Genomic DNA, 72089 nt, shown 5'->3' on the forward strand with positions numbered 1-72089 from the left:
AACTATAGCTGCTGAAACAGATGTTAGCTAGCTAACTATAGCTACTGAAACAGATGTTAGCCAGCTAGCATTCCCAGCTAGCTAACTATAGCTACTGAAACATATGTTAGCCAGCTAGCTAACTATAGCTACTGAAACAGATGATAGCCAGCTAGCATTCCCAGCTAGCTAACTATAGCTACCGAAACAGATGTTAGCTAGCTAGCATTCCCAGCTAGCTAACTATAGCTACTGAAACAGATTGTCGTAGCATTTACATTTACATTTAAGTCATTTAGCAGACGCTCTTATCCAGAGCAACTTTCATAGCATACGCATCGTTGTGACATATGAAATAGGAGTGATGTAATCAATGTGTAATAACTACTTAAAAAAAATATATATATTGAATGCTTTAAATTAATGTGACTTTGCCAGTCATATTCAGGTCCTGATTGGCCAACAAGCTTACTTGGTATATTGTTATTTGACACGCAAAGACCCAAACGTCGTTCCATAGTGTGAGACTTCCTGGTTGAGAATGATACGGCCGAACAACGAAACAGCAAGTAAGTCGTATTCAGTAACAGTTCCAACACCCACCTGGGGTCGTATTCAGTAACAGCTCCAACACCCACCAGGGGTCGTATTCAGTAACAGCTCCAACACCCACCAGGGGTCGTATTCAGCAACAGCTCCAACACCCACCAGGGGTCGTATTCAGTAACAGTTCCAACACCCACCAGGGGTCGTATTCAGCTCCAACACCCACCAGGGGTCGTATTCAGCTCCAACACCCACCAGGGGTCGTATTCAGCTCCAACACCCACCAGGGGTCGTATTCAGCTCCAACACCCACCAACACCCACCAGGGGTCGTATTCAGCTCCAACACCCACCACCAGGGGTCGTATTCAGCTCCAACACCCACCAGGGGTCGTATTCAGCTCCAACACCCACCAGGGGTCGTATTCAGCTCCAACACCCACCAGGGGTCGTATTCAGCTCCAACACCCACCAGGGGTCGTATTCAGCTCCAACACCCACCAGGGGTCGTATTCAGCTCCAACACCCACCAGGGGTCGTATTCAGTTCCAACACCCACCAGGGGTCGTATTCAGTTCCAACACCGACCAGGGGTCGTATTCAGTAACAGTTCCAACACCCACCAGTGGTTCCAGTGTGCTGATGTCCTTGAACTTGTTCCCAGAGAGGTTGAGGTGTGTGAGGTTGACCAGCCTCTCAGCCAGCACCTCCAAACCACCAGATATCCGGTTGTCACTTAGCTCCAACTACAGAAGAAGAAATAGTCACGTTATTTATTTTCAGTCTAGAGGGGGGGGACAGAAGAGTCTTGTTTGTGTAGGGGTGGCAGCGTAGCCTAGTGGTTAGTGTTGGACTAGTAACCAGAAGGTTGCGAGTTCAAACCCCCGAGCTGACAAGGTACAAATCTGTCGTTCTGCCCCTGAACAGGCTGTTAACCCACTGTTCCTAGGCCGTCATTGAAAATAAGAATTTGTTCTTAACTGACTTGCCTGGTTAAATAAAGGTTAAAAAAACATTTTAAAAAATGTGACACAGTGAAAAGCTACACTTTGTTATGACTGTTAATTATGCATTTAACTGGTCTTAAAAAGGAAAAGAGATTATTACGATGATCTATGACAATGTACACGATTAAATTATTACCCATCATCCAACAGAACTTGTTCATGGAGTCATTTAAAATTATTGAAATGTTTTGCCGGATTAAACAAAGTTGAAAAGTCACACGAAACCAGCATGTAGCTGGTCTGAAGCCAAAACAGAAAGGAAATTCCCTTGTTTAAAACACCCCCCCCCCATGCTAGTTTACAGTTATGGTTTCCCTTGTTTAAAACATCCCCCCATGCTGGTTTACAGTTATGGTTTCCCTTGTTTAAAACATCCCCTAAATGCTAGTTTACAGTTATGGTTTCCCTTGTTTAAAACATCCCCTTCAACAATAGCTACATGCTTGTTTAGTGTGATGCTACCTTCCCCCAGTTTGGGTATGATTGATGTGACTATGGGGATGTATGGGCCCTGTCCAGACGTAGTGCACTGTAAAATGAACAATGGTGCCAATTGGGCCACAAACCTAGTCGTCATACCTTTTTTAATTTCCCCAGTTTGGGTATGTTTGAGACGTTGATGAGACCGACGTTGATGAGACTCAACAGTTCCAGGTTCTCAAACTCCTCCGTTATGCCCTCCATTTTCCCCTCGTTCGACCGACAGTTATCCAGGACCAGCTCCTGAACCTAAAAGGACAGGAGAGAGAAACAGGGAGTAGGTAGAAAAAAAGAGGGGGGTTAAATAGTTATTTTGAATATTTTACATGTATTTCTATCAAAAAGTGCAAATGGGGAAAAAAAATAATTCGATGTTTCGAATCTGTTTTATTTTGGCACTTGAAAAGCAGCCATGTTTATAAGCAGAAGTGTTTGTAAACTGTGTGCACGTGATGTAGATAGCTGGTGAGGGGACTCGATTAACTTCGCCCGGGCTGGCGTGTTTTGCACTGGTAAAATGTGGTTGCTTTCGTTTTGGAACCGGGCCTTCCGGGCATGAGCCAAGTCTGCCCGCTCAAAAGTCTGTTCAAAAGCAATGGGAGTCACGAGAAAGATTCTGTGTGCACGTGCAAAAAATTGCTTTAGATTTTTTTAATTTTTTTTAAACAATTACAATTAAACTGCCTTCCCAATAAAAACTAAAAAAAAAAAAAAAAAAGATTTGATGGAAAAGTGATGTACGTTTCTGGACGACGCACGATGTTGCTAACATGACCCGAGCGGCGCAGATTATTGTTCTATTTGAGAAAGGCGCTTCTCCTCGCCGTTTTTGCCAGTTAAAGTCAACGGCTACAGTCCGGTGCCCCACAGCGCAGCATAACCGAATCCCCCCCATGTTACCAAGCCACCTAAAGTTACGTTGCTAGCCAGCTAGCTAACGGACGGGTCTTTAACCGGTCGAAGTGTATCCAAAACAGTTCGCGGCTGTGTACATTTACTATCATTTCAAAATAACGTATTCGTAGTTATAACCGATTAAATAAACAAAAATAGTCTAATGATTCGCTTTCTAGTTAGCCGGCATGTTAGATACGCGCCCAACAACGTTGAGTCCTATGCTAGCTAAAAGCTAGCTAAAAACGGCTACCGCTATGCTAGCTATAAACGGCTACCGCTAAGCTAGCTATAAACGGCTACCGCTATGCTAGCTATAAACGGCTACCGCTATGCTAGCTATAAACGGCTACCGCTAAGCTAGCTATATACAGGCTACCGCTATGCTAGCTATAAACGGCTACCGCTATGCTAGCTATAAATGGCTACCGCTATGCTAGCTATGATGTGTGTTGGCCTTTACTTTGATAATAAAAGGTTGATTGTTACAATATATACATATGTATTAAACAAACAATAAAAAAATATAGCAGATGGCTAACAATATATATATTTTTAAACGTATTTTGTGTGATAGTAGTTAGCCATTTTCCTGTTTACCTTCACGGGTCCGGTTTGACTTGTAAAAGTGATTCAGCGAAGTTTAACGTAGAGGCAGATAAATTAGCGCTCCTAAAAACGAATGCATCTAAATGGCATTACCTAGTTAATTTACAATATATTTAATCTAATTAGAAATTGAGTTTGAGAAAACATAGCAGGTAAAGAAAGTATATTATAGCAGCAGCAGGCTTTCAGAGGACCCCATGTGCTCCGACATGACTTCCACACACAGTAAACTTTGGTGTCGCATGTTAAAACCTAAATGCATATACTTACATCCGACGGCGTCCTATTTCTCAGTTCTAGGTGAATTCTCTTTTTCATGTCCATTTTTTCCCCACCCTCCTCTCTTTTATCTCTCGGATCTGGTTGGACCGTTTTCTTGGTTTCTTACAGCCTTGCTCGCTCCGGTTTGATGATCTTGACGCGGAAAAAGAGAGAGCTGCGTTCGTGGAAGTCAGAAAGTGGGTCAAATGCGAATGATCTGTTTGCGCCGAGTAGAAACCGCGGCGAAACTAAAATACTCAACAGTGCCCGGTGTGGCCGCGTTACCACACTACAGGCAACATGCATGACTTTATTGACGATGCAAACAAGCTTTGGGACCCAACATCTGTGATGGGAAAAAGGTCACGAATTGTCATACTTGGGTAAAAGTAGAAATACCCTAATAGAAAATGACTCAAGTAAAAGTGAAAGTCACCCAGTAAAATACTACTTGAGGAAAAGTATTTGGTTTAAAATATACGTACGTTTCAAAAGTAAATGTAAGTACTAAAATATACTTAAGTATCAAAAGTAAAAGTATAATTTCAAATTCATTATATTAAGCAAACCAGACGGCACCATTTTCTTGTTTTTTAAATTTGATTAAGAATAGTCAGTGTTACACCAACTCTCAGACATAAATTACAAACGAAGCATTTGTGTTTAGCGAGTCTGCCAGATTAGAGACAGTATTGATGACCAGGGATGTTCTCTTGATAAATGCGCGATTTTGATAATTTTCCTGTCCTGCTAATCATTCATAATTTTAGGTGCCAGGGAAAATGTATGGAGTAAAAAGTACATTATTTTCTTTAGGAATGTAGTAAAGTAAAAGTTGTCCAAATATAGAAATAGTAAAGTAAATTACAGATACTATAAAAAACGACTTAAGTAGTAATTTAAAGTATTTTTACTTAAATTTAAACTGCTGCCAATACACACTCACGATTTTGTGTCCCAAAACTAGATGCAGCTTATAGTTGAAAATAAGAACTTATAATACTTGTGATGCATTAAAAAGTACGACGGATAAACAAGCAAGTGTTTGTTTCTTGGCTATTTGGGAGAGAATTTTAGCGTTATTGTTATTACCACGGTATAAATGAAATCGAACATAATTCTAATTTCAAATTCTTCGTTAATGTTGATGCAATATCAGTTTTTACCACACGGTGGCATTGTTGCTGTCGCATTTGCATGGCTATGGACTCTTCTCAGGCCTTCAGTTCCCGAAGTACAATAGCCTACTCTGGAACTTTCTGGAGTTAGTTCCAATTCGTAATTCTATGGTTCCAATCTCCAGTTCTATGGTATAAAACTGTGATATGAAACCATTTGGCTTTTGATGTTCCACAGGGTTCCAGTATTCTGATTTGGAATATTCACCAACACTGAAGTTCTATGCCATTTCTCCACACCTTTAGCTTTTCAAGTCTCTTTCAGTGGGCATTACTGTACTGTTGTTTATTGCTGCTGCCTCTGTTTTAAAGCTGCAGTCCGTAATTCAAACAACATTTTGTGTGAGTTTAAGAGAGACAGTAGAGATCCAATCCAGTTTTTGTGTCATAGTGTTTATTTGAACAAGTCACATAACTATATTGTATTCATCCTCTCATAACAGACATCATTCAGATCATGGGCTGGTGGTCCAGCATAGGAGAGGAACAGCAACACCTCTCTATCCCACCTGCCCTCCTCTCTATCAAAATCCTGATTGATACAACAGGCAGATGATACTGTACACACACACACACACACACACACACACACACACACACACACACACACACACACACACACACACACACACACACACACACACACACACACACACACACACACACACACACACACACACACACACACACAGGGTGGAAACCACAGAATTAGAATTCTAATTCTGTAATCATAATTTATTCAAATTCTGTGGTGGAACACAGACCAACACAGGTAAACATTGTCTGTACAGTCCTCACTGTACAGTCCTCACTGTACAGTCCTCACTACAGTCCTCACTGTACAGTCCTCACTGAGGCTCAAATACCTCAGACAAATAAATAGTTCAAATAAATTAAAAACAAGTCAAAAACATCACAGCAGGAAATCCTGGGTTAAAGTTCCTCCCAAATGTCCCCCCTATCTCCTACGTAGTACACTACTTTCAACTAGTACTACAAAAAGAATAGGGAGAGATTACAGACCACTGGAATACCTTGGACAACCACAAAACAGCTGCAGCTATACTCCGTACCAGGTGTTCTACTGTACTCCGTACCAGGTGTCCTACTGTACTCCGTACCAGGTGTTCTACTGTACTCCGTACCAGGTGTCCTACTGTACTCCGTACCAGGTGTTCTACTGTACTCCGTACCAGGTGTCCTACTGTACTCCGTACCAGGTGTCCTACTGTACTCCGTACCAAGTGTCCTACTGTACGCCGTACCAGGTGTCCTACTGTACGCCGTACCAGGTGTCCTACTGTACTCCGTACCAGGTGTCCTACTGTACCCCGTACCAGGTGTCCTACTGTACTCCGTACCAGGTGTTCTACTGTACTCCGTACCAGGTGTTCTACTGTACTCCGTACCAGGTGTTCTACTGTACTCCGTACCAGGTGTTCTACTGTACTCCGTACCAAGTGTTCTACTGTACTCCGTACCAGGTGTTCTACTGTACTCCGTACCAGGTGTTCTACTGTACCGTCTTCACATCGAACACTGTTTGGGCTCTAATTTAAGTTGTGCTTCTAATAACACTGTTATTGTAAGGCCCTTTGGCCCATAGGTCTTAACTAGACCGTAAGGAAAGTACTGACACATATGGTAGGAAGGAGACAAAGGGATGCATCCCAAATAGCACAATATTCCCTATATAGTGCACTACGTTTGACCAGGGCCCATTGGCATTATATTCCCTATATAGTGCACTACGTTTGACCAGGGCCCATTGGCATTATATTAAATTGAAGATTGTCAAGTCAACTTGTTCAGAGAGAAAGAGAATGTGTATTTTCACTTAGTCTCCAAGGCCGATAATACTATCAATAACAGGTCTGTTTTCAGAGCAAAAAAACAGCAACAACAAACCAGGGTCTAAAATGGTACCCTATTCCCAGGGGTATTCAACTCTGACCCCTATGAGGTCGGCTGCTTTTCTGTTCTAACTAATAATTAATATCACCCCACCTGGTGTCCCAGGTCTAAATCAGGCCCTGATTAGAGGGGAATCACCCACCTGGTGTCCCAGGTCTAAATCAGTCCCTGGTTAGAGGGGAATCACCCACCTGGTGTCCCAGGTCTAAATCAGGCCCTGATTAGAGGGGAATCACCCACCTGGTGTCCCAGGTCTAAATCAGTCCCTGGTTAGAGGGGAATCACCCACCTGGTGTCCCAGGTCTAAATCAGGCCCTGATTAGAGGGGAATCACCCACCTGGTGTCCCAGGTCTAAATCAGTCCCTGGTTAGAGGGGAATCACCCACCTGGTGTCCCAGGTCTAAATCAGGCCCTGATTAGAGGGGAATCACCCACCTGGTGTCCCAGGTCTAAATCAGTCCCTGGTTAGAGGGGAATCACCCACCTGGTGTCCCAGGTCTAAATCAGGCCCTGGTTAGAGGGGAATCACCCACCTGGTGTCCCAGGTCTAAATCAGGCCCTGGTTAGAGGGGAATCACCCACCTGGTGTCCCAGGTCTAAATCAGGCCCTGGTTAGAGGGGAATCACCCACCTGGTGTCCCAGGTCTAAATCAGGCCCTGGTTAGAGGAGAATCACCCACCTGGTGTCCCAGGTCTAAATCAGGCCCTGGTTAGAGGGGAATCACCCACCTGGTGTCCCAGGTCTAAATCAGTCCCTGGTTAGAGGGGAATCACCCACCTGGTGTCCCAGGTCTAAATCAGGCCCTGGTTAGAGGGGAATCACCCACCTGGTGTCCCAGGTCTAAATCAGGCCCTGGTTGGAGGGGAATCACCCACCTGGTGTCCCAGGTCTAAATCAGTCCCTGGTTAGAGGGGAATCACCCACCTGGTGTCCCAGGTCTAAATCAGGCCCTGGTTAGAGGGGAATCACCCACCTGGTGTCCCAGGTCTAAATCAGGCCCTGGTTAGAGGGGAATCACCCACCTGGTGTCCCAGGTCTAAATCAGGCCCTGATTAGAGGGGAATCACCCACCTGGTGTCCCAGGTCTAAATCAGTCCCTGGTTAGAGGGGAATCACCCACCTGGTGTCCCAGGTCTAAATCAGTCCCTGTTTAGAGGGGAATCACCCACCTGGTGTCCCAGGTCTAAATCAGGCCCTGTTTAGAGGAGAATCACCCACCTGGTGTCCCAGGTCTAAATCAGGCCCTGGTTAGAGGGGAATCACCCACCTGGTGTCCCAGGTCTAAATCAGTCCCTGTTTAGAGGGGAATCACCCACCTGGTGTCCCAGGTCTAAATCAGTCCCTGGTTAGAGGGGAATCACCCACCTGGTGTCCCAGGTCTAAATCAGGCCCTGGTTAGAGGGGAATCACCCACCTGGTGTCCCAGGTCTAAATCAGTCCCTGTTTAGAGGGGAATCACCCACCTGGTGTCCCAGGTCTAAATCAGGCCCTGATTAGAGGAGAATCACCCACCCGGTGTCCCAGGTCTAAATGAGTCCCCAATTAGAGGGGAACAATGCAAAAATGCATTGGAACTGGCTCGGAGGTCCAGAGTTGAGTTTGAGGGCCCTAATATATAGTGCACTACAGAGTTGAGTTTGAGGGCCCTAAAATATAGTGCACTACAGAGTTGAGTTTGAGGGCCCTAATATATAGTGCACTACAGAGTTGAGTTTGAGGGCCCTAAAATATAGTGCACTACTTCAGGGTGCCATTTCATACACAACCTAAACCCAACCGGGGAGCTCTTCTTAGTGATCCTTCACACTTAAGAAACCACTGCAGCAGAGAGGATGAACAGTAGGGTTACAGCCAGGCCCTTAGTGATGATGTCACCACCACAGCAGCAGCAGCAGCAGCAGCAGCAGCAGCACAGATACTACATCAGCAAGGCACACACACTAGTCGGTGAGCTCAAGACCAATGACAATCTCACTAGAAAAAAAGCACAGAAATAAAAATGTACTAGTACTGCATCAACAACCAACCTATGGTATACATGCAGTACCTATGGTGTACATGCAGTACCTATGGTATACATGCAGTACTTATGGTATACATGCAGTACTTATGGTATACATGCAGTACTTATGGTATACATACAGTACTTATGGTATACATACAGTACTTATGGTATACATGCAGTACTTATGGTATACATGCAGTACCTATGGTGTACATGCAGTACCTATGGTGTACATGCAGTACCTATGGTGTACATGCAGTACCTATGGTGTACATGCAGTACCTATGGTGTACATACAGTACCTATGGTGTACATGCAGTACCTATGGTATACATACAGTACCTATGGTATACATACAGTACCTATGGTATACATGCAGTACCTATGGTATACATACAGTACCTATGGTATACATACAGTACCTATGGTGTACATACAGTACCTATGGTGTACTGTATGTATCTACTGGTTCCGGGCCAGTAGATTCCAATGACATCATAGATACCTGTGGTTCTGGGCCAGTAGTTTCCAATGACATCATAGTTATCAGTGGTTCTGGGCCAGTAGATTCCAATGACATCATAGATACCTGTGGTTCTGGGCCAGTAGTTTCCAATGACATCATAGTTATCAGTGGTTCTGGGCCAGTAGATTCCAATGACATCATAGTTTGTGGTTCTGGGCCAGTAGTTTCCAATGACATCATAGTTTGTGGTTCTGGGCCAGTAGATTCCAATGGCATCATAGTTTGTGGTTCTGGGCCAGTAGATTCCAATGACATCATAGTTTGTGGTTCTGGGCCAGTAGATTCCAATGACATCATAGTTATCAGTGGTTCTGGGCCCATAGATTCCAATGACATCATAGTTATCAGTGGTTCTGGGCCAGTAGATTCCAATGACATCATAGTTATCAGTGGTTCTGGGCCCAGTAGATTCCAATGACATCATAGTTATCAGTGGTTCTGGGCCAGTAGATTCCAATGACATCATAGTTATCAGTGGTTCTGGGCCAGTAGATTTCCAGTGACATCATAGTTATCAGTGGTTCTGGGCCAGTAGATTTCCAGTGACATCATAGTTATCAGTGGTTCTGGGCCAGTAGATTCCAATGACAACATAGTTATCAGTGGTTCTGGGCCAGTAGATTCCAATGACATCATAGTTATCAGTGGTTCTGGGCCAGTAGATTCCAATGACATCATAGTTAGTGGTTCTGGGCCAGTAGATTCCAATGACATCATAGTTAGTGGTTCTGGGCCAGTAGATTCCAATGACAACATAGTTATCAGTGGTTCTGGGCCAGTAGATTCCAATGACAACATTGATAACCATCCGGATGTAACGTTTGACAGCAGAAGAACATGGACAATGAATAGCAGAAGAAAACAAACAATACTATATCATGTACAAGCAAAACACACATTACAGGTAAATATCACTGTATTTTTTTTTTTAGAGTTGGACTGTAGCATGTAAAACACACAACGCAAAGAAACAACCACGATGTACTACTGGCTGTACGTTTACAGGATGGTCATATGATTTCTGTGACACCTTTCCACTATCTTGAATATAAATAGGTCTGTCAGCCCTTCAAAAAGAGGGTAATTCAGTGACACATTTACCTCATATTAGGAGTCATCAATACTCGTCAGTACTTACAAATACTAAAACAGATACTCGTCAGTACTTACAAATACTAAAACAGATACTCGTCAGTACTTACAAATACTAAAACAGATACTCGTCAGTACTTACTAAATACTAAAACAGATACTCGTCAGTACTTACAAATACTAAAACAGATACTCGTCAGTACTTACAAATACTAAAACAGATACTCGTCAGTACTTACTAAATACTAAAACAGATACTCGTCAGTACTTACAAACACTAAAACAGATACTCGTCAGTACTTACAAACACTAAAACAGATACTCGTCAGTACTTACTAAATACTAAAACAGATACTCGTCAGTACTTACAAACACTAAAACAGATACTCGTCAGTACTTACAAACACTAAAACAGATACTCGTCAGTACTTACAAACACTAAAACAGATACTCGTCAGTACTTACAAACACTAAAACAGATACTCGTCAGTACTTACAAACACTAAAACAGATACTCGTCAGTACTTACAAATACTAAAACAGATACTCGTCAGTACTTACAAATACTAAAACAGATACTCGTCAGTACTTACAAATACTAAAACAGATACTCGTCAATACTTACTAAATACTAAACAGCTGTTTTGTCTGTGGTAACACAGGAAACGCCAGTATGATAACTCATTTACGTCGATGACTAATACATACGATTATTTTCATGAATTGTATAAAGAAAAAGTACCGTGGTGAACCTATTGCTGTAAAGTCTGCTTACAACCCCCCCCCCCCCCCCCCCCCACCGAACGGACCTCACTCTCCAGATCCCAATCACCTGAATTCTGATCACCTGTTCACACACACACACCTGTATGTCTTTATCACACACTATTTAGTTCAGTTCTTTGCACCCCATCATTGTGAGGTGTTGATTGTTTCATGATACACGTCTTTGAGAAGCACTTCCTGTAATTTACACTTCCTGTGTATGATAGTGAGGCAGGCAAAAACTAACGACCCCTTTTGCCTATTCTCCCCTGCCTGTACCATAGCCTATCAGATTTCCTGTACCTTAGCCTATCAGATTTCCTGTACCTTAGCCTATCTCCCAGACGACGTTACTAGCCTTTTCCCTGGCTGTACTGTTACCCTTTTTGGGCTCCCTGTGTATGACCTTCTACCTGCTCCCGGACCCAGCTACCTGCCTCCTCCTGTGTATGACCTTCTGCCTGCCCCTGGACCCAGCTACCTGCTCCCAGACCCAGCTACCTGCCTCCTCCTGAGTATGACCTTCTGCCTGCCCCTGGACCCAGCTGCCTGCCTCCTCCTGTGTATGACCTTCTGCCTGCCTCTGGACCCAGCTACCTGCCTCCTCCTGTGTATGACCTTCTGTCTGCCCCTGGACCCAGCTACCTGCCTCCTCCTGTGTCTGACCTTCTGCCTGCCCCTGGACTCAGCTACCTGCCTCCTCCTGTGTCTGACCTTCTGTCTGCCCCTGGACCCAGCTACCTGCCTCCTCCTGTGGTCCGTTACAAATAAACACCTGCTGCGCCCTGCGCTAGACACCAGCACTCTGTCTCCCTTCGTGTTCATTATAATTGCACCAGGCAGACAGGTTGGGCTTTATACAGCTGTCTCAGTAGGAGCTTAACAGACTGGGGCGTGCATTCAAAATGGTGCCCTACTTTTGACCAGGGTCTATTGGGAGGGGGAGAGATCTGGTCAAAATGAATGCATTATATAAGGAACAGGGTTCTATTGTGGATGCACGCACGCTCCAAACCATTCTTTACCCTATTGTGAACCTGAGGGAGAGAGAGGCAGAGAGAGAGAGGCAGAGAGAGGCAGAGAGAGAGAGAGAGGCAGGCAGAGAGAGAGAGAGAGGCAGGAGAGAGAGAGAGAGGCAGGCAGAGAGAGAGAGAGAGAGAGAGGCAGGCAGAGAGGCAGAGAGAGAGAGAGAGGCAGAGAGAGAGAGAGGCAGAGAGAGAGAGAGGCAGAGAGAGAGAGAGGCAGAGAGAGAGAGGAGGCAGAGAGAGAGAGGCAGAGAGAGAGAGAGCAGAGAGAGAGAGAGAGAGGCAGAGAGAGAGAGAGAGGCAGAGAGAGAGAGAGAGAGGCAGAGAGAGAGAGAGAGAGAGGCAGAGAGAGGCAGAGAGAGGCAGAGAGAGAGGAGAGAGAGGCAGAGAGAGAGAGGCAGAGAGAGAGAGGCAGAGAGAGACAGAGAGAGGCAGAGAAGACAGAGAGAGGCAGAGAGAGACAGAGAGGCAGAAGAGAGAGAGAGAGAGAGAGGCAGAGAGAGAGAGAGAGAGAGAGAGAGAGAGAGAGAGGCAGAGAGAGAGAGAGAGGCAGAGAGAGAGAGAGAGGCAGAGAGAGAGAGAGGCAGAGAGAGAGAGGCAGAGAGAGGCAGAGAGAGAGACAGAGCGACAGAGAGAGAGACAGAGCACAGGTGCTTTGGGTGTCCAGCATAGAGGGAATAGGGGACTACATTGGTATTAGGGTCCCATTTGAGACGCAGACCTGCCCTTGTAAAACAGACCGGCCCGCTCAATCTCGTCATACCAGAGGCCTGGCTTGGGCACACACTGATTGAATCAACGTTGCGTCCACACCATTTCAATAAAAAAATTATGTTGAACCCAACGTGGAATAGATGTTGAATTGACATCTTCTCCGAGTGGGAGGGGACTTTTACTCCGAAACAGTCGAATGCTGTATGGCAGAACTGGGCTCCTGAGTGGCGTCACTACAGTCCCTGGTTCAAATCCAGGCTGTATCACATCCGGCCCTGTGATCGGGAGTCCCATAATGCGGCGCACAATTGGCCCAGCGTCGTCCGGGTCTGGCCCGGGGGGTAGGTAGTCACTGACAATGAGTATTTGTTCTTAACTGACTTGCCGAGTTAAATAAAGATAAAATTAAATCAAACCGACTGTCAAGTCACTTAGTCTTCTCAACAGAGGACCAATCAGCCAATGTGTAATAACCCCAACAACCTCGCTACTCCCCGTCCAGTCCTTCCAACCTAAAGTAGTGCCATATATAAGGAATAAGGTGCTATTTTGGGATGCATTAGAGGGTCTGTGACTGACACAACAGCTTTAGTGACTTCATGGCCCAGAGGAAACAGGTATCTGGTGATATAGCGCGCATCACATAGGAAACAGTCACAACAGGCCTATAAAACAACAAGCATCTGTAACACCACCATCATCATCATTACAACGCAGGTTGACGTTTGTTGTCGTGAATCTTGCCTTGGAGGCAGAACTGAGCGATTTCCACTAGATGGACCAGCTGCAAAGTCAAAATTGCCTTTATATACATATATAGATAATTTAAGGTTAGGCATTAAGGTTTTCAATGTGCTTAAGGTTAAGTTCGAACTCAGATGTTATGACTTTGTGGCTGGTGACCATTCTGCACAGCTGCCTCCAGAACAACATTCATGCCAAGAAAAGAAGAAAAAACCCCATTTAGCATTACAACCGCCACCATGTAACAGTTCTCTTTATTTAACCTTTTAAAACGTCAACCTTTAAATGGCTTGTCCCAGCATGCAATACATTGGAACCTATTACAGTACACATAACCATAGACACATACTGTATATAGACATTTATCCATCTATGGCTCTTTACTCAACCAGCTCACTACTCTGATTCAACCAGTTAGTTCAACCAGCTCACTACTCTGATTCAACCAGTTAGTTCAACCAGCTCACTACTCTGATTCAACCAGTTAGTTCAACCAGCTCACTACTCTGATTCAACCAGTTAGTTCAACCAGCTCACTACTCTGATTCCACCAGTTAGTTCAACCAGCTCACTACTCTGATTCAACCAGTTAGTTCAACCAGCTCACTACTCTGATTCCACCAGTTAGTTCAACCAGCTCACTACTCTGATTCCACCAGTTAGTTCAACCAGCTCACTTATCCCTCATTCTTCTTCTTATTCTTCTTCTTGCAGAATCCTATACAATTGTAGTCCCTTGTTCCTCACAGTTGTAGTTCTTTGTGAAAAAAGCAGTTGCACTCACACAAGCACAAAGAAGAAGGCGTGGATTAGGCTGGGCAGAGGCTGGGCAGAGGCTGGGCAGAGGCTGGGCAGAGGCTGGGGCCCCCGGCAGGGAGTGGGGTGAAGATTAGGTGGGGGGTGGGTGGCCTAATGAGGAAGTGGAACCAGGATATCCACGTAGTTGATGGGGAAGAAACCTGATTGGCCGTTGACCATTCCCTCGTACCAGTTATCATCGATCTGATTGGTTAGGGTGATGATATCGCCCTCTTTGAAGCCCAGCTCACCCTCGTTCTCCGGCACAAAGTCATACAACGCCCGGCAGCACGGTTGGTCCATAGGAGCTGAGAGAGAGAGAGGGGGAGAGAGGGGAAGGAGACGAAGAGAGAGAGGGGAAGGAGACAAAGAGAGAGAGGGGAAGGAGACAAAGAGAGAGAGGGGAAGGAGACGAAGAGAGAGAGGGGGAGAGAAAGAGAGAGACCGACAGAGATAAAGACCGACAGACAGAGAGAGAACGACTGAGTGTGTCTGTACGTGGATCTGTGAGTACATAGGCACAGATCCACGTACAGACTCAAATCTGTGTGTTTGTACTTGGATCTATGTTTCTGTGTGTGGGTCTGTGAGTCTTTGTTTGTACGTGGATCTGTGAGTGTGAGTGTCTGCGTCCGTCCCGTGTTGTGTGTTCTCACCGGGGGTGCGCGCGGGGCCAGGGGACTTGGTGGTGTTGAGCCCCCCATTGTGGCTATCGCTGGGGGGGAGCAGCTCCAGGACCATCCGGGGTTTAGGAACATACTCCTTCCTGGGTTTATCCTGCGCCTCCCTGATCCTGGAGAGACAACACAGAGGTCAGAGGTCAACACACCACAATGTCAGTGTAAAACACAGGGCAGGGTTCAAGGGGTGTTATAGCGAGACTTTCAAGGCTCGTTCACATTTGAGCAGACATGCACGGGGCGAGATAGCGAGACTTTATAGCAAGACTTTCAAGGCTCGTTCACATTTGAGCAGACATGCACGGGGCGAGATAGCGAGACTTTATAGCAAGACTTTCAAGGCTCGTTCACATTTGAGCCGACATGCACAGGGTTAACCATGAATACGAACTCATTGAACGTCAGGGAAAGTGAGAAATGTTGAATGTCAACACTACAGTGTCCCAGCCCTAGTCTCTGTATGTGTGTGTCTGTGTGACTGACCTCTCGTGCAGCTTGCTGGAGAGCTGCTGTAATATTTCTGTGGCTTGTCTGTGATACTCCACCTGGGCCTGGACCAACGCTGCTAGCTGACTCACCTGCTCAATCTGCGCGCACACACACACACACACACACACACGGAAAAAAGTGTCTCAAAGTTAGTTTTAGCCTACTCAAACGGATCCAACAACAGACAGAGAGGGTGAGGAGAGAGAGAGAGAGGAGAGAGGAGAGAAGAGGGACAGAGAAGAACAGAGAGGATGAGAGAGACAGAGAGGAGAGAGAGGAGAGAGAGGGACAGAGAGGAGAGAGGAGAGAGAGGGACAGAGAGGACAGAGAGGAGAGAGTGACAGAGAGGAGAGAGAGGAGAGAAGAGGGACAGAGAAGAACAGAGAGGATGAGAGAGACAGAGAGGAGAGAGAGACAGAGAGGAGAGAGGGAGAGGCAGAGGAGGAGAGAGAGGGACAGAGAGGAGAGAGGGACAGAGAGGAGACAGAGGAGAGAAGAGAGGGACAGAGAAGAACAGAGAGGATGAGAGAGACAGAGAGGAGAGAGAGACAGAGAGGAGAGAGAGACAGAGAGGAGAGAGAGACAGAGAGGAGAGAGAGACAGAGAGGAGAGACAGACAGAGAGGATGAGAGAGAGAGAGAGAGAGGAGAGAGAGACAGAGAGGAGAGAGAGACAGAGAGGATGAGAGAGACAGAGAGGAGAGAGAGACAGAGAGGAGAGAGAGACAGAGAGGATGAGAGAGACAGAGAGAGAGAGAGAGAGAGACAGAGAGGAGAGAGAGACAGAGGAGAGAGAGACAGAGGAGAGAGAGAGAGAGAGAGAGAGAGAGAGAGAGAGAGGAGAGAGAGACAGAGAGGAGAGAGAGACAGAGAGGAGAGAGAGACAGAGAGGAGAGAGGGAGAGGCGGAGGAGGAGAGAGAGGGACAGAGAAGAACAGAGAGGATGAGAGAGACAGAGAGGAGAGAGAGACAGAGAGGAGAGAGAGACAGAGAGGAGAGAGGGAGGCGGAGGAGGGAGAGAGAGGGACAGAGAGAGAGAGAGAGACAGAGAGGATAGAGAGACAGAGAGGATAGAGAGACAGAGAGGATGAGAGAGACAGAGAGGAGAGAGAGACAGAGAGGAGAGAGAGACAGAGAGGAGAGAGAGACAGAGAGGATGAGAGAGACAGAGAGAGAGAGACAGACAGAGAGAGAGAGACAGAGAGAGAGAGAGGAGAGGCGGAGGAGGAGGAGAGAGAGGGACAGAGAGGAGAGAGGGACAGAGAGAAGAACAGAGAGGATGAGAGAGACAGAGAGGGATGAGAGAGACAGAGAGGAGAGAGAGACAGAGAGAGGAGAGAGAGACAGAGAGGAGAGAGAGACAGAGAGGAGAGACAGACAGAGAGGAGAGAGAGAGAGAGAGAGGAGAGAGAGAGAGAGAGGAGAGAGAGACAGAGAGGATGAGAGAGACAGAGAGGATGAGAGAGACAGAGAGGAGAGAGAGACAGAGAGGAGAGAGAGACAGAGAGACAGAGAGGAGAGAGAGAGAGAGAGAGAGACAGAGAGGAGAGAGAGACAGAGAGGAGAGAGAGACAGAGAGGATGAGAGAGACAGAGAGGAGAGAGAGAGAGAGGAGAGAGAGACAGAGAGGAGAGAGAGACAGAGAGGAGAGAGAGACAGAGAGGAGAGAGGGAGAGGCGGAGGAGGAGAGAGAGGGACAGAGAAGAACAGAGAGGATGAGAGAGACAGAGAGGAGAGAGAGACAGAGAGGATAGAGGGAGAGGTGGAGGAGGAGAGAGAGGGACAGAGAGGAGAGAGAGACAGAGAGGATAGAGAGACAGAGAGGATGAGAGAGACAGAGAGGAGAGAGAGACAGAGAGGAGAGAGAGACAGAGAGGAGAGAGAGACAGAGAGGATGAGAGAGACAGAGAGGAGAGAGAGACAGAGAGGAGAGAGAGACAGAGAGGAGAGAGGGAGAGGCGGAGGAGGAGAGAGAGGGACAGAGAGGAGAGAGGGACAGAGAGGAGACAGAGGAGAGAAGAGAGGGACAGAGAAGAACAGAGAGGATGAGAGAGACAGAGAGGATAGAGAGACAGAGAGGAGAGAGGGACAGAGAGGAGAGAGAGACAGAGAGGAGAGAGGGACAGAGAGGAGAGAGAGACAGAGAGGAGAGAGGGAGAGGCGGAGGAGGAGAGAGAGGGACAGAGAGGAGAGAGGGACAGAGAGGAGACAGAGGAGAGAAGAGAGGGACAGAGAAGAACAGAGAGGATGAGAGAGACAGAGAGGATAGAGAGACAGAGAGGAGAGAGGGACAGAGAGGAGAGAGAGACAGAGAGGAGAGAGGGACAGAGAGGAGAGAGGGAGAGGCGGAGGAGAGAGAGAGGGACAGAGAGAGAGAGAGAGAGAGAGAGAGAGACAGAGAGGAGAGAGGAGACAGAGAGGGACAGAGACACCTTACATCACTCTCCAGCAGGTTGAACATGCTCTGCTCTGCCACTTCTTTGGACTCATCAAACTTCTCCAGCGCCTGTCTGATCTCCTCCTCCAGAACTCCTTTACCTACAATTATATAACAAGTCATTATAATAACATCAACGTTTCTATTTGAGAGAGTTATAATAACAAAAAACATACAGAACAAAATTATAAATGCAACATGTAAAGTGTTGGTCCCATGTTTCCTGAGCTGAAATAAAAGATCTCAGAAATGTTCCATATGCTAAAAAAATGCTGATTTCTCTCAAATGTTGTGTTTACATCCCTGATCATTACACAGGTGCACCTTCTGCTGGGTACAACAAAAGGCCACTCTAAAATGTGCAAATTGGTCACACAACACAACGTCACATTCTGCTTCTACACCTGCGGGATCGTCTGTGACCAGCCACCCGGACTGCTGATGAAACGTATTACTTCTGTCTGTAATAAAGCTCCTTTGTGGGGAGAAACTCATTCTGATTGGCTGGACCTGGCTCCCAAGTGAGGTGGGCCTATGCCCTCCCAGGCCCACCCATTGCTGTTTCTCCATCCAGTCATGTGAAATCCATAGATTAGGGCCTAATAAATGTATTTCAATTGACTAATTTCCTTATATGAACTGTAACTCAGTAAAATCTTTGCATGTTAATAATAATAATGATAATAATGAATAATAATGATAATACTAATGATAATAATAATGATGTTAATAATGAATAATAATGCTAATGATAATAATGAATAATAATGCTAATGATAATAATGATGATAATAATGATAATGATAATAATAAGTAATAATAATAAATAATAATAATAATAATAATAAATAATAATAAATAATAAATAATAATAATAATAATAAATAGTAATAATAATAATAATAATAATAATAATAATAATAATAATAAATAATAATAATAAATAATAATAATAATAAATAATAATAAAATAATAATAATAATAAATCTAATAATAATAAAATAATAATAATCATAATAATAATTAATAATAATAATAAATATAATAATAATAATAAATATAATAATGATAATAAATAATAATTAAATAATAATAATAATAAATAATAATAATAATAAATAGTAATAATAATAATAAATACTAATAATGATAATAAATAGTAATAATAATCATAATAATAATCATAATTAATAATAATAATCATAATTAATAATAATAATCATAATTAATAATAATAATAATAATGAAAATAATAATAATGATAATGATTAATAATAGTAATGATAATAATTAATAATAATGATAATAATAATGAAAATAATTAATAATAATATTAATAATAATAATGATATTAATAATAATAATGCTAATAATGAATAATAATGATAATAATACTGCTAACAATTAATAATAATGATAATGATAATAATAATAATTAATAATAATACTATTAATAATAATAATTAATAATAATAATAAGTGATAATAATAATGATAATAATTAATAATAATAATTGATAATAATAATCTCCTTTACCGTGACGTTTCTTCTTATAGTCAAAGTCCAGGCGGCGTCCCTGCATCTTCTTCAGGTGGTGCTGCAACAACATCTTTCATTTACTTCATTTATTTTAAAATGATTTATTTCTGATTCATTGAAGTTAATTTAAGATGGATTGAAATTAATTTTTAAAATTTTTTAATTTTATATTTTATTTTATTTTCTTAACAATAACTTTATGTAAGTTCATCAACATGTATTTATAATTCAACCTTTATTTAACAGTTACGTAACGCTTATTGATCATATTGATTTAACATTCATATATTGAACATTTATCTAACATATTTCATATTTATTGATGTCGTCTCCTTTCCTGTAGGTTCTGTCGTGGATCAATAAAGTTCTGATATCTACCTGTATTTCTTTGATGTCTTTTTCCTGTAGGTTCTGTCGTGGATCAATAAAGTTCTGATATCTACCTGTATTTCTTTGATGTCTTTTTCCTGTAGGTTCTGTCGTGGATCAATAAAGTTCTGATATCTACCTGTATTTCTTTGATGTCTTTTTCCTGTAGGTTCTGTCGTGGATCAATAAAGTTCTGATATCTACCTGTATTTCTTTTTTGATGTCAATAAAGTTTTTTCCTGTATTTCTTTGGTCTTTTTCTGTTCGTGGATCAATAAAGTTCTGATATCTACCTGTATTTCTTTGATGTCTTTTTCCTGTAGGTTCTGCAGTGGATCAATAAAGTTCTGTTTGACCTCCATATCCAGGGCATCCTTCACCGCCCCCAGCTCACCCATGGCCTCCCCAGCATCTAGGAGAGCCAGACCTGGAGGAGGGAGAGGGGACAAGGAGAGAGGGAAGGGTAGGGAGAGGTGGAGGGAGGGAGGGACAGGGGGAGAAATGGAATGGGAGGGTAGACGGCGAGAGAGAGTTTAATTGTTTGTATGTACCTTCAGAGAGATTGACCAAGATGTTGACTTATTGATGCTGTATTGTCAATACAGTAGGTGTGTGTGTCTTTATATGTCTGTGTGTGTCTGATGCAGTATGTGTGTGTGTGAACACACGTACCAAAACATGACTCCTCTCCCAGCTCTCGTCCGAAGCGCTGCATGGCCTCACCCAGTACAGTCTCAGCCTGGGGGTAACCCGGTCCCTTCTCCTGTCCTCTGATCTTAGACATGGTCCCTATCAGACTCAGTTTAGCCCTGGATGCTGGGGAAAGAAAGAGAGAGTCTGTTTGTCAGTCTGTGTGAGCGAGAGAGAGAGAGAGTGTCTGTTTGTCAGTCTGTGTGAGCGAGAGAGAGAGAGTCTGTTTGTCAGTCTGTGAGAGAGAGGGGGTCTGTGAGAGAGAGAGAGAGACACTGTCTGAGAGAGAGTCTGTCTGTCAGTCAGAGAGATAGAGAGTGTTTATCAGTCTGTGAGAGAGAGGGTCTGTGAGAGAGAGGGCGGGTTCTCACCTGGGTTGGGCTGTAGGTATTCTGTAGTTTTGGTCATGATGTCTAGCACTGCCCTACCGGTGGTGTCCACCTTCTACACACACACACACACACACACACACACACACACACACACACACACACACACACACACACACACACACACACACACACACACACACACACACACACACACACACACACACACACACACACACACACACACACACACACACACACACACACACACACACACACACACACACACACACACACACGTTGTGAAGCCGGTTGTCCTGACAGTGTGAGAGAGCAACTAACAGTCAGTACATTCAACTAAGGTAGGTAAGACCGTAGTAGTAGTAGTAACAGTAGTAGCAGTAGTAGTAACAGTAGCAGTAGTAGTAGTAGTAGTATTAGCAACAGTAGTAATAGCAGTAGTAGTAGTAGTAGTATTAGCAACAGTAGTAATAGCAGTAGTAGTAGTAACAGTAGTAACAGTAGTAGTAGTAGCAGTAGTAGTAACAGTAGTAGTAACAGTAGTAGTAACAGTAGTAGTAACAGCAGTAGTAGTAGTAGTAGTAGTAACAGTAGTAGTAGTAGTAGCAGTAGTAGTAGTAACAGTAGTAGTAGCAGTAGTAGTAGTAACAGTAGTAGTAGTAGTAGTAGTAGTAACAGTAGTAGTAGTAGTAGTAGTAGTAGCACAGTAGTAACAGTAGTAGTAACAGTAGCAGTAGTAGTAACAGTAGTAGTAACAGTAGTAGTAGTAGTAGCAACAGTAGTAGTAGCAACAGTAGTAGTAGCAACAGTAGTAGTAGCAACAGTAGTAGTAGTAATAGTAGTAGTAGCAACAGTAGTAGTAGTAATAGTAGTAGCAGTAGTAGCAGTAGTAGCAACAGTAGCAGTAGTAGCAACAGTAGTAGTAGTAGCAACAGTAGTAGTAGTAATAGCAGTAGTAGTAGTAGTAACAGTAGTAGTAGTAGTAGTAGTAGTAGCAACAGTAGTAGTAGTAATAGTAGTAGCAGTAGTAGTAACAGTAGTAGTAGTAGTAACAGTAACAGCAGTAGCAGTAGTAGTAGTAACAGTAGTAGTAACAGTAGTAGTAGCAACAGTAGTAGTAGTAATAATAGTAGTAGTAATAATAGTAGTAGTAGTAGTAGTAGCAGTAGTAGTAACAGTAGTAGTAGTAGTAGCAACAGTAGTAGTAGTAATAGTAGTAGCAGTAGTAGTAGTAGTAACAGTAGTAGTAGTAGTAGTAGTAACAGTAGTAGCAGTAGTAGTAACAGTAACAGCAGTAGCAGTAGTAGTAGTAACAGTAGTAGTAGCAACAGTAGTAGTAGTAATAATAGTAGTAGTAGTAGTAGTAGCAGTAGCAACAGTAGCAGTAGTAGCAGTAGTAGTAGTAGTAGTAACAGTAGTAGTAGTAGTAGTAGTAGTAACAGTAGTAGTAGTAACAGTAGTAGTAGTAACAGTAGTAGTAGTAACTGTAGTAGTAGTAGTAGTAGTAACAGTAGTAGTAGTAACAGTAGTAGTAGTAACTGTAGTAGTAGTAGTAGTAGTAACAGTAGTAGTAGTAACAGTAGTAGTAGTAGTAGTAGTAACAGTAGTAGTAGTAACAGTAGTAACAGTAGTAGTAGTAACAGTAGTAGTAGTAGTAGTAGTAACAGTAGTAGTAACAGTAGTAACAGTAGTAGTAGTAGTAGTAGTAGTAGTAACAGTAGTAGTAGTAGTAGTAGTAGTAGTAACAGTAGTAGTAGTAGTAGTAGTAGTAGTAACAGTAGTAGTAGTAGCAACAGTAGTAACTGTAGTAGTAGCAACAGTAGTAGTAGTAGTAGTAGTAACAGTAGTAACAGTAGTAGTAGTAACAGTAGTAACAGTAGTAGTAGTAACAGTAGTAGTAGTAACAGTAGTAGCAACAGTAGTAGTAGTAGTAACAGTAGTAGTAGTAACAGTAGTAGTAGTAGTAACAGTAGTAGTAGTAACAGTAGTAGTAGTAACAGTAGTAGTAGTAGTAACAGTAGTAGTAGTAGTAACAGTAGTAGTAGTAACAGTAGTAGTAGTAACAGTAGTAGTAGTAGTAGCAACAGTAGTAGTAGTAACAGTAGCAACAGTAGTAGTAGTAGTAGTAGCAACAGTAGTAGTAGTAGTAGTAGTAGTAACAGTAGTAGTAGTAACAGCAGTAGTAACAGTAGTAATAGTAGTAGTAGTAGTAGTAACAGTAGTAGTAGTAGTAGTAGTAGTTGTAACAGCAGTAGTAGTAGTAGTAACAGTAGTAACAGTAGTAGTAGTAGTAGTAGCAACAGTAGTAGTAGTAGTAGTAGTAGTTGTAACAGCAGTAGTAGTAGTAGTAACAGTAGTAACAGTAGTAGTAGTAGTAGTAGTTGTAGTAACAGTAGTAGTAGTAGTAGTAGTAGTAGTAGTTGTAACAGCAGTAGTAGTAGTAGTAACAGTAGTAACAGTAGTAGTAGTAGTAGTAGTAGCAACAGTAGTAGTAGTAGTAGTAGTAGTAGTTGTAACAGCAGTAGTAGTAGTAGTAACAGTAGTAACAGTAGTAGTAGTAACAGTAGTAGTAGTAGTAGTAGTAACAGTAGTAGTAGTAGTAGTAGTAACAGTAGTAGTAGTAACAGTAGTAACAGTAGTAGTAGTAGTAGTAGTAGTAGCAACAGTAGTAGTAGTAGTAGTAGTAGTAGTAGTAGTAGTAACAGTAGTAGTAGTAGTAGTAGTAGTAATAAACAAATAAATATATTTCAAAAGTAATTCATTATGAGTGAGTGAATCTGACCCACAGTATTCCCCAGGCTATGAGTGAGTGAATCTGACCCACAGTATTCCCCAGGCTATGAGTGAGTGAATTTGACCCACAGTATTCCCCAGGCTATGAGTGAGTGAATCTGACCCACAGTATTCCCCAGGCTATGAGTGAGTGAATCTGACCCACAGTATTCCCCAGGCTATGAGTGAGTGAATCTGACCCACAGTATTCCCCAGGCTATGAGTGAGTGAATCTGACCCACAGCATTCCTCTGTACAGAATTCAACAGAATGATGACCTTTTCCATCTGAAGGAAGTCATCATCAAGCTTGGTTCCTTCTGCTCCTCCAACCCTCTCACTGACTTTCTACAGGAGAGATGAGAAAACGAGAGAGGGGGGGAGACAGAGGGGGGAGAGAGAGACAGAGGGGGGAGAGAGGGAGACAGAGAGAGAGAGACAGGAAATAGAAACAGGGAGTCTTAGTTAACGATATTAAAAACTCATCAACCTCTTGTGAGAATATGCCATGTGTGTATGTGTCAGTGTGTGTCTCAGTGTGAGAGGCCCAGCTATAGTCTACTAGAGGCCCAGCTATAGTCTACTAGAGGCCCAGCTATAGTCTACTAGAGGCCCAGCTATAGTCTACTAGAGGCCCAGCTATAGTCTACTAGAGGCCCAGCTATAGTCTACTAGAGGCCCAGCTATAGTCTACAGTAGTCTACTAGAGGCCCAGCTATAGTCTACTAGAGGCCCAGCTATAGTCTACAGTAGTCTACTGATAGAGGAATTTTAAATTCCCTTATGTTTTATTGCCAAAACCAATTAAATTCACACTCATTTCTAATTCATGATAAGTTGTAAGTTTATCATTTGCATGAATTAGCAAGAGACCAGTCTTAAAAAACAAGTTCAGCATTTATTCTCGATGAGTACTGACCCAAAATACAAAGAACATTACATTTTAAAAGACAGAAGACATAAAATGACGTCATCAGTTTCACACCCCCTCCCAGTCTTACAATGGCGTAGTATTCGGTCCTGGAGATAGTTTCACTCCCCTCATAAACTACATTCCAACCTGCCTAAAGGATATACTTCTCTCTGCTAATGGAATCCAACCAAAACATTCTTATCTGTTTGAAGTACTATCTTATCTCTGCTTTAAAACTTTCCCAGGAGACACAGACACAATTAATTTCTGCTTACATTTTCAGTAACAGCACAATTAAGAACCCATACTTTTCAAATCATAACATAATAATATTAGCATAAATGGTTCTAATCATTAAAGTATACATAATTGATCATCTAAACTATATTTTCCTCTAACATCTACTAGAGGCCCAGCTATAGTCTACTAGAGGCCCAGCTATAGTCTACTAGAGGCCCAGCTATAGTCTACTAGAGGCCCAGCTATAGTCTACTAGAGGCCCAGCTATAGTCTACTAGAGGCCCAGCTATAGTCTACTAGAGGCCCAGCTATAGTCTACTAGAGGCCCAGCTATAGTCTACTAGAGGCCCAGCTATAGTCTACTAGAGGCCCAGCTATAGTCTACTAGAGGCCCAGCTATAGTCTACTAGAGGCCCAGCTATAGTCTACTAGAGGGCTATAGTCCAGGCCAGCTATAGTCTAAAGACAGACTAGAGGCCCAGTAAGTCTACGACAGACAGTGAGCTAAGGTGAGCCAGCTATAGTCGACAGACAGCTATAGTCTACAGACAGTGTAGACGACAGACAGTGAGACAGACAGTGACAGTGTGACGACAGACAGTGTGAGACGACAGACAGTGAGACGACAGACAGTGTGACGACAGACGACAGACAGTGTGACAGACAGTGTGACGACAGACAGTGAGACGACAGACAGTGTGACGACAGACAGTGTGACGACAGACAGTGAGACGACAGACAGTGTGACGACAGACAGTGAGACGACAGACAGTGAGACGACAGACAGCGTAACGACAGACAGCGTAACGACAGACAGTGAGACGGTGAGCGTAACGACAGACAGTGTAACGACAGACAGTGTGACGACAGACAGTGTGACGACAGACAGTGAGACGACAGACAGTGAGACGACAGACAGTGAGACGACAGACAGCGTAACGACAGACAGTGAGAAGGTGAGCGTAACGACAGACAGTGAGACGGTGAGCGTAACGACAGACAGTGTGACGACAGACAGTGAGACGACAGACAGTGTAACGACAGACAGTGAGACGGTGAGCGTAACGACAGACAGTGAGACGGTGAGCGTAACGACAGACAGTGAGACGACAGACAGCGTAACGACAGACAGTGAGACGACAGACAGTGTAACGACAGACAGTGAGACGGTGAGCGTAACGACAGACAGTGAGACGACAGACAGCGTAACGACAGACAGTGAGACGACAGCGTAACGACAGACAGTGAGACGACAGACAGCGTAACGACAGACAGTGAGACGACAGACAGTGTAACGACAGACAGTGAGACGACAGACAGCGTAACGACAGACAGTGAGACGACAGACAGCGTAACGACAGACAGTGAGACGACAGACAGTGTAACGACAGACAGTGAGACGACAGACAGCGTAACGACAGACAGTGACGAGACAGTGAGACAGTGACGAGACAGTGTAACGACAGACAGTGAGACGACAGACAGCGTAGCGACGACAGACAGTGAGACGACAGACAGTGTAACGACAGACAGTGAGACGACAGACAGCGTAACGACAGACAGTGAGACGACAGACAGTGTAACGACAGACAGTGAGACGACAGACAGTGTAACGACAGACAGTGAGACGACAGACAGTGTAACGACAGACAGTGAGACGACAGACAGTGTAACGACAGACAGTGAGACGACAGACAGCGTAACGACAGACAGTGAGACGACAGACAGTGACAGTGAGACGACAGACAGTGTAACGACAGACAGTGAGACGGTGAGCGTAACGACAGACAGTGAGACGACAGACAGCGTAACGACAGACAGTGAGACGGTGAGCGTAACGACAGACAGTGAGACGACAGACAGTGAGACGACAGACAGTGTAACGACAGACAGTGTAACGACAGACAGTGTAACGACAGACAGTGTGACGACAGACAGCGTAACGACAGACAGTGAGACGACAGACAGCGTAACGACAGACAGTGAGACGGTGAGCGTAACGACAGACAGTGTGACGACAGACAGTGAGACGACAGACAGCGTAACGACAGACAGTGAGACGGTGAGCGTAACGACAGACAGTGAGACGACAGACAGTGAGACGACAGACAGTGTAACGACAGACAGTGTAACGACAGACAGTGTGACGACAGACAGTGTAACGACAGACAGTGAGACGACAGACAGCGTAACGACAGACAGTGAGACGGTGAGCGTAACGACAGACAGTGAGACGGTGAGCGTAACGACAGACAGTGACGACGACAGACAGCGTAACGACAGACAGTGAGACGACAGACAGCGTAACGACAGACAGTGAGACGGTGAGCGTAACGACAGACAGTGTGACGACAGACAGTGAGACGACAGACAGTGTAACGACAGACAGTGTAACGACAGACAGCGTAACGACAGACAGCGTAACGACAGACAGTGAGACGGTGAGCGTAACGACAGACAGTGAGAAGGTGAGCGTAACGACAGACAGTGTGACGACAGACAGTGTGACGACAGACAGTGAGACGACAGACAGCGTAACGACAGACAGTGAGACGGTGAGCGTAACGACAGACAGTGTGACGACAGACAGTGAGACGACAGACAGCGTAACGACAGACAGTGAGACGACAGACAGCGTAACGACAGACAGTGAGACGACAGACAGCGTAACGACAGACAGTGAGACGGTGAGCGTAACGACAGACAGTGTGACGACAGACAGTGTGACGACAGACAGTGAGACGACAGACAGTGAGACGGTGAGCGAGTGATACAGGAACCGTAGATAGCACCTCTCTGTCATATTGCCCTCAAGGACAATCAATTATTGAGTGAGCTAACCAGCTCCGAGCCCTGTGTGTGTCTGTCTGAGTGAATTTGTCTGTGTATTTGTGGTGTGTGCAGTTTGTGTGTATTTCTGGGGTGTGTGTGTGTGTATTTGTGTGTGTGTGTGTGTGTGTGTATTTGTGGTGTGTGTGTATGTGTGTATTTGTGGTGTGTGTGTATGTGTGTATTTGTGGTGTGTGTGTATTTGTGTGTGTGTGTGTGTGTATTTGTGTGTGTGTGTGTGTGTATTTGTGTGTGTGTGTGTATTTGTGTGTGTATTTGTGTGTGTATTTGTGTGTGTGTGTGTGTGTGTGTGTATTTTGTGTGTGTGTGTGTGTGTGTATTTGTGTGTGTGTTGTGTGTGTGTGTGTGTGTGTGTGTGTGTGTATTTGTGTGTGTGTGTGTGTGTGTATTTGTGTGTGTGTGTGTGTGTGTGTATTTGTGTGTGTGTGTGTGTGTGTATGTGTGTATTTGTGTGTGTATGTGTGTATTTGTGTGTGTGTGTGTGTGTGTGTGTATGTGTGTGTGTGTATTTGTGGTGTGTGTGTGTGTGTGTGTGTATTTGTGGTGTGTGTGTGTGTGTATTTGTGGTGTGTGTGTGTGTGTATTTGTGGTGTCTCCTCTGAGCAGCAACATTGGGTCTATTTTCAGACAAAGACAGCACACGTGTAGGGTTTCCATGCCAACCGGTTCCCAAAAGGACTGGGAAAGGAGAGATGGAGGGATGGAGAGTGTTTGAGTGTTCAGTTCTCCCCTCATCTTCCCCCTTTGCATATTTAAATGAAAGATAAGTGTGCGTGTGTGTGTGCGTGCGTGCGTCCAGAGTAATGAAACACTTATAATTAATTCAGGTGAATCCATCTCAGGAATCAGTTGTCACATGCGCAAGATGTGACCTTACAGTGAAATGCCGAATACAACAGGTGTAGTAGAAACCTACAACAGTGAAATGACCTTACGAATACAACAGGTGTGTAGACCTCACAGTGAAAGACCAGGTGTAGTACAGTGAAATGCCGAATACAACAGGTGTAGTAGACCTTACAGTGAAATGCCGAATACAACAGGTGTAGTAGACCTCACAGTGAAATGCCGAATACAACAGGTGTAGTAGACCAGTGAAATCGAATACAGTGAAATGCCGAATACAACAGGTGTAGTAGACCTCACAGTGAAATGAATACCGTAGACCTCACAGTGAAACAACACAGGTGTAGTAGACCTCACAGTGAAATGCCGAATACAACAGGTGTAGTAGACCTCACAGTGAAATGCCGAATACAACAGGTGTAGTAGACCTCACAGTGAAATGCCGAATACAACAGGTGTAGTAGACCTCACAGTGAAATGCCGAATACAACAGGTGTAGTAGACCTCACAGTGAAATGCTGAATACAACAAGCTTATTTACAATAATTTACAACAAACCAGTTTCATGAAAATACCCCCCAAAAAGTAAGAGAATAAGAAATATTTAAAGAACAGCAGTAAAATAACAATAGTGGGGTTATATACAGGGGGTACTGGTACAGAGTCAATGTGGAGGCTATATACAGGGGGTACTGGTACAGAGTCAATGTGGAGGCTATATACAGGGTGTACTGGTACAGAGTCAATGTGGAGGCTATATACAGGGGGTACTGGTACAGAGTCAATGTGGAGGCTATATACAGGGTGTACTGGTACAGAGTCAATGTGGAGGCTATATACAGGGGGTACTGGTACAGAGTCAATGTGGAGGCTATATACAGGGGGTACTGGTACAGAGTCAATGTGGAGGCTATATACAGGGGGTACTGGTACAGAGTCAATGTGGAGGCTATATACAGGGGGTACTGGTACAGAGTCAATGTGGAGACTATATACAGGGGGTACTGGTACAGAGTCAATGTGGAGGCTATATACAGGGTATTACGGTACAGAGTCAATGTGGAGGCTATATACAGGGGGTACTGGTACAGAGTCAATGTGGAGACTATATACAGGGGGTACTGGTACAGAGTCAATGTGGAGGCTATATACAGGGTATTACGGTACAGAGTCAATGTGGAGGCTATATACAGGGGGTACCAGTACAGTCAATGTGGAGGCTATATACAGGGGGTACCAGTACAGAGTCAATGTGGAGGCTATATACAGGGGGTACCGGTACAGTCAATGTGGAGGCTATATACAGGGGGTACCACACACACATTACGACCCTTACAGCACGTTTCTACTGCCAATGTTTGTCTATGGAGATTGCATGGCTGTGTGCTCAATTTTATACGCCTGTCAGCAACGGGTGTGGCTGTAATAGCCGAATCCACTAATATGAAGGGGTGTCCACATACTTTTGGATATATATAATGTATCAAGGTCTCTTTATTCATCCGTCCTCATTCCTCCATATTTATTGGCAAACCGTGAGTAGAAGATCAGTAGGTAGATCAAACTCAGTTGAACTAAGTGGAACGCTGTCCATGGTACTGAGGCACTTACTGATATCTCTGTCTCTCTATGTCTCTCTCTCTCTGTCTCTCTCTGTCTCCGTCTCTCTCTCCCTGTCTCTGTCTCTCTCTCTCCCTGTCTCTGTCTGTCTCTCTCTCTCTGTCTCTCATGCTCTATGTCTCTGTCTCTCTCTGTCTCTCTTGCTCTATGTCTCTGTCTCTCTCTGTCTCTCTTGCTCTATGTCTCTGTCTCTGTCTCTGTCTCTCTCCCTGTCTCTCTTGCTCTATCTCTCTGTCTCTCTTGCTCTATGTCTCTGTCTCTGTCTGTCTCTCTCTGTGTCTCTCCCTCCCCCCTCTCTGTCAGTCTCTGTCTGTCAGTCTCTGTCTGTCAGTCTCTGTCAGTCTCTGTCAGTCTCTGTCAGTCTCTGTCAGTCTCTCGATGCCAGGTCACACAACGCTCCGTCATGCCCCGCCCCACTGCAGTGCTCCCTCAGGCCACGCCCCACTGCAGTGCTCCCTCAGGCCACGCCCCACTGCAGTGCTCCCTCAGGCCACGCCCCACTGCAGTGCTCCCTCAGGCCACGCCCCACTGCAGTGCTCCACAGTGCCCCACTGTAATCACTGAGTAGAGCCAACTGTAATCACTGACTAGAGCCAACTGTAATCACTGACTAGAGCCAACTGTAATCACTGACTAGAGCCAACTGTAATCACTGACTAGAGCCAACTGTAATCACTGAGTAGAGCCAATACTGACTAGAGCCAACTGTAGTCACAGACTAGAGCCAACTGTAGTCACTGACTAGAGCCAACTGTAGTCACTGACTAGAGCCAACTGTAATCACTGACTAGAGCCAACTGTAGTCACTGACTAGAGCCAACTGTAGTCACTGACTAGAGCCAACTGTAATCACTGACTAGAGCCAACTGTAATCACTGACTAGAGCCAACTGTAATCACTGACTAGAGCCAACTGTAGTCACTGACTAGAGCCAACTGTAGTCACTGACTAGAGCCAACTGTAGTCACTGACTAGAGCCAACTGTAGTCACTGACTAGAGCCAACTGTAGTCACTGACTAGAGCCAACTGTAATCACTGACTAGAGCCAATACAGACTAGAGTCAACTGTAATCACTGACTAGAGCCAACTGTAGTCACTGACTAGATACAACTGTAGTCACTGACTAGAGCCAACTGTAATCACTGACTAGAGCCAATACAGACTAGAGCCAACTGTAGTCACAGACTAGAGTCAACTGTAGTCACAGACTAGAGCCAATACAGACTAGAGCCAACTGTAGTCACAGACTAGAGTCAACTGTAGTCACAGACTAGAGTCAACTGTAGTCACAGACTAGAGTCAACTGTAGTCACAGACTAGAGCCAATACAGACTAGAGCCAACTGTAGTCACAGACTAGAGCCAACTGTAGTCACAGACTAGAGCCAACTGTAGTCACAGACTAGAGCCAACTGTAGTCACAGACTAGAGCCAATACAGACTAGAGCCAACTGTAGTCACAGACTAGAGTCAACTGTAGTCACAGACTAGAGTCAACTGTAGTCACAGACTAGAGCCAACTGTAATCACTGGCTAGAGCCAATACAGACTAGAGTCAACTGTAATCACTGACTAGAGCCAACTGTAGTCACTGACTAGAGCCAACTGTAGTCACTGACTAGATACAACTGTAGTCACAGACTAGATACAACTGTAGTCACAGACTAGAGTCAACTGTAGTCACAGACTAGAGCCAATACAGACTAGAGCCAACTGTAGTCACAGACTAGAGTCAACTGTAGTCACAGACTAGAGTCAACTGTAGTCACAGACTAGAGCCAACTGTAGTCACAGACTAGAGCCAACTGTAGTCACAGACTAGAGTCAACTGTAGTCACAGACTAGAGTCAACTGTAGTCACAGACTAGAGTCAACTGTAGTCACAGACTAGAGTCAACTGTAGTCACAGACTAGAGTCAACTGTAGTCACAGACTAGAGCCAATACAGACTAGAGCCAACTGTAGTCACAGACTAGAGCCAACTGTAGTCACAGACTAGAGCCAATACAGACTAGAGTCAACTGTAGTCACAGACTAGAGTCAACTGTAGTCACAGACTAGAGCCAACTGTAGTCACAGACTAGAGTCAACTGTAGTCACAGACTAGAGTCAACTGTAGTCACAGACTAGAGTCAACTGTAGTCACAGACTAGAGTCAACTGTAGTCACAGACTAGAGTCAACTGTAGTCACAGACTAGAGTCAACTGTAGTCACAGAGTCAACTGTAGTCACAGACTAGAGTCAACTGTAGTCACAGACTAGAGTCAACTGTAGTCACAGACTAGAGTCAACTGTAGTCACAGACTAGAGTCAACTGTAGTCACAGACTAGAGTCAACTGTAGTCACAGACTAGAGTCAGACTGTCAAGTCACAGACTAGAGTCAACTGTAGTCACAGACTAGAGTCAACTGTAGTCACAGACTAGAGTCAACTGTAGTCACAGACTAGAGTCAACTGTAGTCACAGACTAGAGCCAATACAGACTAGAGTCAACTGTAGTCACAGACTAGAGTCAACTGTAGTCACAGACTAGAGCCAATACAGACTAGAGTCAACTGTAGTCACAGACTAGAGTCAACTGTAGTCACAGACTAGTCAACTGTAGTCACAGACTAGAGTCAACTGTAGTCACAGACTAGAGTCAACTGTAGTCACAGACTAGAGTCAACTGTAGTAGTCACAGACTAGAGTCAACTGTAGTCACAACACAGACTAGAGTCAACTGTAGTCACAGACTAGAGTCAACTGTAGTCACAGACTAGAGTCAACTGTAGTCACAGACTAGAGTCAACTGTAGTCACAGACTAGAGTCAACTGTAGTCACAGACTAGAGTCAACTGTAGTCACAGACTAGAGTCAGACTGAGTCTGTAGTCACAGACTAGAGACTAGAGTCACAGACTGAGTCACAGACTAGAGTCAACTGTAGTCACAGACTAGAGTCAACTGTAGTCACAGACTAGAGTCAACTGTAGTCACAGACTAGAGTCAACTGTAGTCACAGACTAGAGTCAACTGTAGTCACAGACTAGAGTCAACTGTAGTCACAGACTAGAGTCAACTGTAGTCACAGACTAGAGTCAACTGTAGTCACAGACTAGAGTCAACTGTAGTCACAGACTAGAGTCAACTGTAGTCACAGACTAGAGTCAACTGTAGTCACAGACTAGAGTCAACTGTAGTCACAGACTAGAGCCAACTGTAGTCACAGACTAGAGCCAACTGTAGTCACAGACTAGAGCCAACTGTAGTCACTGACTAGAGCCAACTGTAGTCACTGACTAGAGCCAACTGTAGTCACTGACTAGAGCCAACTGTAGTCACTGACTAGAGCCAACTGTAGTCACTGACTAGAGCCAACTGTAATCACAGACTAGAGCCAATACAGACTAGAGCCAACTGTAGTCACAGACTAGAGCCAACTGTAGTCACAGACTAGAGTCAACTGTAGTCACAGACTAGAGCCAATACAGACTAGAGTCAACTGTAGTCACAAACTAGAGCCAACTGTAGTCACAGACTAGAGTCAACTGTAGTCACAGACTAGAGCCAACTGTAGTCACAGACTAGAGCCAATACAGACTAGAGCCAACTGTAGTCACAGACTAGAGTCAACTGTAGTCACAGACTAGAGCCAACTGTAGTCACAGACTAGAGTCAACTGTAGTCACAGACTAGAGTCAACTGTAGTCACAGACTAGAGTCAACTGTACACAGACTAGAGTCAACTGTAGTCACAGACTAGAGTCAACTGTAGTCACAGACTAGAGCCAACTGTAGTCACAGACTAGAGTCAACTGTAGTCACAGACTAGAGTCAACTGTAGTCACAGACTAGAGTCAACTGTAGTCACAGACTAGAGTCAACTGTAGTCACAGACTAGAGCCAATACAGACTAGAGTCAACTGTAGTCACAGACTAGAGCCAACTGTAGTCACAGACTAGAGCCAATACAGACTAGAGTCAACTGTAGTCACAGACTAGAGTCAACTGTAGTCACAGACTAGAGCCAATACAGACTAGAGTCAACTGTAGTCACAGACTAGAGTCAACTGTAGTCACAGACTAGAGTCAACTGTAGTCACAGACTAGAGCCAACTGTAGTCACAGACTAGAGCCAATACAGACTAGAGTCAACTGTAGTCACAGACTAGAGTCAACACAGACTAGAGTCAACTGTAGTCACAGACTAGAGTCAACTGTAGTCACTGACTAGATACAACTGTAGTCACAGACTAGAGTCAACTGTAGTCACAGACTAGAGTCAACTGTAGTCACAGACTAGAGCCAATACAGACTAGAGCCAACTGTAGTCACAAACTAGAGCCAACTGTAGTCACAAACTAGAGTCAACTGTAGTCACAGACTAGAGTCAACTGTAGTCACAGACTAGAGTCAACTGTAGTCACAGACTAGAGTCAACTGTAGTCACAGACTAGAGCCAATACAGACTAGAGCCAACTGTAGTCACTGACTAGAGCCAACTGTAGTCACTGACTAGAGCCAACTGTAGTCACTGACTAGAGCCAACTGTAGTCACTGACTAGAGCCAACTGTAATCACTGACTAGAGCCAACTGTAGTCACTGACTAGAGCCAACTGTAGTCACTGACTAGAGCCAACTGTAATCACTGACTAGAGCCAATACAGACTAGAGTCAACTGTAATCACTGACTAGAGCCAACTGTAGTCACTGACTAGAGCCAACTGTAGTCACTGACTAGATACAACTGTAGTCACAGACTAGATACAACTGTAGTCACAGACTAGAGCCAACTGTAGTCACAGACTAGAGTCAACTGTAGTCACAGACTAGAGTCAACTGTAGTCACAGACTAGAGTCAACTGTAGTCACAGACTAGAGCCAATACAGACTAGAGTCAACTGTAGTCACAGACTAGAGTCAACTGTAGTCACAGACTAGAGTCAACTGTAGTCACAGACTAGAGTCAACTGTAGTCACAGACTAGAGTCAACTGTAGTCACAGACTAGAGCCAATACAGACTAGAGCCAACTGTAGTCACAGACTAGAGCCAACTGTAGTCACAGACTAGAGCCAACTGTAGTCACAGACTAGAGTCAACTGTAGTCACAGACTAGAGTCAACTGTAGTCACAGACTAGAGTCAACTGTAGTCACAGACTAGAGTCAACTGTAGTCACAGACTAGAGTCAACTGTAGTCACAGACTAGAGTCAACTGTAGTCACAGACTAGAGTCAACTGTAGTCACAGACTAGAGCCAATACAGACTAGAGCCAACTGTAGTCACAGACTAGAGTCAACTGTAGTCACAGACTAGAGTCAACTGTAGTCACAGACTAGAGTCAACTGTAGTCACAGACCAGAGTCAACTGTAGTCACAGACTAGAGAGTCACAGACTGCCAACTAGTCACAGACTAGAGCCAACTGTAGTCAGACTAGAGTCAACTGTAGTCACAGACTAGAGTCAACTGTAGTCACAGACTAGACTGACTAGAGCCAACTGTAGTCACAGACTAGAGTCAACTGTAGTCACAGACTAGAGCCAACTGTAGTCACAGACTAGAGTCAACTGTAGTCACAGACTAGAGTCAACTGTAGTCACAGACTAGAGTCAACTGTAGTCACAGACTAGAGCCAATACAGACTAGAGTCAACTGTAGTCACAGACTAGAGTCAACTGTAGTCACAGACTAGAGTCAACTGTAGTCACAGACTAGAGCCAATACAGACTAGAGTCAACTGTAGTCACAGACTAGAGTCAACTGTAGTCACAGACTAGAGTCAACTGTAGTCACAGACTAGAGTCAACTGTAGTCACAGACTAGAGTCAACTGTAGTCACAGACTAGAGTCAACTGTAGTCACAGACTAGAGCCAACTGTAGTCACAGACTAGAGCCAACTGTAGTCACAGACTAGAGCCAACTGTAGTCACAGACTAGAGCCAACTGTAGTCACAGACTAGAGCCAACTGTAGTCACAGACTAGAGCCAACTGTAGTCACAGACTAGAGCCAACTGTAGTCACAGACTAGAGCCAACTGTAGTCACAGACTAGAGTCAACTGTAGTCACAGACTAGAGTCAACTGTAGTCACAGACTGTAGAGTCAACTGTAGTCACAGACTAGAGCCAACTGTAGTCACAGACTAGAGCCAACTGTAGTCACTGACTAGAGCCAACTGTAGTCACTGTAGTCACAGACTAGAGCCAACTGTAGTCACTAGAGACTAGAGCCAACTGTAGTCACTGACTAGAGCCAACTGTAGTCACTGACTAGAGCCAACTGTGGTCAACTGTAGTCACTGACTAGAGCCAACTGTAGTCACTGACTAGAGCCAACTGTAGTCACTGACTAGAGCCAACTGTAGTCACTGACTAGAGCCAACTGTAGTCACTGACTAGAGCCAACTGTAGTCACTGACTAGAGCCAACTGTAATCACTGACTAGAGCCAATACTGACTAGATACAACTGTAGTCACAGACTAGAGCCAATACAGACTAGAGCCAACTGTAGTCACAGACTAGAGCCAACTGTAGTCACAGACTAGAGTCAACTGTAGTCACAGACTAGAGTCAACTGTAGTCACAGACTAGAGCCAATACAGACTAGAGTCAACTGTAGTCACAGACTAGAGTCACAGACTAGAGTCAACTGTAGTCACAGACTAGAGTCAACTGTAGTCACAGACTAGAGCCAATACAGACTAGAGTCAACTGTAGTCACAGACTAGAGCCAACTGTAGTCACAGACTAGAGTCAACTGTAGTCACAGACTAGAGTCAACTGTAGTCACAGACTAGAGTCAACTGTAGTCACAGACTCAACTGTAGTCACAGACTAGAGTCAACTGTAGTCACAGACTAGAGTCAACTGTAGTCACAGACTAGAGTCAACTGTAGTCACAGACTAGAGTCAACTGTAGTCACAGACTAGAGTCAACTGTAGTCACAGACTAGAGCCAATACAGACTAGAGTCAACTGTAGTCACAGACTAGAGCCAACTGTAGTCACAGACTAGAGCCAATACAGACTAGAGTCAACTGTAGTCACAGACTAGAGTCAACTGTAGTCACAGACTAGAGCCAACTGTAGTCAGACTAGAGTCAACTGTAGTCACAGACTAGAGCCAACTGTAGTCAGACTAGAGTCAACTGTCAGTCACAGACTAGAGCAACTGTAATCACAGACTAGAGTCAACTGTAGTCACAGACTAGAGTCAACTGTAGTCACAGACTAGAGTCAACTGTAGTCACAGACTAGAGTCAACTGTAGTCACAGACTAGAGCCAATACAGACTAGAGTCAACTGTAGTCACAGACTAGAGTCAACTGTAGTCACAGACTAGAGTCAACTGTAGTCACAGACTAGAGCCAATACAGACTAGAGCCAACTGTAGTCACAGTCAACTGTAGAGACCAACTGTAGTCACAGACTAGAGTCAACTGTAGTCACAGACTAGAGTCAACTGTAGTCACAGACTAGAGTCAACTGTAGTCACAGACTAGAGTCAACTGTAGTCAGACTAGAGTCAACTGTAGTCACAGACTGGAGCCAATACAGACCAGAGTCAACTGTAGTCACAGACCAGAGTCAACTCACAGTAGAGTCAATACAGACTCAACTGTACAGACTAGAGTCAACTGTAGTCACAGACTAGAGTCAACTGTAGTCACAGACTAGAGTCAGAGTCACAGACAACTGTAGTCACAGACTAGAGTCAACTGTAGTCACAGACTAGAGCCAATAGTCAGACTAGAGACTCAACTGTAGTCACAGACTAGAGCCAATACAGACTAGAGTCAACTGTAGTCACAGACTAGAGTCAACTGTAGTCAGACTAGAGTCAACTGTAGTCACAGACTAGAGTCAAATGTAGTCACAGACTGGAGTCAACTGTAGTCACAGACTAGAGCCAATACAGACTAGAGTCAACTGTAGTCACAGACTAGAGCCAATACAGACTAGAGTCAACTGTAGTCACAGACTAGAGTCAACTGTAGTCACAGACTAGAGTCAACTGTAGTCACAGACTAGAGTCAACTGTAGTCACAGACTAGAGCCAATACAGACTAGAGTCAACTGTAGTCACAGACTAGAGTCAACTGTAGTCACAGACTAGAGTCAACTGTAGTAGAGTCAACTGTAGTCACAGACTAGAGCCAATACAGACTAGAGCCAACTGTAGTCACAGACTAGAGTCAACTGTAGTCACAGACTAGAGTCAACTGTAGTCACAGACTAGAGTCAACTGTAGTCACAGACTAGAGTCAACTGTAGTCACAGACTAGAGTCAACTGTAGTCACAGACTAGAGTCAACTGTAGTCAGACTAGAGTCAACTGTAGTCACAGACTGGAGCCAATACAGACCAGAGTCAACTGTAGTCACAGACCAGAGTCAACTGTAGTCACAGACTAGAGTCAACTGTAGTCACAGACTAGAGTCAACTGTAGTCACAGACTAGAGTCAACTGTAGTCACAGACTAGAGCCAATACAGACTAGAGTCAACTGTAGTCACAGACTAGAGTCAACTGTAGTCAGACTAGAGTCAACTGTAGTCAGACTAGAGTCAACTGTAGTCACAGACTAGAGTCAAATGTAGTCACAGACTGGAGTCAACTGTAGTCACAGACTAGAGCCAATACAGACTAGAGTCAACTGTAGTCACAGACTAGAGTCAACTGTAGTCACAGACTAGAGTCAACTGTAGTCACAGACTGGAGCCAATACAGACTAGAGTCAACTGTAGTCACAGACTAGAGTCAACTGTAGTCACAGACTAGAGTCAACTGTAGTCACAGACTAGAGCCAATACAGACTAGAGTCAACTGTAGTCACAGACTAGAGCCAATACAGACTAGAGCCAACTGTAGTCACAGACTAGAGCCAATACAGACTAGAGCCAATACAGACTAGAGTCAACTGTAGTCACAGACTAGAGCCAATACAGACTAGAGTCAACTGTAGTCAGACTAGAGTCAACTGTAGTCACAGACTAGAGCCAATACAGACTAGAGTCAACTGTAGTCAGACTAGAGTCAACTGTAGTCACAGACCAGAGTCAACTGTAGTCACAGACTAGAGTCAACTGTAGTCACAGACTAGAGTCAACTGTAGTCACAGACTAGAGTCAACTGTAGTCACAGACTAGAGCCAACTGTAGTCACAGACTAGAGCCAATACAGACTAGAGTCAACTGTAGTCACAGACTAGAGCCAACTGTAGTCACAGACTAGAGTCAACTGTAGTCACTGAGTAGAGCCAATACAGACTAGAGTCAACTGTAGTCACAGACTAGAGTCAACTGTAGTCACAGACTAGAGCCAACTGTAGTCACAGACTAGAGTCAACTGTAGTCACAGACTAGAGCCAACTGTAGTCACAGACTAGAGTCAACTGTAGTCACTGACTAGAGCCAACTGTAGTCACTGACTAGAGCCAACTGTAGTCACTGACTAGAGCCAACTGTAGTCACTGACTAGAGCCAACTGTAGTCACTGACTAGAGTCAACTGTAGTCAGACTAGAGCCAACTGTAGTCAGACTCAATACAGACTAGAGTCAACTGTAGTCACAGACTAGAGTCAACTGTAGTCACTGACTAGAGTCAACTGTAGTCACAGACTAGAGCCAATACAGACTAGAGTCAACTGTAGTCACAGACTAGAGTCAACTGTAGTCACAGACTAGAGCCAATACAGACTAGAGTCAACTGTAGTCACAGACTAGAGTCAACTGTAGTCACAGACTAGAGTCAACTGTAGTCACAGACTAGAGTCAACTGTAGTCACAGACTAGAGTCAACTGTAGTCACAGACTAGAGTCAACTGCAGTCACAGACTAGAGTCAACTGTAATCACTGACTAGAGCCAACTGTAGTCACAGACTAGAGCCAGGGGCAGGTGTTATAGTTCAGCCGTTGAGGGCTCAGGGTCAGGGGTTATAGTTCAGCCATTGAGGGCTCAGGGTCAGGGGTTATAGTTCAGCCATTGAGGGCTCAGGGTCAGGGGTTATAGTTCAGCCATTGAGGGCTCAGGGTCAGGGGTTATAGTTCAGCCATTGAGGGCTCAGGGTCAGGTGTTATAGTTCAGCTGTTGAGGGCTCAGGGTCAGGGGTTATAGTTCAGCCATTGAGGGCTCAGGGTCAGGGGTTATAGTTCAGCCATTGAGGGGTCAGGGGTTATAGTTCAGCTGTTGTTGGTCTATCATTCCATGTGGGTGTATTCATTAATGGACGAGAAAACACTCCGAACGTTGCAGATAGAAATATAAAATAGACAGTAACAGGAATGGTGTCTGTCAGCTATCTAACAGAAAATCACGATACATCTCTAGCTGATCGTAAACGTTATGTAACGTCACGTCCTTTTGAACAGACTTCTGGCTTGGTGACTGCCTGGAAGCGAGGAAACAATGGAGGAAGGGATGGGAGCTATCAATTGGTCTATATCGGGGCACGGATCTGTAGCCTGTGTGCTTCTAAGCAATTTTATCGTGCTTCTTGTATTAGTATTTGATTAGGATCCCCAACTGCTGTAAAAGCAGCGGCAGCTACTCTACCTGGGGACCACGAACGACTTCATGCAGCGCTGACCCGTCTATAATGTCAACCTGAGAGAGAATGCGATGCATGCCTCGCTCAAGAGATGAGATAGACAGGCATTTATTAAACTATAGGTCTATAGCTGGACAAATGACAGGCTATGTCTGTAGGCCAGTGGTGGTAGCCTAGGCCTATGGGCTTGGGAGCCAGGCACAGATAGACAATGTAGCCTAATGAGATTGTGCCTGAAAACCTCTTTATCACAATTCTCATTTTTTTTAAAGATTAAACCCAGACAATTAATTGAAGAATAGCAGCCATTGTATTCACTGTAGCTGTTTCGATCACCTATCATCACCGAATAAATAGTCTACCCCGATAAAAGCACCGAAAAAAACAAACAAAGATTCGTTAACCGAAATCTACCTGAGTGGCTTTGTGGAACTGCTTTTTCAGCCCCGCGACAGACATCGCTCCGGTTCGACCTCGCGCGTTCACCGGTAATCCACAATTCTTCGGCCTCTGGGTTTCAAAACAATGACTATAATCCGCCTTTCTTTCTTTAATTATTTATTTCTTGCTATCAAGTGTTCTTCGTTCCGTAGACTAACCTAGACTACCGTGGTGTCCTCTCTATAAAGTGACCGAGGTAAAAATTCGTTTTATATTGGATATTCGGGTTTCTCTTATCAACAGCCATTGAACCAAGCGTGCCATGACAATGATAATGATTTATTCTGAGTCAGGGGAGGATGGACAAAAATCCACTGCTTTTTGTTGTTGAAATTTCATTATTTATTTTTTGCTTTCAATCTTCAATAGCTATTAACCTAATATCCACAGAATATCCAGTGAAAAACCAATTTTACCTCTGTAATACGCCCATTGAGTTCATTCCAAGTGGCATTCTACAGTTGTGGCAGCACGCATATGCATGAGAGGAGGTTGCTGTCCGTGAGCTAGGTGATCGCCTAATGGTTTTTCTAGATTCTTCTATTAGCCTATGATAAGAGGGAGATCAAGATGTGCGCATTTATTAGCTAACCATTTTGAGAAGAATATGTATTTCGGAAAGAGAGACCGAAAGAGAGAGAGAGAGAGAGAGAGAGAGAGAGAGAGAGAGAGAGAGAGAGAGAGAGAGAGAGAGAGAGAGAGAGAGAGAAGAGAGAGAGAGAGACAGACAGAGAGAGACAGACAGAGACAGAGAGACAGGGAGAGACACAGAGAGAGACATAGACATAGAGCAAGAGAGACAGACAGAGACAGAGAGAGAGAGAGACAGAGACATAGAGCAAGAGAGACAGAGAGAGACATAGAGCAAGAGAGACAGAGAGAGACAGAGACAGACAGAGAGAGAGAGAGAGACAAGGAGAGACACAGACAGGAGAGAGAGAGAGACAGACAGAGAGAAAGAGACAGAAACCAGACAGAGAGAGAGACCTAGAGAGACAGAGATATCAGTAAGTGCTTCAGCACCATGGACAGCGTTCCACTTAGTTCAACTGAGTTTAATCTACCTACTGATCTTCTACTCACGGTTTGTTATGCCAACATTTAGCAGACGTTTAATCTACAGTCATGTGTGCATACATTGATATGGGTGGTCCCGGGATCGAACCCACTACCCTGGTTTGCTCAATAAATATGGAGGAATGAGGACGGATGAATGAAGAGACCTTGATACACTATATATATCCAAAAGTATGTGGACACCCCTTTATATTAGTGGATTTGGCTATACCGCCACACCCGTTGCTGACAGGCGTATAAAATTGAGCACACGGCCATGCAATCTCCATAGACAAACATTGGCAGTAGAATGGCCTTTACTGAAGAGCTCAGTGACTTTCAGCACCGTCATAGGATCCAACAAATCAGTTTGTCAAATTTCTACCCTGCTAGAGCTGCCCCCGGTCAACTGTAAGTGCTGTTATTGTGAGGTGGAAATGTCTAGGAGCAACAATAACTCAGTCCCGAAGTGGTAGGCCACACAAGCTCACAGAACGGGCCGCAGAGTGCTGAAGCATGTAGCGCCTCTGGAAGCAACGTCAGCACAAGAACTGTTCGTCAGGAGCTTCGTGAAATGGGTTTCCATGGCAGAGTAGCCGCACACAAGCCTAAGATCACCATGCTCAATGTCAAGTGTTGGCTGGAGAGGTGTAAAGCTCATCGCTATTGGACTCTGGAGCAGTGGAAATGGGTTCTCTGGAGTGATGAATCACGCTTCACCCAAATCTGGGCTTGGCGGATGCCAGGAGAACGCTACCTCCCCGAATGCATAGTGCCAACTGTAAAGTTTGGTGGAGGATAAATAAAGGTCTGGGCCTGTTTTTTTCCTAAATGGTTCACTGTGTTGTTGATTCTTTGATAAAACTCCGTTGTTGATTCTTTTCCTGAATAACTGTGTTGATTCTTTGATTAGATTCTTTGATAAACTGATTCTTTGATAAATACGTTGTTGATTCTTTGATAAAACTGTAGAACTACGTTGTTGATTCATTGATAAAACTGTATAATATTGATTACACAGGAGATTGGTGGCACCTTAATTGAGGAGGACAGGCTCGTGGTAATGGCTGGAGCGGAATGGGTGGAAGGGGGTCAAAGACATCAAACACGTAGTTGGATGCCATTCCATTAGCTCTGTTCCAGCCATTATTATGAGCCTTCCTCTCCCTCAGCTGCCTCCACTAATTGATTAGTGTTCAAAAGACTGTCAGTTATGTAGACTGTCAGTTATGTAGACTGTCCTTTATGTAGACTGTCCTTTAAGTAGACTGTCAGTTATGTAGACTGTCCTTTATGTAGACTGTCAGTGGTGTAGACTGTCAGTTATGTAGACTGTCTGTTATGTAGACTGGCAGTGATATAGACTGGCAGTGATGTAGACTGTCCTTTATGTAGACTGTCAGTTATGTAGACTGTCAGTTATGTAGACTGTCCTTTATGTAGACCGTCCATTATGTAGACTGTCAGTTATGTAGACTGTCCTTTATGTAGACTGTCCGTTATCTAGACTGTCTGTTATGTAGACTGTCCATTTTGTAGACTGTCCGTTATGTAGACTGTCCGTTATGTAGACGGTTTGTTATTTAGCTTGTCTGTTATGTAGACTGGCAGTGATGTAGACTGTCCATTATGTAGACTGTCTGTTATGTAGACTGTCTGTTATGTAGACTACCCATTATGTAGACTGGCAGTGATGTAGACTGGCAGTGATGTAGACTGTCTGTTATGTAGACTGTCCTTTATGTAGACTGTCTGTTATGTAGACTCTGTTATGTAGACTGTCCGTTATGTAGACTGTCTGTTATGTAGACTGGCAGTGATGTAGACTGTCAGTTATGTAGACTGTCTGTTATGTAGACTGGCAGTGATGTAGACTGTCAGTTATGTAGACTGTCTGTTATGTAGACTGGCAGTGATGTAGACAGTCAGTTATGTAGACTGTCTGTTATGTAGACTGGCAGTGATGTAGACTGTCAGTTCCTCTGGTACTCAACATCAACCTATGAATCTCTGCTGCTGCTGTGTGGTATTGATGCTGAACTGCAGGTTTATTTGGGTAATTTTATTAATGCGCTGTAGGCCTATATTTCAGAAGCTGTATAAAATAAATGAAAAATTAGACTTTTTATTACGCTCTCCGTAATTTAAATAAAAATGTAACTATAAAATGATGCCGTCTGATTAGCTTATTATAATTTGTAATGATTTATACCTTAACTTTTGATACTTAAGTATATTTTATCAATTACATTTAATTTTGATACTTCAGTATATTTAAAAACAAATACTTTTAGACCTTTACTCAATAATTGTTTTTTACTGGGTGACTTTCACTTTTACTTGAGTCATTTTCTCTGAAGAAATATTCACAGGCAGGGAAGAGAGTAGTAGAGGAAGATGGGTCCAGGGTCCAGGGATCCTGATAGGCTCCCTGGGAGTATGACGAGGCCAATGGAGAGTGACAGGAAGAAGATGTGTTTGAGCAAGGTTGGTTTCTTAGCATTCATGGCCATGGTTTATCAACTGTACTGCAGAAATAGAACATAAATCACCTGAAAATAGATGTTGTGGTGGCAGCTGCAGAGGACTCCTTGGGTTATGAGATTTTACTGCAAAAGAGTTACAAGGTGTGGTGAACGATAGTGTCTCGTTCTCCCAGGCTGCCGGCCTGCTGCAGGACAAAGCCCACGCAGTAGGATTCAGTCCACCCAGTAGGACTCAGTCCACCCAGTAGGATTCAGTCCACCCAGTAGGACCCAGCCCACTCAGTAGGACTCAGCGCACTCAGTAGGACTCAGTCCACCCAGTAGGACTCAGTCCACCCAGTAGGATTCAGTCCACCCAGTAGGACTCAGCCAACCCAGTAGGACTCAGCCCTCGCACTAGGATTCAGTCCACCCAGTAGGATTCAGTCCACCCAGTAGGATTCAGTCCACCCAGTAGGATTCAGTCCACCCAGTAGGACTCAGCCCACCCAGTAGGACTCAGCCCTCGCACTAGGATTCAGTCCACCCAGTAGGATTCAGTCCACCCAGTAGGATTCAGTCCACCCAGTAGGATTCAGTCCACCCAGTAGGACTCAGCCCTCGCACTAGGATTCAGTCCACCCAGTAGGATTCAGTCCACCCAGTAGGACTCAGCCCTCGCACTAGGATTCAGTCCACCCAGTAGGATTCAGTCCACCCAGTAGGACTCAGCCCTCACACTAGGATTCAGTCCACCCAGTAGGACTCAGTCCACCCAGTAGGACTCAGCCCACCCAGTAGGACTCAGCCCTCGCACTAGGACTCAGCCAACCCAGTAGGACTCAGCCCTCGCACTAGGATTTAGCCCACTCACTAGGACTCAGTCCAACCAGTAGGACTCAGTCCACCCAGTAGGACTCAGCCAACCTCATAGTATGAATATTCATGTAATGCTTTTGTTATGAAATGATATTTTTATTTTGAAAATGATTTTCCCCAAACTTGAAACTCATGCGCTGCATGTTCATGCCTGCTAGGCTCTACACTCATTGTAAAAAGGTAATTTGGCCACTTCAGTTGTAATTCAAATGCAGCCTAATGCAGCCAGGTGGCAGGGTGGCCTAGTGGTTAGAGCGTTGGACTAGTATCCGAAAGGTTGCAAGATCAAACCCCCGAGCTGGCAAGGTACACATCTGTCATTCTGCCCCTGAACAGGCAGTTAACCCACTGTTCCCAGACCGTCATTGAAAATAAGAATTTGTTCTTTTAACTGACTTGCCTGGTTAAATAAAGGTAAATTTAAAAATGGCATAGTTTTATTTATTTATGTCCACTAGATGGCACTGTCCCATTAAGAGATTCATGAATAAGGTGTGCAAGCAGTTATGGGATTGTGTGGAAGAGTAAGAGAGCAATTACACTGGAGAGCTACTGAAATCCATCGTGGGTCCAACATTCCTTTGGATTGACATGGGGATGTTAGCTTCTTGCTAGCTGAATACCAGTGCTCTCAGAGACACGCTGTGGAGTTAGTCATTACATTATTTAAAGCTGCTGTGTGGGTGACGATCTACTGTTCCATGTGGGGTGTTTAAAGCAGAGACACTACTCAGATTGATTTTAATACAGATGAATTTCACTTGATTTGGACTGAATATTACTTCATGGTGACTTCCTCTTTCCCTCCGACATTATCCGATTTTAACTGTAAGCTTCGACAGTATAAACAACCCCAAATCATTTTTGTGTCCTGTGCTGGGTTGACTTTCGCCAGTCTACACAAACCTTATCCAAACATATAGGCCTATGGGCTAGGCTACATGAGGTGTCGCACTATAATTTGAAAAAGTTGCCAAAAAAAAAAGGTCTGCATTGTTTCTTACCTTCGACTGGGCATCATTCACAAGTGATGTGCTAATATTGTCACCCATCAGACTATTCTTCATTTAATCTTGTCTTTACATGTACTAAATAATATGTGAAATTTGTTTTGATTTAGAATAGGTGCATGATAATGGTCCATCTTGAAACAGGCAGGGGTAAAAATGAATTTAATCTATGCACTTAAATAGCGAATGGCGGATGCTATTAATCGTGAATCACACTTACTCGTTAATTTATGACAGCCTGTATACACCTGTTGTAAATATAAGCAATGTGCTTAATATTAGGAAAGTTGAGAAATACAGTACCAGTCAAAAGTTGACACGTCATTCAAGGGGTTTTCTGCATTTTTACTATTTTCTACATTGTAGAATAATAGAACAAATCAAAACTATGAAATAGCTCCTATGAAAATCATGAAAATCATGAAATCATGTAGGAACCAAAAAAGTATTTAACAAATCAAAATATTTTTTATTTTTTGAGATACCTCAAAGTAGCCACCCGTTGCCTTGATGACAGCTTTGTACACTCTTGTCATTCTCTCAACCATCTCCACCTGGAATGCTTTTCCAACAGTCTTGAAGGAGCGCACACATATGCTGGGCACTTGGCTGCTTTTCTTAGCTCTGTGGTTCAACTCATCCCAAACTATCTATATTGGGTGATTGTGGATCAATCACCGGATATTTTGGAATAAAAAAACTACTGCACATAAGGAGCCAATGTAAACTGAGATTTTTTTATATAAATATTATAAATTATTACATAAAATATTATCGAACAAAACATACATGTATTGTGTAATATGTCTTATCTGATGAAGATCATCAAAGGTTAGTGATTAATTTGATCTGTATTTCTGCTTTTTGTGAATCCTATCTTTGGCTGGAAAAATGGGTGTGTTTTTTCGACTTGGCGGTGATCTAACATAATCATACGTTGGGCTTTAGCTGTAAAGCATTTTTTAAATCGGACACGATGGGTAGATGAACAAGATGTTTATCTCTCATTTGCTGTATTGGACTTGTTAATGTGTGAAAGTTACATATTTCTAAAAAATATTTCTGAATTTCACGTGCTGCCATTTCAGCGGAATGTTGTCGAGGGTTTCCGCTAGTGCTAGAAAGGTTCAATGCTGAGCTACAGTCAATAAACAGCATTCTTACATACAGTGGTAACTCCTTTAAAAGTTGTGGCACACCTTGCGTGCTGCCACAGAATTCTGTGGCATGTCATTTAATTCTCAGCCATTTTTTCTGTTACTGCTAGTTTGAGAAGAATTTGATAGTATTCCGTATTGGCATTACCAGAGAATTTAAAACTTTTTTTGTAACAACTTAGTATATGGGATTGATTAAGAAATTTGATTAATATTATGGTGTTTCTAATCAGCGCTTCCGTAGGATGGAATGGAGAATATGGCGCTGTACATTGTGACGGTCGGGAGTAGGCTACAGGATTGGAGGATTCTAAATAGTTTGCCTTCATTAGACAACTTTGTTCCAATATTTCTGTAAATCAGTGATATTTATTCCCAAAGTAAATTCCCAGAACATTAACCATGTGTGTTCACTTGTTTTTGTACTGTTCTGTAGTTTTCAACCCAATGATACATCTGACAAACAGAACGTTCCATCCAGCAGGCCCAGGCATGGATCAAAATTGGCGAGACATTCAATAACGTTGTCTTCACAGATGAATCAACCGTGGCCCTTGAGCAATTTGCTTCAGAATAAAAGGAAGAATATCAAGAAGATTAACGAAAGCATAAAGATGAAGAAATGCTGTTTAGTTAGAATTGCAACACTTTATTTATGGCTGCAGGGGCAGTATTGAGTAGCTTGGATGAAAAGGTGCCCATTGTAAAAGGCCAGCTCCTCAGTCTCAGTTGCTAATATATGCATATTATTATTGGATAGAAAACACTAAAGTTTCCAAAACGGTGAAAATATTGTCTGAGTATAACAGAACTGATAGGGATTACTTATCCTATCCTAGGTATTCCTTAAAGAGGTGGGGTTTCAGGTGTCTCCGGAAGGTGGAGTCAATCACCACCTTCCGGAGACACCTGAAACCCCACCTCTTTAAGGAATACCTAGGATAGGATAAGTAATCCCTCTCACCCCCCTTAAGATTTAGATGCACTATTGTAAAGTGACTGTTCCACTGGATGTCATAAGGTGAATGCACCAATTTGTAAGTCGCTCTGGATAAGAGCGTCTGCTAAATGACTTAAATGTAAAATGTAATGTAAATGATATTGCAGGCGAAACCCTGAGGAAAATCAAAACAGGAAGTGGCTTCTATTATGAAAAATGAGCCAGAACGATAACATCGCGTCAAGTGGTCACATGAATTTTGCTCACGCAACAGAATTTGGACAGGTATTGCTTTTCCGTGAAAGACATTATACATTTTAAAAACAACCTGATGATTGATTATAAAAAACGTTGGACATGTTGGAAACTATTTGGAATTTGTCATGACTGCTCTCTGTGGATTTCTGAACATTACAAACAAGAGATATTTTGGATCTAAAAATAATCTTTATGGAACAAAAATAACATTTGTGTAACTGGGAGTCTCGAGTGAAAACATCCGAAGATCAAAGTTAAGAGATTAATTTGATTGCTTTTCGTGATCAAGCTACTTTTGATGCTATGTTCATAATGCTTTGTCATGAAATCGATAAACATACACAAAAGTTTGGATTGCTTTCGCTGTAAAGCATAATTTCAAAATCTGTGACGACAGGTGGATTAACAAAAGGCTTAGCTGTGTTTTGCACTTGTGATTTCATGAATATTTTGAAGTATTATTTGACTGTGGCACTATGCTATCTAGCGTTGCTGATGACAATTATCCCGCTACCGGGTGCGTCAACAAGTTAAACTCCAACTAGGTTGGACTGGGAGAGAGCAAAATGTGTGCCTAAGAAAATACCAAGAACAAGTCGACTGTAAGTAAGGAGCCAGTATAAAATGGACGTCTTTGTATAATGGACTTCAGAACGTTCTCTGAATAAAATGTGTTAATCTTTTGCATAATCTGAGTCTTTGCCTAATTAAACCCATGGTCTTACAATCCTCGGATTGGTCAAAGCTATTGATTAGTCATCATTGGGATTGATAATCATCGTGACAGAACACCAAGTGTGCAAAGTAAAGGGTAAAGCTTCTTTGAAGAATCTCAAAATATTTTGATTTGTTTGTTTGCCATATATGTTATTTCATACTCAATGTCATCACTACTGAAAATATTCTTACTGGAATGAGTCGGTGTGTTCAAACTTTGCCTGGTACTGTAAATATAGTAGATCTAACCTGTAGAAGCTGATGGGATCCTCTTTTAAAGTCAAGCCATCAGCCTGTTCTCACGCAATTGCAATTACAGATTAATTAATATTATTAATATTCATTAAGCGATTTTGATTTTCAAATGACATTTGATGACAGAGTGATGATTTCCACCAATCAGAGTTGATGACAGAGTGATGATTTCCACCAATCAGAGTTGATGTCAGAGTGATGATTTCCACCAATCAGAGTTGATGTCAGAGTGATGATTTCCACCAATCAGAGTTGATGTCAGAGTGATGATTTCCACCAATCAGAGTTGATGTCAGAGTGATGATTTCCACCAATCAGAGTTGATGTCAGAGTGATTAGAGAGACAATAGAGTGCTGAGTACCAGGCAGTCTACCAAGTGTGGTAGACTACTAATGACCATCACCAGCATCAGAGCTTGGAGAAGCCTAACTACTACATGGTCACGTGGCATTTGACTGCCTTCGTGTTCTGTAACTGCCGGAGTGGTGGTAATACAGTCACCATAACAGTCCTACTCCTTTCTCCATTTCCCAGAAATGAACCGGTTCAGATACATTGTTCAACATATCACACCAACAATAACGTAAGTAAATCAACACTTTAATCTCTGGATTCCTTCAGGTATTTATTTGTATGGGATGTGAATCCCTTCCTGTAGTACAGTAAAGACAACTGTCAGTCTTCTACATCTTACTTCCAACGCCTTTCATCTACAATTAGAAAGAAATACACATCAATAACTAGCTGCAAACATTTAGTGAATGAATATGTATATACACACAACGTCTCCATTCCAACACCGTTCATCTACAATTAGACAAAACATTAACATCCAGAATCAGCTACAAAGAAATAACATTTAGTGAATGAGTATGTACACACACACCTTGGAACAGTTGCTAGCAGTTGATAGCAGTGCCTGGTGGAGTCTCAGTACCCTGGATCTTCTGTCCAGAACTGTTCACACACCAACAGTAACCTACCAGAAATAGACATGTTACAGTAAAATGTGTAAATATTGTATGTGTAACATTCAACTGAATTGGATAATTAAATGTGTATGTGCATCCCTGTTAACCTGTAGAACCCCAACATTGCTCAGGGGTGTATCGTCCAGCGGTGTCGCACGTGGGGATGTAGGCTCCAACTAGGCCATGTGGCACGGAATCTCTAGCTTCCTCACATGGGGGCTTGGGTAGTATCATAGTATCTGGAAACAGGTAACATTAACTGTAATGTGGACATAACATTGCAGGACAATATACATTTCTGGACATACATTCTGGAATCTTGGAGTGCGTCCCCTTATGGGTCCTATTCAGAAGTAGTTTATACGGAATAGGGTTCCATTTCAGATGATACCTAGGTACTTCCTGGATAAATATTAATTCTGCTACTTGTTTAAAAGTCCTGTGCAGTCAAAATTCAGTTTCTGTCATTTGAAAACAGCTGATGAAACTAAGACTGAAAGTTGGGGTAAATTGTATCAGTGTTATTTCCTGATAGTTGCTAGACAATCCAATGATACATCCAGTTGAATGATCAAACCATTCATATCAGAAAAACGCAGTCCAGCATCTAGACACCTATATACATTTCTGGAACTAGATGATTAGAGAATTTGGCTAGTATCACAAAAGGTTCCTAGTTTTAATCCCTGAGATGACAAGTTAAAATATCTGTCCGTGTGCCCTTGAGCAAGACAATCTTCTCTCCAGTGTCAGTTGATAATGGCTGGCCAAGGGACGACTCGTTATGAAACGAAACATTAATACATACTTGTGTGTAGAGGACAGATAAACAAATGTTTTTATTAACATTTTGGGAGTAAGTGTGAGGTACATCACTCTTACCTCCCAGAGCAAAAGCTGTGCTGACAAGCAGAATGATAGTCAATATCGCCATGGTGATAGTCTCCTGAGAGAGAGAAAGAGAGATTAGTTGAGCATTTTAAAGGATCTGGAATGGCTGTGGGTACTAGAGGAGAGGTTAAGGAAACCCTGTGTTAAGTACAAAACTTAAGCAACAATTGCTAATCCTGAGGACCTCAAGAACCGAGTATTGGCAACACGGTGCTACGATTCTTCCGCCAAAATTCAGGTGTCATCTAATCTATTGTATGTGGTTGAATAGCCTGGCACACAGGAACATCTATCCTTCCCAAATGGCTCCTCATTCCTGTTGTAGTGAACCAGCTTGGACAAAGGCCCACAGTGCACTAGATAGGGAAGGGGAAACATCCTAGAACGAGTCATAGACTACCTCTTTACTGCAAAGGTAACTATTAGTCTATGCTCTTAAATTCAGGGGGGTCACTCCACAAAATGGTACCCTATATAGTGCACTGCATTTGACCAGGGTCAAATCAAATGTCACCATTTGAGATGCAGATAGTCCATTAAATAATGACACAATCTCACCTTCTGCACTCTTCCAAGGGATTCACTGGTTGTCTCTCTGTTGTCGGTAAGTTATGGTCTACCTCTTCCACCTCTCCTTTTAAAGGACCTGTCACAGATGTGACGAGTTGCCTCATTAACCCACGAGAGTTGCTGATGTCGGCCATTAGCCAGTGGTGTAAAGTACTAAAGTAAAAATATTTGAAAGTACCAATAAAGTCGTTTTATTGGGGGTGTCCTTACTATTTATATGTTTGACAACTTTCACTTAACTACATTCCCAAAGATTATATTTAATTTGAAATATAATTTAATTTTGATTACTTCAGGACATTTGTTGAAACTTTCAGACTTTTTCTCAAGTTTTTTTTATATTTTACTGGGTGACTTTCACTTTTACTTGAGTCATTTTCTCTGAAGAAATATTTTACTGGGTGACTTTCACTTTTACTTGAGTCATTTTCTCTGAAGAAATATTCACAGGCAGGGAAGAGAGAAGTTCTCCCAGGGAGCCTCTCAGGATCCCTCGAACCTGGACCCATCTTCCTCTACTACTCTCTTCCCTGCCTGTGAAGATTTCTTCAGAGAAAATGACTCAAGTAAAAGTGAGTCACCCAGTGAAGTATGACTTGAGTAAAGGTCTAAAAGTATTTGGTATTAAATATACTTAAGTATATCAAAATTAAATGTAATTGATAAAATATACTTAAGTATATCAAAATTAAATGTAATTGATAAAATATACTTAAGTATCAAAAGTAAAAGTATAAATCATTTCAAATTCATTATATTAAGCAAAGCAGACGGCACCATTTTCTTGTTTTTAAATTTGATTAAGAATAGTCAGTGTTACACCAACTCTCAGACATAAATTACAAACGAAGCATTTGTGTTTAGCGAGTCTGCCAGATTAGAGACAGTATTGATGACCAGGGATGTTCTCTGTTTAGTGAGTCTGCCAGATTAGAGACAGTATTAATGACCAGGGATGACCAGGGATGTTCTCTGTTTAGTGAGACCTCCAGATCAGAGGCAGTAGGGATGACCAGGGATGTTCTCTGTTTAGTGAGTCCTCCAGATCAGAGGCAGTAGGGATGACCAGGGATGTTCTCTGTTTAGTGAGACCTCCAGATCAGAGGCAGTAGGGATGACCAGGGATGTTCTCTGTTTAGTGAGACCTCCAGATCAGAGGCAGTAGGGATGACCAGGGATGTTCTCTGTTTAGTGAGTCCTCCAGATCAGAGACAGTAGGGATGACCAGGGATGTCAGAGGCAGATCAGATGTAGGGATGACCAGGGATGTTCTCTGTTTAGTGAGTTCTCCTGATCAGAGGCAGTAGGGATGACCAGGGATGTTCTCTGTTTAGTGAGACCTCCAGATCAGAGGCAGTAGAGATGACCAGGGATGTTCTCTGTTTAGTGAATCCTCCAGATCAGAGGCAGTAGGGATGACCAGGGATGTTCTCTGTTTAGTGAGACCTCCAGATCAGAGGCAGCAGGGATGACCAGGGATGTTCTCTGTTTAGTGAGTCCTCCAGATCAGAGGCAGTAGGGATGACCAGGGATGTTCTCTGTTTAGTGAGTCTGCCAGATTAGAGACAGTATTGATGACCAGGGATGTTCTCTGTTTAGTGAGTCTGCCAGATTAGAGACAGTATTGATGACCAGGGATGTTCTCTGTTTAGTGAGTCTGCCAGATCAGAGACAGTAGGGATGACCAGGGATGTTCTCTGTTTAGTGAGTCTGCCAGATTAGAGACAGTATTGATGACCAGGGATGTTCTCTGTTTAGTGAGTCTGCCAGATTAGAGACAGTATTGATGACCAGGGATGTTCTCTGTTTAGTGAGTCTGCCAGATTAGAGACAGTATTGATGACCAGGGATGTTCTCTGTTTAGTGAGTCTGCCAGATTAGAGACAGTATTGATGACCAGGGATGTTCTCTGTTTAGTGAGTCTGCCAGATTAGAGACAGTATTGATGACCAGGGATGTTCTCTGTTTAGTGAGTCTGCCAGATTAGAGACAGTAGGGATGACCAGGGGTGTTCTCTGTTTAGTGAGTCTGCCAGATTAGAGACAGTAGGGATGACCAGGGATGTTCTCTGTTTAGTGAGTCTGCCAGATTAGAGACAGTATTGATGACCAGGGATGTTCTCTGTTTAGTGAGTCTGCCAGATTAGAGACAGTATTGATGACCAGGGATGTTCTCTGTTTAGTGAGTCCTCCAGATCAGAGGCAGTAGGGATGACCAGGGATGTTCTCTGTTTAGTGAGTCCTCCAGATCAGAGGCAGTAGGGATGACCAGGGATGTTCTCTGTTTAGCGAGTCCTCCAGATCAGAGGCAGTAGGGATGACCAGGGATGTTCTCTGTTTAGTGAGTCCTCCAGATAAGAGGCAGCAGGGATGACCAGGGATGTTCTCTTGATAAGTGTGTTTAGTGAGTCCTCCAGATCAGAGGCAGTAGGGATGACCAGGGATGTGTGTAGTGAATCCTCCAGATCAGAGGCACCAGGGATGACTAGGGATGTTCTCTGTTTGGTGAGTCCTCCAGATCAGAGGCAGCAGGGATGACCAGGGATGTTCTCTTGATAAGTGTGTTTAGTGAGTCCTCCAGATCAGAGGCAGCAGGGATGACCAGGGATGTTCTCTTGATAAGTGTGTGTAGTGAGTCCTCCAGATCAGAGGCAGCAGGGATGTTCTCTTGAGAAGTGTGAATTAGACAATGTTTCCTGTCCTGCTTATCAGGAGTAAAAAAAAGTACATTATTTTCTTTAGGGATGTAGTGAAGTGAAAGTTGACATATATAGAAATAGTAAAGTAAAGTAAAGATACCCCAAATGAAGTAGTACTAATTTTTTTACATAAGTTATTTTCACAGTTCACAGTTATTTTCACCACTGTCTAATGGCCGACATCGGGATCTCTCATTGGGTTAATGAGGCAACTAGTCACACCTGTGACAGGTCCTTTAAAAGGAGAGGTGGAAGAGGTAGACCATAACTTACCGACAACAGAGAGACAACCAGTGAATCCCTTGGAAGAGTGCAGAAGGTGAGAGTGCATCATTATTTAATAGACTAGCTGCATCATTATTTAATAGACTAGCTGCATCATTATTTAATAGACTAGCTGCATCACAAATGGTACCTAAATGTTACGTGGCCCTGGTCAAATGTAGTGCACAATAAACTGAAATTAAGAGCATGGACTAATAGTTACCTCTGCAGTAAATGCCTAGTCTGACTAGATCTAGGATGATTCCCAGTCCCTATGTAGTGCACTGTGGTCCCTTGTCAAAGGTAGTCCACTACACAAGGAGTAAGGAGCCATTTGGGAAGGATACATATTCCTCTGTGCCAGGCTTCTCTTTTGTATTTGTTTGAAGAAAACGATTCCTGAGTTTTGGGCAGTCTAGTAGCACCATTTTGCCTGAACTCTCTTCTCAGGGTCTTCAGGACCAGATTTAGAAATCGCTGCCTTGGCAGTTGCTTCAATTTGGTACCCAACACAGGGTTTCCTTAACCCCTCTAGTACCACCAGTCATTCCACTGATCCAGTACAATCTCAGCTGATTAAATTAATCTATTTGTCTGTAGACCATCATGGCGCTATTGACTGTCATTCTGCTTGTCAGCACAGCTTTTTCTCTGGGAGGTAAGTGACCTACCTCTCACTGTACTCACCAAGGTTTTCTATTTCATGCAGGTGTGAATTGTAATGTTTCTTTTCATAACCAGAACTACATGGGATTTATATTAAACATAACACCCCTACTTCACACACAAGTAGGTGTTAATAGACTGGTGTGATTTGGAAATGTGTCTATATTCATTATCGGTTCTCCATGGGACACCTTCTGAGAGGTCAGCCATTATCAACTGTGACACTGGCGAAATGAAGCTTGTGCCTTGCTCAATGGCTCTTTCTAATTTGTCATCTCACTAATTTGAACTACTGGCCCAACTCTCTAACCGCTAGGCTACCTGCCACCCCTCTAGTTCCAGAGATGTATATTGGTGTGTAGATGCTGGACTCTGGTATTTTATATGACTGGTTTAATCATTCAACTGGATTGTCTAACTATCAGGAAATAACACTGATACAATTTAAACTTCAATATTTAGCTGGGAAGTACCTAGGTAGCATTTGAAATGGAACACTCTTCTGTATAAACTACTTCTGAATAGGGTCCCATAGGGGACCCTTTAAGATTCCAGAATATGTCCTGCAATTTTATGTCCACATTACAATGTATGTTACCTGTGTCCAGATGCTACGACCCATGACCCCCAGTCAGGATGCTAACAGAACGTCTTAATATTTATCTAGGAAGCCACTTAGTTGCATCTGAAATGGGACCCTATTCCATGTAAATGTCTTCCGACCAGAGCCCATATTGAGTCCCATACGGGATTCCAGATGCAGCCGACGCTTCCAGAATGTTATGTCCACATTACAATGTGTTACCTGTGTCCAGATGCTACGAAAGGACCCAAGACCCCCCGTGAACCTCCTATATATACTGTGAAAAATGGCCCGCCTGGAGACTACGGCTCCACGTGCGACTGCCAGGGAGAATACACTCCTGAGCACCACTGGGGCTCTACAGGTTACCACTCACACATCAACAGCACCTTGTACAGCTAACCTTGTTGGAACACACACTTCAGTCATATTTAAAATCCTATTTTACCACTAACCTGTACTTGTACCCTAAACCAAACTGCTAATTCTAACCTTAACCCCTCCTTGAAAATAACATTTTGCCCTCATGGGGACTAACAATGTCACCAGGTTATTTGTGGATTATTTACCTTTCTTGTGTGGACTTGTGCAACAAAATGTTTCTAACATGTCTACTGTCTACGTAGGTTCCTCTTCGTGTCTTTCCAGAACTGGATGGACTATCCCAGAAACTCATCCTGGCACTGCACCAATCAAATGTGCATGCAGGTTCTCTCTCATTAGCTAAACGTTAATTATTTGTAGCTGGTTCTGAATGTTAATATTAGTTTTTGCGTGTAATTGTAGTGGTGCTTGCAGGTGAAAGGTGTTGGAAGAGAAGACTGCGAAATACTTTGATGGGTCGTCTTTACTGTACTATGGGAGCTGATTCACATTCCATATACATGAAGATATCCAGAGATACAATTGTTGTATTACATTCTTTATCGGTTTGATTTGCCGAACATTTTAGCTGAGCATTTCTGGCACATGGAGGAATGAATTGGGCTATTATGATGAACCGTATGACCACCACACCTGTCATAAAGGCAGTCCAATTCCATGTGACCACTTCGTCATGGTAACTGGGCTTTCACAAGCTATTGTGCTGCTGATGGTCGTGCGTAGTCTACTATACTTCCTGGTACTCAGCACTTTATTGCCCTCTAATCACTATCAATGTAATTGCAAATCAACTATTGATCGTGTACATGTGATTAGCAGATTTTTTAAAATTTATTGTGCGTGTAGTGAAATGCTTGTACATCTAGCTCTGACAGCCCAGTAGTATCTAACAAATTACGATATACACACCGGTAGGATTGATTTAAGACTATAGTTCAGTAATTTTGTAATCGATGTTCATAAATTCAAATTATCTGTCTGATACCCAGAGGTTGTGAAGTTCTGGTCTTAAATAAAACTGAATTCCCAGCTCACAATTGCGCAGATCCAGATTTATTTGCGAGAGCTCTCTCGTGCATACACAAATGCATTCCTTTTACACCATTCTAACCTACGCACGTACATGGGGATTTTCTCATGAGTCTCACCTCAGTTTATAACCACTCGGCTGACAGTTCCAGGCTCCCCCAGATACTAGATTTCTCCCCAGATTTACAACAGGTCGGTTCAAACATAGGTTAATGAACCTCTTTGTTCTCTTTCGACACCCATGCATTAATTTCTTCCTTAGATCTATGCTACATAAACCCTTCCTAATGAACAAACATGATTTAACACTACTAGAAAGACACTTCTACCCTACGTTAAATGTATATGTCATTATTAATGTGATCACCCTGTCGCCGGCCGCCTTTGTCATTATAGTGTGAAAGGCCGAAACACCCTAGGAACCAAAGGTACACTACTGACAATGTGCTCCCCAAATTTCACCAGGCTGACTGTTCATTAACTCTTGGAAGTGCTTGCACAAAGGATAGTAACATCTCATCCTGTGTTCTTGGAATCTAAAGACTGACACCTTAGGGAAGCCATAGAAAACAGAATCTGGTTGATATCCTTTTAAATGGAGGATAGGCATGCATAGAAATAGAGAGGTTTCAAAATAAGAGGCACTTCCTGATTGGATTTTCCTCAGGTTTTCAACTGCAATATCAGTTCTGTTAAACTCACAGACAATATTTCTAGTTTTGGAAACTTTAGAGTTTTCTATCCTAATCTGACTATGTGCATATTCTAGTTTCTGGGGCTGAGAAATAGGCCGTTTCAAATGGGTACGTTTTTTTTTTTTAGCTAAAAATGAAAATACTGCCCCCTACACGCAAAAGGTTAATAAAGTCTGTTCTATCTGATCATATCTTTAATTTCTACTTGTTAGCTATAATGTTTTATTTGATTAGTTTATTATCCAATAGGCCACAAAGTGTCCTATCCTAGGGCCCCCTAGGCCCCGTCGTATCCTAGACCACAATTTACCCATCCCCCTTTGATACCTGGCTCTGCCCAGGTAACAACCTTTCCGAACCTCTAAACAATGAATTAGGTAAGATTAGTAAATGATCCTTATGTCTGACATCATGTAGGAGCGCCCCTCTCATTCTCCACATGTCCAATTCTCCCTTGAGCGTGAGCCAATCCTTCATTGAGCCAATCCTTCATTGAGCCAATCCTTCATTGAGCCAATCCTTCATTGAGCCAATCCTTCATTGAGCCAATCCTTCATTGAGCCAATCCTTCATTGAGCCAATCCTTCATTGAGCCAATCCTTCATTGAGCCAATCCTTCATTGAGCCAATCCTTCATTGAGCCAATCCTTCATTGAGCCAATCCTTCATTGAGCCAATCCTTCATTGAGCCAATCCTTCATGTCTATCCTGTATCAATTCTTTAACTCCTATCTAGCTCATTTCCTGGCCCCCCCTTCTCCTCTCTGCTCTTAAACCTTCAAGGTCTCAGCAGGTCAGGGGAGGGCTCCTCCGTCTGCCTTTCCCCTATCTGTCTGTAGCTCTTTCTCATAACAGTCGGTAACAAGTACTGGGAATTTTGCAAATGAGGCCATGCACCGGATTGGCTTAACATGAACTACCATTGAAATGTGCCACACTGCCGAAGTCACGGACATGAGCATGAGAGCAATGGAAACCCCAGGCCCTGATACTGTTCACCGTTGCCCGGCAACCATCCCAAACAACCAAACCAGGCAGAGTAATTCACCATGAACAGACAGACCCATAGCATGCAAATACTGTTGAAATGTACGAGGAAAGGGCCCTGATTACGGCAAAAGCTTGTGGAACTACACTGAACAAAAAAATATGAACGCATAAAGTGTTGGATATTTTACTACTTTTATAGCCTCGCTACTGTATATAGCCTGTCTTTCTACTGTTGTTTTATTTCTTTACCAACCTATTTTTCACCTAATACCTTTTTTGCACTATTGGTTAGAGCCTGTAAGTAAGCATTTCACTATAAGGTGACAAATAAACGTTGATTTGGTCAAGTAACAACAAATGCACTCTTTGAGTGACATAGAGCGGGACTGGGTCTGTGAGGAAAGCCACTTGGAATCAGAGCAGAGAGGGATGACTCAAGTAGAGGTATAAACAATAAAAATGGACGTTAAGTAGAATATCCCAGAAATGTTCCGTGCGCACAATAAGTTTATTTTATTCTAGTTTACATCCCTTTTAGTGAGCCTTTCTCCGTTGCCAAGGTGATATGCCACACCTGTCAGGTGGATGGATTAAGTAGCTGATAAAACATCATGATCATTACAAAGGTGCACCTTGTGCTGCAGACAATAAAAGGTCACTCTAAAATGTGCAGTTTTATCACGCAACACAACACACACACACACACACACACAGGCCTAAAGTTTTGAGGGAGCATTTAATTGGCTGAATGCAGGAATGTCCACCCGAGCTGTTGCCAGAGAATTTAAGGTTCATTTTCTCTACTGCCGCCGATGTTTCTTGTTGTTGTTGACAGTCCAACCGGCCACACATGTTTTTGAAACTGTGCAAATTTCAGGTCTTCTGAGCTCACTTGAATGCTGTGAAAATGATGTGAAACTTCCAGAGCGCATTTACTGTGAACACTGAGGCTGTACCTGCTTTAAGTTAGTTTTAACAGTGGTCAACGAGGCTAGTTTTACTGTGAACACTGAGGCTGTACCTGCTTTAAGTTAGTTTTAACAGTGGTCAACGAGGCTAGTTTTGCTGTGAACACTGAGGCTGTACCTGCTTTAAGTTAGTTTTAACAGTGGTCAACGAGGCTAGTTTTACTGTGAACACTGAGGCTGTACCCGCTTTAAGTTAGTTTTAACAGCGGTCAACGAGGCTAGTTTTACTGTGAACACTGAGGCTGTACCTGCTTTAAGTTAGTTTTAACAGTGGTCAACGAGGCTAGTTTTACTGTGAACACTGAGGCTGTACCTGCTTTAAGTTAGTTTTAACAGTGGTCAACGAGGCTAGTTTTACTGTGAACACTGAGGCTGTACCTGCTTTAAGTTAGTTTTAACAGTGGTCAACGAGGCTAGTTTTACTGTGAACACTGAGGCTGTACCTGCTTTAAGTTAGTTTTAACAGTGGTCAACGAGGCTAGTTTTACTGTGAACACTGAGGCTGTACCTGCTTTAAGTTAGTTTTAACAGCGGTCAACGAGGCTAGTTTTACTGTGAACACTGAGGCTGTACCTGCTTTAAGTTAGTTTTAACAGCGGTCAACGAGGCTAGTTTTACTGTGAACACTGAGGCTGTACCTGCTTTAAGTTAGTTTTAACAGCGGTCAACGAGGCTAGTTTTACTATGAACACTGAGGCTGTACCTGCTTTAAGTTAGTTTTAACAGCGGTCAACGAGGCTAGTTTTACTGTGAACACTGAGGCTGTACCCGCTTTAAGTTAGTTTTAACAGTGGTCAACGAGGCTAGTTTTACTGTGAACACTGAGGCTGTACCTGCTTTAAGTTAGTTTTAACAGTGGTCAACGAGGCTAGTTTTACTGTGAACACTGAGGCTGTACCTGCTTTAAGTTAGTTTTAACAGTGGTCAACGAGGCTAGTTTTACTGTGAACACTGAGGCTGTACCTGCTTTAAGTTAGTTTTAACAGTGGTCAACGAGGCTAGTTTTACTGTGAACACTGAGGCTGTACCTGCTTTAAGTTAGTTTTAACAGTGGTCAACGAGGCTAGTTTTGCTGTGAACACTGAGGCTGTACCTGCTTTAAGTTAGTTTTAACAGTGGTCAACGAGGCTAGTTTTACTGTGAACACTGAGGCTGTACCCGCTTTAAGTTAGTTTTAACAGCGGTCAACGAGGCTAGTTTTACTGTGAACACTGAGGCTGTACCTGCTTTAAGTTAGTTTTAACAGTGGTCAACGAGGCTAGTTTTACTGTGAACACTGAGGCTGTACCTGCTTTAAGTTAGTTTTAACAGTGGTCAACGAGGCTAGTTTTACTGTGAACACTGAGGCTGTACCTGCTTTAAGTTAGTTTTAACAGTGGTCAACGAGGCTAGTTTTACTGTGAACACTGAGGCTGTACCTGCTTTAAGTTAGTTTTAACAGTGGTCAACGAGGCTAGTTTTACTGTGAACACTGAGGCTGTACCTGCTTTAAGTTAGTTTTAACAGCGGTCAACGAGGCTAGTTTTACTGTGAACACTGAGGCTGTACCTGCTTTAAGTTAGTTTTAACAGCGGTCAACGAGGCTAGTTTTACTGTGAACACTGAGGCTGTACCTGCTTTAAGTTAGTTTTAACAGCGGTCAACGAGGCTAGTTTTACTATGAACACTGAGGCTGTACCTGCTTTAAGTTAGTTTTAACAGCGGTCAACGAGGCTAGTTTTACTGTGAACACTGAGGCTGTACCCGCTTTAAGTTAGTTTTAACAGTGGTCAACGAGGCTAGTTTTACTGTGAACACTGAGGCTGTACCTGCTTTAAGTTAGTTTTAACAGTGGTCAACGAGGCTAGTTTTACTGTGAACACTGAGGCTGTACCTGCTTTAAGTTAGTTTTAACAGTGGTCAACGAGGCTAGTTTTACTGTGAACACTGAGGCTGTACCTGCTTTAAGTTAGTTTTAACAGTGGTCAACGAGGCTAGTTTTACTGTGAACACTGAGGCTGTACCTGCTTTAAGTTAGTTTTAACAGTGGTCAACGAGGCTAGTTTTACTGTGAACACTGAGGCTGTACCTGCTTTAAGTTAGTTTTAACAGTGGTCAACGAGGCTAGTTTTACTGTGAACACTGAGGCTGTACCTGCTTTAAGTTAGTTTTAACAGTGGTCAACGAGGCTAGTTTTACTGTGAACACTGAGGCTGTACCTGCTTTAAGTTAGTTTTAACAGTGGTCAACGAGGCTAGTTTTACTGTGAACACTGAGGCTGTACCTGCTTTAAGTTAGTTTTAACAGCGGTCAACGAGGCTAGTTTTACTGTGAACACTGAGGCTGTACCTGCTTTAAGTTAGTTTTAACAGCGGTCAACGAGGCTAGTTTTACTGTGAACACTGAGGCTGTACCTGCTTTAAGTTAGTTTTAACAGCGGTCAACGAGGCTAGTTTTACTATGAACACTGAGGCTGTACCTGCTTTAAGTTAGTTTTAACAGCGGTCAACGAGGCTAGTTTTACTGTGAACACTGAGGCTGTACCCGCTTTAAGTTAGTTTTAACAGTGGTCAACGAGGCTAGTTTTACTGTGAACACTGAGGCTGTACCTGCTTTAAGTTAGTTTTAACAGTGGTCAACGAGGCTAGTTTTACTGTGAACACTGAGGCTGTACCTGCTTTAAGTTAGTTTTAACAGTGGTCAACGAGGCTAGTTTTACTGTGAACACTGAGGCTGTACCTGCTTTAAGTTAGTTTTAACAGTGGTCAACGAGGCTAGTTTTACTGTGAACACTGAGGCTGTACCTGCTTTAAGTTAGTTTTAACAGCGGTCAACGAGGCTAGTTTTACTGTGAACACTGAGGCTGTACCTGCTTTAAGTTAGTTTTAACAGCGGTCAACGAGGCTAGTTTTACTGTGAACACTGAGGCTGTACCTGCTTTAAGTTAGTTTTAACAGCGGTCAACGAGGCTAGTTTTACTATGAACACTGAGGCTGTACCTGCTTTAAGTTAGTTTTAACAGCGGTCAACGAGGCTAGTTTTACTGTGAACACTGAGGCTGTACCCGCTTTAAGTTAGTTTTAACAGTGGTCAACGAGGCTAGTTTTACTGTGAACACTGAGGCTGTACCTGCTTTAAGTTAGTTTTAACAGTGGTCAACGAGGCTAGTTTTACTGTGAACACTGAGGCTGTACCTGCTTTAAGTTAGTTTTAACAGTGGTCAACGAGGCTAGTTTTACTGTGAACACTGAGGCTGTACCTGCTTTAAGTTAGTTTTAACAGTGGTCAACGAGGCTAGTTTTACTGTGAACACTGAGGCTGTACCTGCTTTAAGTTAGTTTTAACAGCGGTCAACGAGGCTAGTTTTACTGTGAACACTGAGGCTGTACCTGCTTTAAGTTAGTTTTAACAGCGGTCAACGAGGCTAGTTTTACTGTGAACACTGAGGCTGTACCTGCTTTAAGTTAGTTTTAACAGCGGTCAACGAGGCTAGTTTTACTGTGAACACTGAGGCTGTACCTGCTTTAAGTTAGTTTTAACAGCGGTCAACGAGGCTAGTTTTACGATGAACACTGAGGCTGTACCTGCTTTAAGTTAGTTTTAACAGCGGTCAACGAGGCTAGTTTTACTGTGAACACTGAGGCTGTACCCGCTTTAAGTTAGTTTTAACAGTGGTCAACGAGGCTAGTTTTACTGTGAACACTGAGGCTGTACCTGCTTTAAGTTAGTTTTAACAGTGGTCAACGAGGCTAGTTTTACTGTGAACACTGAGGCTGTACCTGCTTTAAGTTAGTTTTAACAGTGGTCAACGAGGCTAGTTTTACTGTGAACACTGAGGCTGTACCTGCTTTAAGTTAGTTTTAACAGTGGTCAACGAGGCTAGTTTTACTGTGAACACTGAGGCTGTACCTGCTTTAAGTTAGTTTTAACAGTGGTCAACGAGGCTAGTTTTACTGTGAACACTGAGGCTGTACCTGCTTTAAGTTAGTTTTAACAGTGGTCAACGAGGCTAGTTTTACTGTGAACACTGAGGCTGTACCTGCTTTAAGTTAGTTTTAACAGTGGTCAACGAGGCTAGTTTTACTGTGAACACTGAGGCTGTACCTGCTTTAAGTTAGTTTTAACAGTGGTCAACGAGGCTAGTTTTACTGTGAACACTGAGGCTGTACCTGCTTTAAGTTAGTTTTAACAGCGGTCAACGAGGCTAGTTTTACTGTGAACACTGAGGCTGTACCTGCTTTAAGTTAGTTTTAACAGCGGTCAACGAGGCTAGTTTTACTGTGAACACTGAGGCTGTACCTGCTTTAAGTTAGTTTTAACAGCGGTCAACGAGGCTAGTTTTACTATGAACACTGAGGCTGTACCTGCTTTAAGTTAGTTTTAACAGCGGTCAACGAGGCTAGTTTTACTGTGAACACTGAGGCTGTACCCGCTTTAAGTTAGTTTTAACAGTGGTCAACGAGGCTAGTTTTACTGTGAACACTGAGGCTGTACCTGCTTTAAGTTAGTTTTAACAGTGGTCAACGAGGCTAGTTTTACTGTGAACACTGAGGCTGTACCTGCTTTAAGTTAGTTTTAACAGTGGTCAACGAGGCTAGTTTTACTGTGAACACTGAGGCTGTACCTGCTTTAAGTTAGTTTTAACAGTGGTCAACGAGGCTAGTTTTACTGTGAACACTGAGGCTGTACCTGCTTTAAGTTAGTTTTAACAGCGGTCAACGAGGCTAGTTTTACTGTGAACACTGAGGCTGTACCTGCTTTAAGTTAGTTTTAACAGCGGTCAACGAGGCTAGTTTTACTGTGAACACTGAGGCTGTACCTGCTTTAAGTTAGTTTTAACAGCGGTCAACGAGGCTAGTTTTACTGTGAACACTGAGGCTGTACCTGCTTTAAGTTAGTTTTAACAGCGGTCAACGAGGCTAGTTTTACTATGAACACTGAGGCTGTACCTGCTTTAAGTTAGTTTTAACAGTGGTCAACGAGGCTAGTTTTACTGTGAACACTGAGGCTGTACCTGCTTTAAGTTAGTTTTAACAGTGGTCAACGAGGCTAGTTTTACTGTGAACACTGAGGCTGTACCTGCTTTAAGTTAGTTTTAACAGTGGTCAATGAGGCTAGTTTTACTGTGAACACTGAGGCTGTACCTGCTTTAAGTTAGTTTTAACAGTGGTCAACGAGGCTAGTTTTACTGTGAACACTGAGGCTGTACCTGCTTTAAGTTAGTTTTAACAGCGGTCAACGAGGCTAGTTTTACTGTGAACACTGAGGCTGTACCTGCTTTAAGTTAGTTTTAACAGCGGTCAACGAGGCTAGTTTTACTGTGAACACTGAGGCTGTACCTGCTTTAAGTTAGTTTTAACAGTGGTCAACGAGGCTAGTTTTACTGTGAACACTGAGGCTGTACCTGCTTTAAGTTAGTTTTAACAGTGGTCAACGAGGCTAGTTTTACTGTGAACACTGAGGCTGTACCTGCTTTAAGTTAGTTTTAACAGTGGTCAACGAGGCTAGTTTTACTGTGAACACTGAGGCTGTACCTGCTTTAAGTTAGTTTTAACAGTGGTCAACGAGGCTAGTTTTACTGTGAACACTGAGGCTGTACCTGCTTTAAGTTAGTTTTAACAGCGGTCAACGAGGCTAGTTTTACTGTGAACACTGAGGCTGTACCTGCTTTAAGTTAGTTTTAACAGCGGTCAACGAGGCTAGTTTTACTGTGAACACTGAGGCTGTACCTGCTTTAAGTTAGTTTTAACAGCGGTCAACGAGGCTAGTTTTACTATGAACACTGAGGCTGTACCTGCTTTAAGTTAGTTTTAACAGCGGTCAACGAGGCTAGTTTTACTGTGAACACTGAGGCTGTACCCGCTTTAAGTTAGTTTTAACAGTGGTCAACGAGGCTAGTTTTACTGTGAACACTGAGGCTGTACCTGCTTTAAGTTAGTTTTAACAGTGGTCAACGAGGCTAGTTTTACTGTGAACACTGAGGCTGTACCTGCTTTAAGTTAGTTTTAACAGTGGTCAACGAGGCTAGTTTTACTGTGAACACTGAGGCTGTACCTGCTTTAAGTTAGTTTTAACAGTGGTCAACGAGGCTAGTTTTACTGTGAACACTGAGGCTGTACCTGCTTTAAGTTAGTTTTAACAGTGGTCAACGAGGCTAGTTTTACTGTGAACACTGAGGCTGTACCTGCTTTAAGTTAGTTTTAACAGTGGTCAACGAGGCTAGTTTTACTGTGAACACTGAGGCTGTACCTGCTTTAAGTTAGTTTTAACAGTGGTCAACGAGGCTAGTTTTACTGTGAACACTGAGGCTGTACCTGCTTTAAGTTAGTTTTAACAGTGGTCAACGAGGCTAGTTTTACTGTGAACACTGAGGCTGTACCTGCTTTAAGTTAGTTTTAACAGCGGTCAACGAGGCTAGTTTTACTGTGAACACTGAGGCTGTACCTGCTTTAAGTTAGTTTTAACAGCGGTCAACGAGGCTAGTTTTACTGTGAACACTGAGGCTGTACCTGCTTTAAGTTAGTTTTAACAGCGGTCAACGAGGCTAGTTTTACTATGAACACTGAGGCTGTACCTGCTTTAAGTTAGTTTTAACAGCGGTCAACGAGGCTAGTTTTACTGTGAACACTGAGGCTGTACCCGCTTTAAGTTAGTTTTAACAGTGGTCAACGAGGCTAGTTTTACTGTGAACACTGAGGCTGTACCTGCTTTAAGTTAGTTTTAACAGTGGTCAACGAGGCTAGTTTTACTGTGAACACTGAGGCTGTACCTGCTTTAAGTTAGTTTTAACAGTGGTCAACGAGGCTAGTTTTACTGTGAACACTGAGGCTGTACCTGCTTTAAGTTAGTTTTAACAGTGGTCAACGAGGCTAGTTTTACTGTGAACACTGAGGCTGTACCTGCTTTAAGTTAGTTTTAACAGCGGTCAACGAGGCTAGTTTTACTGTGAACACTGAGGCTGTACCTGCTTTAAGTTAGTTTTAACAGCGGTCAACGAGGCTAGTTTTACTGTGAACACTGAGGCTGTACCTGCTTTAAGTTAGTTTTAACAGCGGTCAACGAGGCTAGTTTTACTATGAACACTGAGGCTGTACCTGCTTTAAGTTAGTTTTAACAGCGGTCAACGAGGCTAGTTTTACTGTGAACACTGAGGCTGTACCCGCTTTAAGTTAGTTTTAACAGTGGTCAACGAGGCTAGTTTTACTGTGAACACTGAGGCTGTACCTGCTTTAAGTTAGTTTTAACAGTGGTCAACGAGGCTAGTTTTACTGTGAACACTGAGGCTGTACCTGCTTTAAGTTAGTTTTAACAGTGGTCAACGAGGCTAGTTTTACTGTGAACACTGAGGCTGTACCTGCTTTAAGTTAGTTTTAACAGTGGTCAACGAGGCTAGTTTTACTGTGAACACTGAGGCTGTACCTGCTTTAAGTTAGTTTTAACAGCGGTCAACGAGGCTAGTTTTACTGTGAACACTGAGGCTGTACCTGCTTTAAGTTAGTTTTAACAGCGGTCAACGAGGCTAGTTTTACTGTGAACACTGAGGCTGTACCTGCTTTAAGTTAGTTTTAACAGCGGTCAACGAGGCTAGTTTTACTGTGAACACTGAGGCTGTACCTGCTTTAAGTTAGTTTTAACAGCGGTCAACGAGGCTAGTTTTACGATGAACACTGAGGCTGTACCTGCTTTAAGTTAGTTTTAACAGCGGTCAACGAGGCTAGTTTTACTGTGAACACTGAGGCTGTACCCGCTTTAAGTTAGTTTTAACAGTGGTCAACGAGGCTAGTTTTACTGTGAACACTGAGGCTGTACCTGCTTTAAGTTAGTTTTAACAGTGGTCAACGAGGCTAGTTTTACTGTGAACACTGAGGCTGTACCTGCTTTAAGTTAGTTTTAACAGTGGTCAACGAGGCTAGTTTTACTGTGAACACTGAGGCTGTACCTGCTTTAAGTTAGTTTTAACAGTGGTCAACGAGGCTAGTTTTACTGTGAACACTGAGGCTGTACCTGCTTTAAGTTAGTTTTAACAGTGGTCAACGAGGCTAGTTTTACTGTGAACACTGAGGCTGTACCTGCTTTAAGTTAGTTTTAACAGTGGTCAACGAGGCTAGTTTTACTGTGAACACTGAGGCTGTACCTGCTTTAAGTTAGTTTTAACAGTGGTCAACGAGGCTAGTTTTACTGTGAACACTGAGGCTGTACCTGCTTTAAGTTAGTTTTAACAGTGGTCAACGAGGCTAGTTTTACTGTGAACACTGAGGCTGTACCTGCTTTAAGTTAGTTTTAACAGCGGTCAACGAGGCTAGTTTTACTGTGAACACTGAGGCTGTACCTGCTTTAAGTTAGTTTTAACAGCGGTCAACGAGGCTAGTTTTACTGTGAACACTGAGGCTGTACCTGCTTTAAGTTAGTTTTAACAGCGGTCAACGAGGCTAGTTTTACTATGAACACTGAGGCTGTACCTGCTTTAAGTTAGTTTTAACAGCGGTCAACGAGGCTAGTTTTACTGTGAACACTGAGGCTGTACCCGCTTTAAGTTAGTTTTAACAGTGGTCAACGAGGCTAGTTTTACTGTGAACACTGAGGCTGTACCTGCTTTAAGTTAGTTTTAACAGTGGTCAACGAGGCTAGTTTTACTGTGAACACTGAGGCTGTACCTGCTTTAAGTTAGTTTTAACAGTGGTCAACGAGGCTAGTTTTACTGTGAACACTGAGGCTGTACCTGCTTTAAGTTAGTTTTAACAGTGGTCAACGAGGCTAGTTTTACTGTGAACACTGAGGCTGTACCTGCTTTAAGTTAGTTTTAACAGCGGTCAACGAGGCTAGTTTTACTGTGAACACTGAGGCTGTACCTGCTTTAAGTTAGTTTTAACAGCGGTCAACGAGGCTAGTTTTACTGTGAACACTGAGGCTGTACCTGCTTTAAGTTAGTTTTAACAGCGGTCAACGAGGCTAGTTTTACTATGAACACTGAGGCTGTACCTGCTTTAAGTTAGTTTTAACAGCGGTCAACGAGGCTAGTTTTACTGTGAACACTGAGGCTGTACCCGCTTTAAGTTAGTTTTAACAGTGGTCAACGAGGCTAGTTTTACTGTGAACACTGAGGCTGTACCTGCTTTAAGTTAGTTTTAACAGTGGTCAACGAGGCTAGTTTTACTGTGAACACTGAGGCTGTACCTGCTTTAAGTTAGTTTTAACAGTGGTCAACGAGGCTAGTTTTACTGTGAACACTGAGGCTGTACCTGCTTTAAGTTAGTTTTAACAGTGGTCAACGAGGCTAGTTTTACTGTGAACACTGAGGCTGTACCTGCTTTAAGTTAGTTTTAACAGTGGTCAACGAGGCTAGTTTTACTGTGAACACTGAGGCTGTACCTGCTTTAAGTTAGTTTTAACAGTGGTCAACGAGGCTAGTTTTACTGTGAACACTGAGGCTGTACCTGCTTTAAGTTAGTTTTAACAGTGGTCAACGAGGCTAGTTTTACTGTGAACACTGAGGCTGTACCTGCTTTAAGTTAGTTTTAACAGTGGTCAACGAGGCTAGTTTTACTGTGAACACTGAGGCTGTACCTGCTTTAAGTTAGTTTTAACAGCGGTCAACGAGGCTAGTTTTACTGTGAACACTGAGGCTGTACCTGCTTTAAGTTAGTTTTAACAGCGGTCAACGAGGCTAGTTTTACTGTGAACACTGAGGCTGTACCTGCTTTAAGTTAGTTTTAACAGCGGTCAACGAGGCTAGTTTTACTATGAACACTGAGGCTGTACCTGCTTTAAGTTAGTTTTAACAGCGGTCAACGAGGCTAGTTTTACTGTGAACACTGAGGCTGTACCCGCTTTAAGTTAGTTTTAACAGTGGTCAACGAGGCTAGTTTTACTGTGAACACTGAGGCTGTACCTGCTTTAAGTTAGTTTTAACAGTGGTCAACGAGGCTAGTTTTACTGTGAACACTGAGGCTGTACCTGCTTTAAGTTAGTTTTAACAGTGGTCAACGAGGCTAGTTTTACTGTGAACACTGAGGCTGTACCTGCTTTAAGTTAGTTTTAACAGTGGTCAACGAGGCTAGTTTTACTGTGAACACTGAGGCTGTACCTGCTTTAAGTTAGTTTTAACAGCGGTCAACGAGGCTAGTTTTACTGTGAACACTGAGGCTGTACCTGCTTTAAGTTAGTTTTAACAGCGGTCAACGAGGCTAGTTTTACTGTGAACACTGAGGCTGTACCTGCTTTAAGTTAGTTTTAACAGCGGTCAACGAGGCTAGTTTTACTATGAACACTGAGGCTGTACCTGCTTTAAGTTAGTTTTAACAGCGGTCAACGAGGCTAGTTTTACTGTGAACACTGAGGCTGTACCCGCTTTAAGTTAGTTTTAACAGTGGTCAACGAGGCTAGTTTTACTGTGAACACTGAGGCTGTACCTGCTTTAAGTTAGTTTTAACAGTGGTCAACGAGGCTAGTTTTACTGTGAACACTGAGGCTGTACCTGCTTTAAGTTAGTTTTAACAGTGGTCAACGAGGCTAGTTTTACTGTGAACACTGAGGCTGTACCTGCTTTAAGTTAGTTTTAACAGTGGTCAACGAGGCTAGTTTTACTGTGAACACTGAGGCTGTACCTGCTTTAAGTTAGTTTTAACAGCGGTCAACGAGGCTAGTTTTACTGTGAACACTGAGGCTGTACCTGCTTTAAGTTAGTTTTAACAGCGGTCAACGAGGCTAGTTTTACTGTGAACACTGAGGCTGTACCTGCTTTAAGTTAGTTTTAACAGCGGTCAACGAGGCTAGTTTTACTGTGAACACTGAGGCTGTACCTGCTTTAAGTTAGTTTTAACAGCGGTCAACGAGGCTAGTTTTACTATGAACACTGAGGCTGTACCTGCTTTAAGTTAGTTTTAACAGCGGTCAACGAGGCTAGTTTTACTGTGAACACTGAGGCTGTACCCGCTTTAAGTTAGTTTTAACAGTGGTCAACGAGGCTAGTTTTACTGTGAACACTGAGGCTGTACCTGCTTTAAGTTAGTTTTAACAGTGGTCAACGAGGCTAGTTTTACTGTGAACACTGAGGCTGTACCTGCTTTAAGTTAGTTTTAACAGTGGTCAACGAGGCTAGTTTTACTGTGAACACTGAGGCTGTACCTGCTTTAAGTTAGTTTTAACAGCGGTCAACGAGGCTAGTTTTACTGTGAACACTGAGGCTGTACCTGCTTTAAGTTAGTTTTAACAGCGGTCAACGAGGCTAGTTTTACTGTGAACACTGAGGCTGTACCTGCTTTAAGTTAGTTTTAACAGCGGTCAACGAGGCTAGTTTTACTATGAACACTGAGGCTGTACCTGCTTTAAGTTAGTTTTAACAGCGGTCAA

General features: G+C 43.2%; 2 protein-coding genes and 1 long non-coding RNA gene across 4 annotated transcripts in view; 1 reads left to right on the plus strand and 2 right to left on the minus strand.

Moving 5' to 3' along the window:
* The window catches only part of LOC124008608 (acidic leucine-rich nuclear phosphoprotein 32 family member D-like), an 11556-nt gene extending 7536 nt beyond the window's left edge, over positions 1-4020 (minus strand). The window contains exons 1-3 of the mRNA XM_046320009.1: positions 3785-4020; positions 2111-2260; positions 1148-1270 (exon numbers count right to left, since the gene is read on the minus strand). Of these exons, the coding sequence (XP_046175965.1) occupies positions 1148-1270; positions 2111-2260; positions 3785-3838 (327 nt within the window). The 5' untranslated portion in view covers positions 3839-4020. The remainder of the gene's footprint in view (positions 1-1147; positions 1271-2110; positions 2261-3784) is intronic.
* Positions 4021-12827: 8807 nt separating this feature from the next.
* LOC124008478 (endophilin-A1-like) lies at positions 12828-41494 on the minus strand. Its single transcript, XM_046319775.1, has 10 exons — positions 41288-41494; positions 24144-24212; positions 21115-21187; positions 20726-20869; positions 20347-20480; positions 19682-19742; positions 18144-18244; positions 15702-15805; positions 15195-15331; positions 12828-14846 (listed from the first exon to the last, which is right to left on the minus strand). Exons 1-10 carry the CDS (start codon positions 41330-41332, stop codon positions 14650-14652), a joined length of 1065 nt encoding a protein of 354 aa, XP_046175731.1. The 5' UTR covers positions 41333-41494; the 3' UTR covers positions 12828-14649.
* Positions 41495-55432: 13938 nt separating this feature from the next.
* LOC124008329 lies at positions 55433-58115 on the plus strand. 2 transcript variants are annotated; one of them, XR_006834083.1, is made up of 5 exons: positions 55433-55501; positions 56047-56104; positions 56928-57059; positions 57322-57403; positions 57482-58115. It is a non-coding gene; the product is annotated as an uncharacterized LOC124008329 (long non-coding RNA). The 2 variants fall into 2 exon arrangements; XR_006834084.1 differs by having other exon boundaries at positions 57494-58115.
* The last annotated feature ends 13974 nt before the right edge of the window (positions 58116-72089 follow it).

This window comes from Oncorhynchus gorbuscha, linkage group LG21 (genome assembly GCF_021184085.1).
Source record: "Oncorhynchus gorbuscha isolate QuinsamMale2020 ecotype Even-year linkage group LG21, OgorEven_v1.0, whole genome shotgun sequence".
In the NCBI taxonomy this organism is placed as follows: Eukaryota; Metazoa; Chordata; class Actinopteri; order Salmoniformes; family Salmonidae; genus Oncorhynchus; species Oncorhynchus gorbuscha.

What these genes read in the sequence shown, in the direction of transcription:
- LOC124008478 (XM_046319775.1), bottom strand. Translation starts at nt 41,332, where the DNA reads ATGTCTGTCGCGGGGCTGAAAAAGCAGTTCCACAAAGCCACTCAG. An exon ending in ACTTCCTTCAGATGGAAAAG is followed by an intron (nt 21,188 to 24,143) that starts GTCATCATTCTG and finishes GTGTGTGTGTAG; the next exon opens with AAGGTGGACACCACCGGTAG. An exon ending in ATACCTACAGCCCAACCCAG is followed by an intron (nt 20,870 to 21,114) that starts GTGAGAACCCGC and finishes TTCTTTCCCCAG; the next exon opens with CATCCAGGGCTAAACTGAGT.